Raw genomic sequence first — 72,089 nt, 5'->3', positions numbered from 1 at the left:
GCAGGAAGGCAGTGAAGGCAGAAATAACATAGCTAGGTAAGAGCATTAGATTTATATCTTTCCAAACACTTTAAATTTCTCAGGATGACTGTAGAAGTAACCGTTTTTATTTGTAAAAGATTCCATGTGCTATTTCAGTTCAAAGCTTCAAAATACAAAGACCAATTACTCTATAATCTCTGCATAAAATTAGAGTTAGGGAAAATATATAAAAGTGGTGTTACAGCCTGTATAACATGATTTTTTTATAGAGTTATATTTTTGAGACATACAATTTTATTAGACTATCCAAATTTGTGTCATAATGGACATGTACTAAAGTCTCATTAAATTTTTTTGCTTTACAAGTCAGCATATCTAAAAACATAAACACACGGGCTTCCCTGGTGGCGCAGTGGTTAAGAATCCACCTGCCAATGCAGGGGACACAGGTTCGAGCCCTGGTCCGGGGAGATCCCACATGCTGCAGAGCAACTAAGCCCGTGCGCCACAACTACTGAGCCTGTGCTCTACAGTCCATGAGCCACAACTACTGAGCCCACAAGCCACAACTACTGAAGCCCGCCCGCCTAGAGCCTGTGCTCCTCAACAAGAGAAGCCACCGCAATGAGAAGCCATGCACCACGATGAAGAGTAGCCACCGCTCACCACAACTAGAGAAAACCCTGTGTGCAGCAACGAAGACCCAACACAGCCAAAAATAAATAAATTTATAAACAAGACGACAACAAAAACATAAACACAAAGATGTCATTTCAGAGAGAAAATGATCTCTAAGATCCTTTCCAATTCTAAGAGTCTATGAGAACAAGTCTCAGATCTGCCTCCCTGAAGGCGAGGGACTTGAGATGTTTATGGGATAAATGAGCAGAGTGGTCTTAGGCATGGAGAAAGGTGACTGGAAGTAGAGAAACAGTGAGGTAATCAGTGTTCCGTGGAGGTGTATCTGGGTTACATGCTTCTTCGTGGGATGCATGATCAAAAATGGAGGTGCTTACCATGGTCTGAGGGTGGAGTTTTTGGCCCTCTAACATCAAAAGGTCATTTATGGGACACCCGTGCAGGCCCAGTTTTGAGATCGGTGATCTCAACCAGTCTTATCTGGCTCAAATTGGACAAGAGCTGACTCCAATTTCCTAAAAAACAACTTAAGCCCCCGTTACTAGCAACCCATAGGTCAGAGGTGTTATCTATAGGGGTGGTTAATGACTCTTGTGATAGATTACCTAGGCTGTGTGAAGCTTGGAGGGTAGGCAATTAAGGAAAAAAAACTAAAGCGTAAAGGCAGGTTACAAGCAGAGGGGTTTTTAACAAGCTGTTCCCTTGTTTGCTGTTGTGTAAGACAAGCTCAAGAATTTCTGTTAGTCCCCAGCTTCTGTGAACCCTATGGGGCATGGTTTCACATGTAGCAGCAACTCCCCATCTATAAACAATTGTTAAGTTATTTGCTAACATGAATCGTGGCAGATAATATGGGTTGATTCATTCAACACCTATTCCCAATTACTTTTCCTCTTTTATCCCTCTACTGTAACAGCTGGAAAGCCAAACTTCATCTCTCTTTCCCTTTGCGTCTAGAAGGGGCTGTGTGACATAATTCTGGCCAATGAGTAATAGAGTAAAGACACTAGGAAGGACAGCCCTTCCCGAGTAGAAGTCAAAGTCTTGCTAAAGAAAAAATATCCTTTTCCCCCTCACATTTCTCCAAAAATATGAATACGAGGCATACAAAACAGCAGCCATCCTGGGACTGTGAGGGAGAGGGCATGAGAATGAGATTTTTTTTTTTTTTTTTTTTTTTTGGTACGCGGGCCTCTCACTGTTGTGGCTTTTCTCGCTGCGGAGCACAGGCTCCGGACGCGCAGGCTTAGTGGCCATGGCTCATGGGCCCAGCCGCTTCGCGGCATGTGGGATCTTCCCGGACCGGGGCACGAACCCGCGACCCCTGCATCGGCAGGCGGACTCTCAACCACTGTGCCACCAGGGAAGCCCGAGAATGAGATTTTAAGATAAAGATGTCAAGAGCAGAAAGGAGAGTGTCTGGTTCCTGATGGCACTGCCGACCATTCTACTAGCCCTGGACTTCCTACCCTAGGCTTCTTATTGTGTGAGACAATTGTCCTCTATCTTTTTAAGCCGGTGTGGTCAGTTTTTCTGTTATTTGCTGCCAAATGTATTGCCAGCTGATTCACTAGTGTTTAAAAGAGGATACCAGACCAAACATGAAATTAATTCTTTATATTTTGCACCATTATCTGTTTATCGAACCTGCCTTTATTAAGGACATAAGTTTTTCAAGGAACTCCGAGTATTGAGACATAATTATACTTCTACATGAACAGAAGGGCTTAACATTTTTCACCATGTTATTTACTATGGGAACCAAATTTTAAAACATTGATAAATCTAATAATAACCTGCTTCAGTATTGTTTGAGCATTCATGAAAAATGTACCAAACACTTTAATACATTATTTTTTTTAACCAATGATCTTGTCATATGCACCTACTCTTTTATTTATTTATTCATTCATTTATTTATTTTTGGCTGCATTGGGTCTTTGCTGCTGTGTGCGGGCTTTCTCTAGTTGCAGCACGCGGGCTTCTCATTGTGGTGGCTTCTCTTGTTGAGGAGCATGGGCTCTAGGTGCATGGGCTTCAGTAGTTGGGGCACATGGGCTCAGTAGTTGTGGCTCACAAGCTCTAGCACGCAGGCTCAGTAGTTGTGGCACACGGGCTTAGTTGCTCCATGGCACGTGGGGTCTTCACAGACCAGGGCTTGAATCCGTGTCCCCTTCATCGGCAGGTGGATTCTTAACCACTGCACCACCAGGGAAGTCCGTGATTCACAATTTTTTTGTTTGTTTGTTTTTGTTTTGCGTACGTGGGCCTCTCACTGTTGTGGCCTCTCCCGTTGAGGAGCACAGGCTCCGGACGCGCAGGCTCAGCGGCCATGGCTCACGGGCCCAGCCGCTCCGCGGCATGTGGGATCTTCCCGGACCGGGGCATGAACCCATATCCCCTGCATCGGCAGGCGGACTCTCAACCACTGCGCCACCAGAGAAGCCCCGTGATTCACAATTTTTAAAGGTTATACTCCAATTATAGTTATTATAAAATATTGGCTATATTCCCTGTGTTGTACAATATATCTTTGCAACTTATTTTATACATAATAGTTGTACCTCTTTTGAATGTTTGAATTTAGATCAGATATTACAGCAGTATACTAGAGCACAGTAAAATGATACAGAGCACAATAAAATGGTACAGAACATTATGAAATGGTACAGAACACAATGAAATGGCTTGGCCAGTACTTGAAAACACAGAATATACAGCTCTAAACTACAGCTATGAATAAAGACGTATGCGTGTGTCTTCACAGAACTGAAAACGGAAATATGTGAACAAACTTTACAAAAGCAATTTTGTAGAAAAATATATTCAAATAAAGTATTCTTTTGAGACAATATAAGCTAGTGGTGAAACACAGATTCTAGAACTAGTCTGCCTGGATTCACATCCTGCTTTTCACTTACTAGTGTTGTAAAGTTAGGCAGGTGTTTTAGCTTGGACTGCCTTAACAAAATACCATAGATTGGGTGGCTTAAACAACAGAAATTTATTTTCTCACAGTTCTGGAGGCTGGAAAGTCTAAGATCAAGGTGACATCAGGGTCAGGGTCTGGTGAGGGGTCTCGCTGGTTCGCAGATGGCTACACTGCTGTGTGCGCACGTGGTCTTTTCTTGGTGCATATGGGGTGCCAGGATGGAAGGAGACACAGATAGAGAGAGAGAAAGAGAGATCTCTTTCTTTTCTTATAAGACCATCAATCCCATATGACTAGGACATATAAATTAATTTTGGGGGGGGGACACCATTTAGTCCATAGCAGCAGGTTACTTAGCCTCTTGTGTTTATGTTCCCTTAGCTGTAAAAAGAGTTAATGATAATGGAAAAGGGTTTTTGTGAGGATTAAATGAGTTAATACATGTAAAGCTCTTAGAAGAGAATTTGGTGCATAGTGCTATGCAAGTTTTATCATTGTTATTGACCATGTTTCAGCAAGTTTCTAATAGGGAATTCCAACTTCTCAAAAATATTATAAAAATGTATCTAAATTAGCATTAACCAGGATTTCTCAACTTCAGCGCTATTGACATTTGGGGCCCCATAATCCTTTGCTGTGGGAGACTGTCCTGTGCACCGTAGGATGTTTAGCACCATCCCTTGCTTCCACCCACTAGATTCCAGTAGCACCCCTGTCTCTAGTTGTGACAACCACAAATGTCTCCAGACATTGCCAAATGTCCCTTACAGTGCAAAATCACCCTTGGTTGATTGGTTGCTATAAATCTGTCAAGGACACAAAAGGAGCTACATGAATTTATAGTTTAAAATATTGTAATTTTGAAAGTATAAGAAATTCTTACAAAACTTAAAGAACAGGAAACTGTCAACAATCTTTCTTATACTTAATACTGGGGTGTTTCAAATAATTTTGAATTTCTGTATTTGGGTCTTTCCCCCGTACGTACAATAAATTGACCAGCTAAAGGTTTAAAAATGTTTAATTCTTGGCCATCATCAAAAAAGTCTACAAAAAACAAATGCTGGAGAGAGTGTGGAGAAAAGGGAACCCTCCTGCACTGTTGGTGGGAATGTAAGTTGGTGCGGCCACTATGGAGAACAGTATGGAGGTTCCTCAAAAAAACTAAAAATAGAACTACCATATGATCCTGCAATCTCACTCCTGGGCATATATCTGGAGAAAACTATAATTTGAAAAGATACATGCACCCCAATGTTCATTGCAGCACTATTCACAATAGTCAACACATGGAAACAACCTAAATGTCCATCAACAGATGAATGGTTAGGGGCTTTCCTGGTGGTGCAGTGGTTAAGAATCCACCTGCCAATGCAGGGGACATGGGTTTGAGCCCTGGTTCGGGAAGATACCACATACCATGGAGTAGCTAAGCCCATGTGCCACAACTACTGAGCCTGTATTCTGGAGCCCACAAGCCACAACTACTGAAGCCCATGCACCTAGAGCCCGTGCTCTGCAACGTGATAAGCCACCGCAATAAGAAGCCCACTCACCTCAACGAAGAACAGCCCCCGCTCACCGCAACTAGAGAAAGCCTGCATGCAGCAATGAAGACCCAACGCAGCCAAAAATAAAATAAATGAAATAAATAAATTTATAAAAAACACACAGATGAATGGTTAAAGAAGATGTGGTACATATATACAATGGAATACTACTCACCCACAAAAAATAATGAAATAATGCCATTTACAGCAACACGGATGGACCTAGATATTATCATATAAGTGAACAAAGTCAGAAAGAGAAAGAGAAATACCATATGATATCACTTATGTGTGGAATCTAAAATATGACACAAACGAACTTTTCTATGAAACAGAAACAGACTCACAGACGTACAGAACAGTCTTGTGGTTGCCAAGGGGGAGGTAGGATGGGTGAGGGATGGAGTGGGAGTTTGGGGTTAGCAGATGCAAGTTATTATATACAGAATGGATAAACAACAAGGTCCTACTGTATAGCACAGGGAACGATACTGAATATCCTGTGATAAGCTATAATGGAAAAGAGTATGAAAAAGAATATGTATATATATAAATATTTCATATTTTCTCTATATATGACTGAATCACTTTGCTGTACAGTGGAAATTAACATAACACAGTAAATCAACTATACTTCAATAAAATAAATTAAAAACAATGTTTAATTCTTTCTTTGTCAAGGATAAGATTTAGTTAGTAAAATAAGGTTCATGTTCAGCATTCTAGTTTCCAGAGATAATCTTTTTTTTTTTTTTTTTTTTTGCGGTACGCGGGCCTCTCACTGTTGTGGCCTCTCCCGTTGCGGAGCACAGGCTCCGGACGCGCAGGCTCAGCGGCCATGGCTCACGGGCCCAGCCGCTCGGCGGCATGTGGGATCTTCCCGGACCGGGGCACGAACCCACGTCCCCTGCATCGGCAGGCGGACTCTCAACCACTGCGCCACCAGGGAAGCCCCAGAGTTAATCTTTTAAAGGGAAGGTGGAAGGTCACTTAAAACGGAGTTTGATATGCCTGAAGCTCCCATTATTCCTTAATTCTGATAGAAATACCTCATAAATGGATGGTCTACACCTGCACTGTCCAATAGAACTTTCTCCCATGAGGGAAATGTTCTGTGTGATATCCAATATGGAAGCCGCCATCCACATGTGATGGGCACTTGAAATGTGGCTAGTGTAACTAAAGGACTGAATTTTAAATTTTAGTTTAATTAATTTAAATTTATTGGCTAGTGGCTACACTCTTCAATAACACAGATCTATACCCTTCAAGAAAGAAATGACTTTACATGTTATTTTCTTCCTTAAGGGAGTCTTTTTGTCAATGGGCAGGCCCCTTTCTCCCATTGCCCTACCTAGAAGGGTACCACCAGGCAAGCATGAGGGTGTGTGGGGTGTTGATAGAACTGACGGCAAGGTTGGTAGGCAAGGATGTGGCGGCAATATGAACAACTACTTTAAGGGGCTGCCTATTCTTGCCCCAGAAATGCTAGGGAGCTCATACATATCACATACTGTTAAATAGAAGAGAAATGTGTTTTCATGATCCACACAAGAACTGATCCTCATAGGCATATGCAGTCATCCCTCAGTATCTGTTGGGGATTGGTTCCAGGACCCTCGCCTGACACCAAAATCTGAGGATGCTGGTGTGGTATTGGCACAGAATCTACACACATTCTCCTCATACTTCAAATCAACTCTAGATTACTTATGCTACCTAACACAATGTGAATGCTTTGTAAATAACTACCAGTGCATGACAAATTTGTTTTGCTTTTTTGGAACTTTCTGTAACCTTTTTTTTTTTTTTTTTTGAGAATACTTTTGACCTGGATGGTTGAATCCTCGACGTAGAAGACGCAGATACAGAGGGCTGACTGTACTGTATACGTTGCAGGAGAATGTGTTTTGTCCCTTCTACTTCCCAGAGCACTGCATGTCTCTTAGAAGGCTCACTACATTCCACTCCACAATTCCATTGTAAATCGAACATTCCCTGACAGGCCCTGTCGTATCTGAAGCTAGCAAACTTCTTTGTATTCAAATTCCGTCTATTGTTATGGCAAGCAATAAATAATCCCATTTTATTATCAATATGTAATGTCATATATATATAATGTTTATAAAAGTAGAAAAGCAGAGCAGGGGTTAGCACTGCAGGGGTTAATTTACAAGGAGGGTCTAAGAATCGCTACAATTCTTACATGACTGTATACCAACCATGCAAAACTTGTTCTATGCTATGTAGTATTTGGATTTATAAAGTCACAGCCCTGGTGGTTTGGCAAGAATTCTGATTATTCTATTACACTAAAATTTTGGTAGAGAGAATTTAGTTACATATTCGATATAAGTTCCAATAAATTTAGATAGTTAGTAGGCTTCTCCTTAGAGGCTAGGATAAAATGCAACTGGCATAGAACATTTCGTCTGTGCTAAAATAGTTGCAAGTTTTTTACCTGAGATTTTCATCTGGGCAGTTGTTTCTAATTCTCCTCCCTGCCCGTTTGCTACACACACACTTTTTTTGGGAACCTTTGTGGGAGGGCCCATTGTTACTGATGGAAATGTGCTTTTCGGGTGTGTTGAGGTGGATTATTAAAAAAAAAAAAAGAAAGAAAGGTTGAAAACCTTTCTCCTAAAAACCCATCTTGACAGTTCTTTACAGGTTATAGGTGCACACAAACATCAGGATTCTTACAAGAAGCATCAATGCAAGCAATATACCTTTCTGAAAGGCCATTCTCTAACTAAGCCAGAGATTGGCAGTGGCAGCAGGGATCTATAACGATGGCTACCATTTATTGAGTGCCTACTCTGTTTCAGGCATCATTCTAGGCAGTTAACATGCACTAACTCATTTAATCTTCATGGCAGCTCTATAAGGTAGATACTATTACGATTCCATTTTAGTTGAGGAAATAGGCACAGAGAAGTTAAGGACTTTGTGCAATATCACACAGGTGGAGCTGAGATTCCAAGCCAGGCTGAGTGGCTCCAGAATTGCCATCTTACTACTATGCTATATGGCAGCTATAGTCACTCAGGAAAGCTTGCTTGCGGCCAACCTAGGAAAAGCAGGGTGCGTTCTAGCCATTGACTCAGGTTTATCCAGTGCGTAGACAAGAGAAAACAGGAGATTGATTGTAAAGCTTATTCCTGCTTTGAAAGTCTTTCAAGATAAAAACTGAGGGCTGTCAAAAAGACTGATTTTCTAAACATGTGGATATCTCCAAAATCAAGTGGTCAAAAAATGTACTGCTTGATATAAAGAACAGACTTGTGGTTGCCGTGGGGGAGGGATGAACTGGGAGTTTGGGATTAGCAGACGCAAACTATTATATATAGAATGGATAAACAACAAGGTCCTGCTGTACAGCATAGGGAACTTTATACATATATATGTATATATATATATATAACTGAATCACTGCTGTACAGCAGAAATTAACACAACGTTGTAAATCAACTATTCTTCAATAAAATTTTAAAAAATGTACTGCTATATTCATATCTGCAAGGTCTGATGAAATATTTCTACTAAGATGGGACACCTAAAATTAAAAATAGAGCTCAACATTTACAGACCTTTTCTTAATATAAAATCTGGAAATCATGTTGACTGAATGATTAGAAAAAAATGTAACAGGCAAGTCATGAAGGCCTCATTACCATCCTCCACAAAATCTCATAGCGCTACAAGTAATCTAACATGTTTACAACAATTAACTTTTTCTTACAAAACTTTTGTTGAGAACAGTTAGGAGTGCTTTACCCCATAACTAAAAACACATTATTTTTAAAGTGCCACTTCTATTAAAGGAGCTTCCAAAAATGACTAAAACGAAGTAACAACAGTAGCACTTACTATGTGCCAGAAACTGTTGTCAGTTTTACGTGTGTATTAATCCATTTCATCTTCAATCCTCAAAATGATCTAGTAAGGTAGGTATTATTATTATTATCTACGTTGTACATGAGGAAACTTAGGTAAAGAGAGGTCAAGTAACTTCAAGGTCACACAAATAAATGGTGGCACTGGGATGCAAATCCAGGTATCCTGGCACTAGAGTTTCAGCTCTCAGCCTTTAAACTGAGTAGCAAAATGCAGAAAAAATACTTTTCCTGTAAGACATATTTTGTTGAACAAAATCTAACCATGGTAGAAATGGAATGACATAAAGATGGCAAAAGAGGGATGGTCCAGCGGTTAAGACTCTGCACTTCTATTGCAGGGGGCACAGGTTCCATCCCTGGTCGGGGAACAAAGATCTCACATGCCGCATGGCATGGCCAAAAAAAAAAGATGGCAAAAGAGGAACGATCATGTAAACATTTCTCATGTATTTTGTTACATCATTCAGACATCCAATATAAAATAGCTTAAATTTTATTTGTACTTTAAGTCCAATTTTCCTTACATCCAAATCAGTAACGTTTTAAGTATCTTTTAAAACAAGGGCTTACTAAAGTAAACATGGACATTTTCTCATTTTCTTTTCAGAGCATTACCCAAAGTTAGCCCTTGGCAATATTCTAAAAAAGCACTGTTCTAACAGTTACCTTTCTTATCAGATGTCTACCAAACTTCTAAAGGAACAATTAAAAAAATGTTTTTTTCTGATCGTAAAGCCTCCTACATTAGCTTCAGTTCTATAAAACAATTTTAGGCTTCTTCTTTAAGCCTAAAGTGAGTATTCACCATCATATGTGTGTCCTAGGTATTAAACACTAATTTAATAGCTGTTCACACCTCTAGAGAAGAGGGCACAGATCTGTAAGATTTGGCTCTGTGAACTCTTCGTTTTAGGATAGCAGTTATTCAAAATTCTGAACCCTTTATACTTAAAAAAAACTATTGTGTCCTATTAGGATTAGGACAGTAGTAGCAAAGTATGTAATTGCCTGTACAAGCACTTAAACCGTTGCTCCCCAGACAGCCTATGCTACCTCTAAAAGGGATGTTTCGGAAATGTTCTCTTTGGATGGCACAAAGATTGATGGCACCACTGGTGTTTGGTGGGTAGAGGCCAGGGAATTCTGGTGTCTTGTAACGTGTGAGACAGTCTCACATGAAGAAACATGGTTCAGCACCCTGAGCGACTTTCGAAGGTTCGTTCATGTAGTAGAAAGTCTGTTTATTATTATCTGAGCCTAGAACCTAACTTCTTTTTCCATAAAAAACACAAAGTACATTTCTGCATCGCTTTAAAATCCATTGAGGTTTCCAAATATGCAACTAAATTGCAAATCAAGATTGTAAATTTGTGTTGTTCAGAACTTTACTAGCACAGTTCACCATTCTGGGGGAAAAAAAAGTCTTATCAATGGAAATGTTCCTCATGTTTCTGAGTCACAATAGTCTACATTGTTGCTGTCTTCGTGTAGTGATTACACACACTACACACACACACACACACACACACACATGCATGCACTCATCAGCCTACTTCATTATGTCTTCTGGTGTAACTGTGCTCAAGCATTTACATACTGAAAAAGAAATGAATTATAAATTACTTTCCTTTTATTTCTACTTTATATTACAGTTATTATTGTATATATTTTAATTATGTGTGGAGATATATTTATGAATTTCACTTCAGGATAGTAAATGGGACTTTTTTTTTTATAAAAAGGAAGTAGTGGGTTTGGTAGGGTGAGATTTACTTAGATGTCAGCTGTTAATACAAGAATGCAACTTGCATAGATGGAAAGTTATACAGCCAAAGATGACAAATGTGTTTCCAATACACTAGTGAAGTAAAATTCAACATTGTTTAATCAAATGGAAAGAAAAACCTGTTCAATGCTTTGCATTGGAATTCATAAATGTCACAGCATGTTCCTTCTAATGAAACACCGTGTAATGAACTTTCAGATGGCTATGCAAATGAGCTGATATCATCCCAGGTTGGGTATAGGATCAGTGCTGCTTTGTCCCAGTCCCTCCTCTTCTACCCTCAGATGCTGATGTGTAATAGAAACAGAGCTTTGTTAGACGGTGGACCTGCAGTTTTGCCGTGTGGAAAAATCAACTTATTACCACCATCCTTTACATTTCATTTACATACTGTCATACTGACAGAAAGAACTCAACATTCTATTTCTCTTCATTGCAAAGCCAAATATTTAGTTCACATTTTATAGACACAACCTTTTAAAAAGATTAAAGAGCTGCTAAAAACAGCTTTACTGCACAAGAAACACATTCAAATGGTCCAAACATATTTGTATAGGTGATTAATTCTTCCAGTAGATAATTGTGAAAAAAAAAAAAGCAAAATCTACAAGAAATAAATAGGCAAGGTGAAGGCATACAGAATTCTAATTTTTATTTTATATATATATATATATATATATATATATTTTGGCGGTACGTGGGCCTCTCACTGTTGTGGCCTCTCCCGCTGCGGAGCACAGGCTCCAGATGCGCAGGCTCAGCGGTCATGGCTCACGGGCCCAGCCGCTCCGCGGCATGTGGGATCTTGCCGGACTGGGGCACGAACCTGTGTCCCCTGCATCGGCAGGAGGACTCTCAACCACTGTGCCACCAGGGAAGCCCAAATTATTATATTTTTAATATTCTTTTATGTATTCACATTCCTTAGATTCAGATTGGCAAACTCTGAAACTGCAGAAGTGAATGGTTAAGATTTTGGTTTTTTAAATGCATAGCAGTAGCCTCCATTATGGAAAAATTCATGGGTTCATAAATTGTGGTTCACAAATTGTTCCTTGATAACTTCCACTGAATGTGAGTTGGTTTGATAAAATTTAAATATTTTCTTACACTTATGTTTCTAGGTAATAAAGTTAAAATTTTATTACCACCAATGAAAGAGCAAATGAATATTTTTTCAAATTAAACAAAAGCATTCACTTGACAAATTAGCTTATTAAGTTGAAGGCTGTGCATAAAATTGCAATAATGACAATTCAAATGAGGTAAACAGAATAAACCGTTTATTAAAACATCGTGTGATAAAATAAACTTTTTGATCCAATGCTACAATGGTAAACATTTTCCCCTCATTAACATTCCACCTAAAACACAGTTAAATTACAACGCAATATGACTAGATCTTGAAAATACTTCTGTCCTTTACCACTCAGTAATTGAACAGTGAGGTGAGTGCAGATCTAGGTTTTCTTGATGGGTCAGAGACAGAGGATGATAACGTAGAACACCACTGAAATCTCATACAACCAAAGGTTAAATTTTATTTACCCTGTTCACTGGTCCAAACTTTAAATTCTCATAATATCAAATAAAGATTTCATGAATCATCCCCCTCCCTGCCAAAAATAAATATTAGGAACAGATTAAGGATAAGAGTTGGGTTTTAAGCTGCACTTTATTTGTTACTATAACATTTTTTGTTTTTTTTTTAAACTGATCAACCACAAGCATGCAAAAAATTCTCTTCTGAACGGAACTGCTTCCATAGCTCCTTGGATATCAGTAGGTAAATTATAAACGTCGTTCAATTTATAGTTCTCTCCTTTATAGCACTTATAAGCAGTGTGTGAGACACATACCACAGAGGTAGGAAAGACCATCTTTAATAAATTATCTTCTTAATTGTAGAGGAATTTCTGCAAATAAAACTGAAAAAGGCTAACCCATGCCTCTGATGAGTCCCAAAAGACCGCAGATCCACCGCCTCCGATTCAAAGAATTAGCCCCCTGGAGAGTACTAGCCTTTGTAGGGCACCTGATAACAAGATCCACCAGGGCTCCGAACAACTGCACAAGGAACACCTTCCACTGCTCTCATTTGCCGATTCTTTGGACCACCCAGTCCTGCTGGCAGAGAGGGCAGCGATTGTTCTGCTTCACCCACAGGGACATGCAGCAGTTATGGAAAGAATGATTACATTCTCCCCAGACGACTGAAAGAAAAAAAAGAATATCTGACATTACATATTTCAATTTAAATTACCGAGCTCAAAATTCTAGCTTATTTTAGATTATGTAATAATTAGGGTTCATAATCTTGAATAAAGATGGTTAACCGGTCAAAATAATTTTTTCTAGCTATAAAGAAATGGAACCTTACATATGTAAATTACACTTAGGAAATGAGATACACCACTGTGCTTAGGAACTTTCCATCACTGCTTAGAATCTGTGGGTGCTGTGGTGGCCCCCAGTTCCTACATAGCTCCACATGGTGTCTTTCTCAAGTTAGGAGATTAAAAGACTTTAGTCTTCCTTAGATCCCAGACTACCTCAGTCAGGCACTGACCCTGGAGACCTTTGGGTCTTTATTTTACTGAAAAATGTCCTCCTGATTTTTATTTAGCAAGATATAATGAATTTTAAATGTTTTTAGCTCAGAGCAGGCGATTATAAACAGGTGACATGCTTCTAAACATTATTAGTTGTACCTCTAATGAGTTGTTTTCTGGAAGTGGTGAGGATCTGTGTTAAGTCATCCACAGGCAGTGCAATTCCTCACGTGACAAACAGAATGGAATTTTCAAAGTGGCTGGCTTTGAAAGAGAGGTCTCTTTCAAGAAAAGGGTCTCTCTATGATCAAATAAAGATGGCCTACACCTCACAATTCCCAAATGAAAATGTTTAAAACAAACAGAATCGAAGAAAAAATTTTAACCAAGGGAAATCACCTATAATCTGGGATACAATCTCAAACATGGGCTTCATTTATCCCTTGCTTGACCAACTGAACTATAACAGAACAATAAAAGAAATAGGAAAAAAAAAACCAGGAAACAAACCTTTTTGTGAAAATTGGTTGTAGGAGTAGGAAGCTAGGGGACTCATTCTAAGTCTTTTGAGAGGAAGAAACAGGATTTGATCAAAACTACATAAATCATTAAGAAGCTGTATGTAAACCACACAAACACAAAGGTAACCTTTCATTTCAGGAAAATCTTTAAACACTTTTATATAGCAATCTAGAAGTGATGACCTCAAGAACTGGGACATAAAAACCTTTGAGCTGCTTAAATATTTGGCCTAAGACAACTTCTGTAGCCCCAGATGTAAATAAAATTTAACAAACTTCTATCTATAAACTACATCCAAAAAAATCTTGAGATTTAGAATTGTTTTTACCTTAGTAGAAAAGTTAAATACCGGATCATAAAAGAATATTGAATACTGAAATGCTTTGTTAGAATAAAATCCTGACTGACCAAAACTAACCTGTAACATACTCAAAACTTGAAGGATGTTTTGGCAAATTCCTTATTTTATACTCTTCTTAATAGAAAAGAATTATTTCTTTTTTGATTACCAAAATGTTTACCATGCCCACGTCTAGGATATATAACCAATTCTCCTCAATTAAAGCAACTGAAGGACTTACAGGTTAATTCCATTAAGACCATCTGAGAACCAACATTTTATATTAATAATGGATCACTGCTTTACAGTTTATTTTTGTGTATTGATAAAGTCAATCTTAATTGCAAATTCAAACATCCCCACTGAGAGAAAACCTTCAGTTGAAAAAGCCAGAGAACAAAATTACAACATACCAACACAATCCTCTTGTTTGTTTTCAGCTTGACATCTAAGACAGGCATCTAAAAGTAAACAAATAGCAATTCTCATTCTGATGCTCAGAATGCAACTTTTAAAACCCATACGCTTCAAAGTCAAATAAAGGCCCAAAGGGTTAGAGATGTAGATTAAAAGACTCATACTATTAATTTCTCATCTGAACATAACTGCTTAAAGATGAATAAAGTACAAGGCACTCTACTAATTTACTTATGACCATGAGCAATTTCACAAGGGTTACTGACCCTCTATTTTTACAAGCTCTGATGAAAAGACCTTGGATGTAACCACCAGAGAAAAATATGCTATACTCCACTATATTAGGAGTTATAAGCTCACTGGGCATGTTCACACAGATCAACCTTATGAGTAGTTTATTTTCAAGACATCCTTTTAAATAAGCCATGCATATATATTGTATTTGCTTACACACAGATAGAAACTCTAGAATGATATCCAAGAAACTAATAATAAAGTTTACCTGGGAGGGGATGGAACGGGAAGGAGTTTTCACTGTGTACTTGCTCAAGTTTTTAAGTTATGTGACTGTATAATTTCTATAAAAATTAAATGTAAAAAACTCCTAAATACTAGGTTCTCTTTTTTTCTTTTTTTTCTTTTTTTTTTTTTTTTTTGCGGTACGCGGGCCTCTCACTGCCGCGGCCTCTCCCGTTGAGGAGCACAGGCTCCAGACGCACAGGCTCAGCGGCCATGGCCCACGGGCCCAGCCACTCCGCGGCATGCGGGATCCTCCCGGACCGGGGCACGAACTGGTGTCCCGTGTATCGGCAGGCGGACTCCCAACCACCGCGCCACCAGGGAAGCCCTCTTTTTTTCTTTTTAAGGAAATGCTCCCTCTGAGCCCAAAGCATTTACCCGACAACAGTAAAATATTTTAATAAATTACCTGGGAGAAAACATGAGGAATGGGAACCAAAAGGGTATACTAGAAGTTTTCAAAATTGAATCTGTACTACTATTTGTTTGATGAAAGAGGTAATATAGAATATTTTAGGAACCAATGAAATGGACTCATTCACTAGCTGAAAGGAGTCAAAGTTGGGTAAAAGGAAGTTCAAACAAACAGAAAAAAGTAGTTTTTAACATAAATTGGAGGAAAATAATTCTGTAAAAATAGAAACACGGTGGAGCTGAAGCCTGCTTCTCTTCTTACACTGGATTATGCTCAGGCATTTGTTTGCTCCTCTCTGCGTGCTCTCACCCTTAAGAAAACACACCACCCTGGCCTCTTCAGTGTGGATTAAAAACAACCACCGCCTCCTGAGGCCTTCTTCAATTCCACAATTACTGAGTATCTACTCTGTGCAAAGAGTAATGCACTGCCGACACCAAAATGACCAAGTCTGGGTCCCTGCTCTCACCAGTAAATGGAGAGGTAGATAGGCAAACAACTAAATATCATAAGGATCATGATATAAGGGTGAAGACATGGCTCTGGTCCTGTGTAATCACAGAATTAGAGTTCATGGTCCCAACTGTCTCTTTTACAAATTAGGAAAACAAGGTTCCAAAAAGTTAGCTCAAACGTCCACGTTAACATACAGCTGTGGAAGGTTACTCTGGCTCTTCATAACTTGACAGCACTAGCAAACCTGGTCGCCTCTTCCTCACCAGTGCTTGCTCGCTGTGCCATCTGCTCCTTTCAGAATGAAGGGGGGAGAGTGGAAACCCAGGAAGAGAGTGTTAACTACATCAGAGTGGGCTGGCAGGCAAATCTTAGATCCAGAAGTCATAACCAATCATTTAGGCGTGTGAGATGAATTCCAAATATAAAGGACATGGGATTAAGTGGGCTCTTTGTATAATCTAGAAGTCTCTGAATATGCTTATAGCTTGGATTTAGATTCATTATCAAAAACTGACCTAAATGGCTAAAAATGACTAACGTTGCAGATAAAGGAAAACATTTTCTTTTGATGATGTTCCTAATATCTAAAACAGCACATTTCTAAAGAGTATAGTAACACCTTTCAGAATGATGCTAAAAAACAAACTTCCTTCTGCTGTCACCTGACCACTAAGTGGATTTTAACACCTCATAAACAAAATACAGAGGTCTAGTCCAGAATACTTTCCTGAACCCAAAGCACAGCTGTTGTAAATCTGTAACATTAATCCACAGTAGCAGAATACTTGCTATAATTAGAAAGTTAATGTGAACCCTGAGTCATTTTTAGCCCATACTTTGACTTACTTTAAATATCCCAGGAAAGTTTATTTCTTGCAAAATTGCAATCATTATTTTAAATTTTGCATTTCTGTTTACTATTTTAAAATTTTTCTTTGGGGAGAAAAATAAAATGTTCTTTTAGGAAATTCTTTTTTTTAAACTAAAGGAAATTTAGGGGATAAAATTTTTAACAGTTTGTCGTACAAAAGAACAAAAATCGCCTGGATAAGTTAAAAATGTCACTCAAACTGTAAATTATGATTCTAGTTTTTAAGAAAGGGGAAGGACAAGGGAGCTGTATTGCAGGCCAATAAACTAGGTACTTTTAAAAGTTGATACACAATATAAGCGGATCACATCTGAAATCAAGTTCTTTTAAAAGTAAAAATTGTTTGAATCCCATGGTTGTAAATTTTCTTTAAAACAAATCCTTATGAATAAAAAACATAAGAGCATACTACAAAGACAGTAAATTGAGAAATCGCTTGATTCTGGTAGGTTTCAATTTTCATTCCTCAAGAAGGGAGAGCAATTTTTAAGTTATTTTCTCCAATTCTCTCATTTTTCAGTGCAAGACACAAAGCTTTCAAACTATACAAACCTCAGTGTTCTCCAACTACCTTCAAGAAACAACATTTAAGGGCTTCCCTGATGGCGCAGTGGTTGAGAGTCCGCCTGCTGATGCAGGGGACACGGGTTCGTGCCCCGGTCCGGGAAGATCCCACATGCCGCGGAGCGGCTGGGCCCGTGAGCCATGGCCGCTGAGCCTGCGCGTCCGGAGCCTGTGCTCCGCAACGGGAGATGCTCTTAAATGCAGGAGTTTTAAATGCCCTATTTAAAAACATAACGTGCATTTCAAGAGCACCTCTTTTTCAAGGTGGTCCGAGATCTTAAAACATAAACCATATAAAACATAACGAGATGAAGCTATTCTAAAAGGTTTCACTTGGTTCAATATTTTTATTAAAAATATCATAGAAAGAAGTAACAGTTATTTGTAAAAGAGGGTTTTCCATAAAGGTCTGACTTCAGGGTACTGTCTTCTCCAAGAAATGGCATCCTATGATAGGAAGGGACCAGGAAGGAGATGAAGTTTTATGTTTCTGAATAAAAGGGCTTACATCCTTCCCGTTCAAGCCAAGCGAGTGCTATCTGACCAGTCTCGAATCATCCAGCTTTAAAAGCCAGCAGAACAGTAGCCCATCCAGAAAGGCAACGGCTAGGAACATTTTTCTTCCCTGCGCCTCCTCAGAGCACGACTAGGGGTCGTTTTTGTGGAAGATGACTCCAGAGCATCACTTTGTTGTGTGTGACCAGAACCACTTTAGTGACCCGCTGACTCAGGGCCTTGACCCTGACCTCTCTGCGATCTGCTTTTTGTAAAGGGTGCCGTAGCTGGCCACACAAACCGAAGTGGTTCCTCCCAGCTCCCATCAAATCGCCTACTTTTATTGTCGTGATCACACCCATCATTACCTGAAATTACCTTGTTTAACGGCACTGCTTACCACCCATTTCTCTCCCCAGAATACCAGTCCCCAGCGCTGGGCGCCTGCTGAACGACCCCACGGCCCCTGGCGGCGGCCGCAGCCCTCTGACCGGCGACAGCTCGGGCGTGGCCCGCGGTCCCTGGGCACCGGGGCAGGGCGACCCCGCCCCCACTCCTCCAGGAACAGTCTCTCCGAGGCTCGGTCTGTCCCCTACGCCCGGAGCCGGGCCCGCGGAGGCCGCCGCGCGGCCCGGGCCTCGCGTGCAGCGCTTACCCATCACCTGGACCCTACAGATGGCGCACGTATCGCACTCCACGTCCCAGCTCCACATGGCCACGGCGTTCCACTTCTTGAGAGAGAACATTTTGTCGCCTCCCGACTTGGAGCCTGCGCTCCCGGAGTGAGAGGACAGGGCGCAGGGTTCCTCGCCGTCTTCCACGTCGGCCATGGCGGCGGCGCGAGGCCGGCGGCGGAGACGTTGGGTCGCGGGAGGCGGGAGGCTATGGCGGCTCCGCGGGGCCGCCCGACGGGCCACAGCGCCTCCCGCAGGCCGCGGGCCACCGCCGGCCGAGGACTGGGGCCGCCCGCGATTGGCTGGCGCGGCCGAGTGACGTCACGGTACGTCAGCGCCCGCGGCTTCCCGGTGCCTGGGTGTCTCGGTGTCCCCGGGTACCAGCGACCCCGCGCCTGGCCAGCTCAGGGGCCTGAGGGGCCCGGGGCCGACTCAGCACAATGGAGGGTTCCAGTGCGCATGAAACACGTGTCCTGCTTTATGCCTTCATGACACTTACCGCTCTCAGAAGTTGTCTTGATATATTCGTTTGCCTCCTCCCTCCCAAATGTAAAGGGCGTCGGAGCGGGCTCCACGTCTTGATCACCACCTTCTCCTCGGTACGTAAAAAATGCAGCCTCAGGAGGGGCAGTTATTTGTTGAGTGAATGAATGACGGTCTAGGAATCTGGTTCAACGGTTCTGAAACTTTATGGTCTCGCGACCCCTTTACACTTAAAAATTATTAGGACATTAAAGAACTTTTATTTTTGTAGGATGGATGTATACATATACACAATCATACGTATATATTTCCTTTTTAAGAAAACAGGAAAAAATTTAAATGTATTCATTTAAAAATAACAGTAAGAAACCCATTACAAGTTATTCTTAGAACAAGAATATCGTGCACTCACAAGAGAGAGTGAAGAGAAATAGCTGTGAATATTGTTATCCAAATAGTTTTGACCTTGTTGGTCCCCTGAAAGGATCCCAGGAACCCTGGGGACTATACTCGGAGAACCTCTGATCTAGTTTAAACTCCGTTTATACGTAGGAATAATGAGGTCCAGAAAAGTGAGTAACTTAAAGAGCACACTGCTCTTCCGTGAAGGTGACAGTTTGGAAACCAGGGTTCTTCTGTTGCTAGCCCAGGGTCATATTATTATGTTGTCCCAAGCAAAGCAGATGACATCTCTATTGAAAAGATAAGAGATAGAAATCTGAGGCACAGAGAGCGGAAGAAGATGCTTGATTACCACTACCACCTAGTGGTGGACACCTGCTGTGTCAGGTTTGGGACCCAGCCTCCCACCACTTCTTACTGGGCCTAATCATCCCTTCATCTCCTGATGTCAGGCCTTGTGCCTGGGCCAGGGCTACCCAAACTCCAGAAATCTGGCAGAGGAACAGGGATGCTTATGCATTTACATATTTATATATGTAAAAATATAAATGTGGACACATGGTCACATTAGGCTAGATGCTAATGTGTGCTGTTCATTGAGTGGTGCAGTTAGGTGCTGTGAGGGACAGAAACATTCCTCAGGACGGATGTAGTGAGGGAAAGCCTCATGGAAGAGGTGAAGTTTGAACTGGGCGGAGATGGGAGGCCTTGGAGGCCAGGAAGTGAATGGAGAAAGCAGACCTCTGCGAGGCTGTCAGCTTGAACAGAGCAGTAATAGTGATGGCAGATGTAAATCTGACCACAGTAGCTTTATGAGCCAGACAAAAATGCCTGTAAACAAACCTAGATGAACCATCCAAAACACATTTCATTCAATTAAGCTATCACACATCTGACTAGAGATGGCTATAAATGCTAGATAGTTAAAAGAAGGCTGGAACCCAGTGAGGATAAAATGCCCCCCGTTGGTGGGAACTGGGCAGTCTGAAAGAGAAAAGGAGGGACCTCAGATGAAAGGCTAGAGGATGATTAAGAAGGAGAAATGGCTCATGCCCATGCTGAATCTGAACCTCATCACCCTGCCCCTGGATTACTGTGGCCTGACTTCCTTCCTGTCTCTCCTCCCCACTCTAGCATTCAATCTAAAGTGTCTGTTTAATTTTCCTCTGTCCACTTTTCCACTTGGCGCTCTGCTGCTCAAAATGTTCCGTGGCCCTGCATTATCACTAGAACAAAATCTAAATGTGCCAGTTGGTCCCTTAAATCCTGCCACCATATAGCCCCAGTCTACTTTTCTAGTAGTCATCCCTAAGCACTCCTCACTGAGACGGTCATCAGATTAGTTGTCTCAGTCCTCCAAACACACCCTGGACTGTCGGGGTTTTTTGCCCCTCACATTGTAACATCTCTGAAATTGGTCAGAACGTCTCCCTTCCTGCTCCGGCTACATTGCTTCTGAAATGAGGAAAAACTCCCTTATCTTTGTGTCCGTACTGACCACTCTTTGCCACTATTTATTCATTTCTCCCAGAAAAACCATAGCACTTAATTCACTCTTTTGGCATCAGGTCGCATAACAACCCAAAAGTGCTGTTACTGATGTTCATCAAACAATTTTAAGGTTTTTAAATTGACAGCTCATAAATGATAAAAACCTTAAAATAGGAAAATGAGTATCCAATGGAAAAAAAAGCAAGTACTGTTAATGGACTCTCCAGAAATTGCTACGTATGTACTGCAGACACATAACACATCAACTCATTTAAAAACTTTTTAACTGTGGTAAAATACACATAACATAAAGTTTACCATCATAACCACTTTTAAGTGTACAGTTCAGTAGTATTAAGTACATTCACTTTGTTATCAACCAGTGTCCAGAACTTTTTTATCTTCCAAAACTGAAACTCTGTACCCATTAAACAACTCACCATTTCCCCCTCCTCCCTCTGGCAGCCACCATTCTCCTTTCTGTTTCTAAGTTTGGGTAATCTAGGTACCTCATATAATTGGAATTATATAGTATTTGTCTTTTTGTAACTGGTTTACTTAGCATAATGTCCTCCGGGTTCATACATGTTGTAGCATGTGTCAAAATTTCCTTCCCTTCTAAGACTGAATAATATTCCATTGTATGTATTTACCCCATTTTGCTTATCTATTCATCCATCAGTGGACACATGGGTTGCTTCCATCATTTGATTATTGTGGATAATGCTTTTATGAACATAGGTGTACAATTAATCTCTTCCTGATCCTGCTTTCAGTTCTTTTGGATATAAACCTGAGACAGGAAGTGGGTAGGGCACAACCTTTAAAAGAATGACATAGGCTTCCCTGGTGGTGCAGTGGTTGAGAGTCCGCCGATGCAGGGGACACGGGTTCGTGCCCCGGTCTGGGAAGATCCCACATGCTGTGGAGCGGCTGGGCCCGTGAGCCATGGCCGCTGGGCCTGCGCGTCCGGAGCCTGTGCTCCGCAACGGGAGGGGCCACAACAGTGAGAGGCCCGCTTACCGCAAAAAAAAAAAAAAGAATGACATAGCCCAAGGGCACGACATAAACTGATTAGAACCAAATAGGTCCAAGATGGCTGAGTCGAGTTCTACTTGACCTTGAGCATCAGTATATGCTCATTGTAGCACATCAGCACACTAAATGACACACCCCAGCTTCCATGGCAGTTACAAGGACGACCACAAAAGGTCAAAAAGTGAGCAGTGGCCCAGTTACTGGAAATCCTCACCCCTTCCCCCAAATGGCTAGAATAATCTCCCACTCATTAGCCTATGAAATTACCCATCCCAATAAAAACTGACAGCCCCATACCCTCTTGCCTCTCTTGCCTTCCGAGATGCCACACTCTGTCTGTGGAGTATGTATCTCCCTAAATAAACCTTCTTTCACTTTACTATGGCTCACTCTTTAATTCTTTCCTGTGTGAAGCCAAGAACCCACACTTGGCGGCCATCCCAGGGACTCACCTGAGACCTGGGATGGGACCCTCCTCTCGCGCCCTACTCTCTTTTCTGCAACAAACCCAGAAGTGAAGTTGCTGACTCATATTAATTCATTGCTAATATGAAATTTTCACATTTTATTCTCCAGGCTGCTCTTCTTGTTCAGTAGTATGACTAGGGCATGTCTCCATATAAGCACTTTCATATCCACATTATTCTTCCTGATGGCTGCATAGAATTCCACTATATACATTTCCTGTGATTTATTTCTCTGAGAACCAGTTGAGAGACATTTAGTTGTTTCCAGTGTATAATTAATAGTGCTGCAGTGAACATCTTTATACATATTTCCTTGCACATGTGAGAATATATATATATATATTAGAATATATATATAGAGAGAATATAGATATATATTAGATATATATTAGAATATATATATTCTATATATTCTCTATATATATTAGAATATATATATTCTAATATATATATATTAGAATATATATATATTCTATATATTCTCTCTCTATATATATATATATAGTCCTGAGTTAAGAATGCCTTAACTCAGGCATTCTAGAAGTAGTATACCTGAGTTAAGGCCATGTATTTTTCATTTTGATAGACATTGCCAAAAGACCCCTAAATAAGCACAGATTTTACACTCCCAACCAGTGGATGTCGGTGGCAAATCTTTAAAAAGTTATTATTATTATTTTTTTGAGTGGAAACAATTTCTCAGGAAGCCTCATACATTGGATATATAAGTTCTAGAGATTTGTCAAATTGATGTCACTACCCTATAGGCTTCCTTACCCTGACTAATGATTTATACTATTTCAACTCATGCTCTAATGTTTACTTTTAATGTATGAGGATCTTCTCTTCCTCGCTAGATGCTAAGATCCTCAAGAGTGGACATAATTTACTGTACTCATCCTCACCTCTACAGTTAGTTTGGTGCCTGGAACTTGCCAGCAATTGTTACATTGTACATCGAATGAATGACAGTTTTTGTTTTTAACTTCAAAATGAAGAGATCTTAAGTGTTTTTTTCTCTATTGTTCTTGTGTAGCTATTCTCAATGAAATAACTGGAATCATCAATTCTAACAACAATAATACCAGCCATTAATATTTATTTTTGAAAACATACTATGAAACAGGTATTGTCCTAAAATACTTGAGATGTGTTACCTCATTCAATGCTCACCAAATGAAATAGGTGCTACTCTTATCTGTATCTTACATAAGGAGAAACTGAGGCACAGTGAGGTTAACTGACCTGCCCAAAGTCACCTGTAAAGCAGCAGGTTTCCACAGAGAATTCTGGTTCATCTAGTTGCCCAATCTGTGCTTTTTATCCCTGCATCATGTACAATTTAACAAATCCAATTTATCATCCATACATTGATCAATGACACCTCTTGCATTTCCCATGGAGCTGTCTGAAATCGTAATGAGGGTAGGGGGTAGAGTGAGCAGAAGTTTCCTCATTTGGGAGAAGATCCCCATTTTTAGGGATGTTGTCTTTTAGAAGATGGTTATTATTTCCCCAAATTCCTATTGTTCCCAACCATAGATGTATTTATGAAAGAAGAGTCTTTCTTTCTTAAAGATCATGACTTCCTTCAAATTATAAATTTCACATGCACAAGAGAAGAATCCCACTTATTTTTACTAAGGCATACTTGTGAAACCCACATTTTAGAAAATGACAAGCGTGACAGAACTAACACTACTTTAAACGTTCATAAAAGAGTCTTATCAAATTTTAGAACTTGAAAGGGGTTTGGTTACAGTGAAAAATATTATAGAACAAGCAATATATTTCCAGGCATGTCTAGTTGGCCATGGAAATAGATAGAATCCATATGGTTATATGGTGTCCATATTCAGTTTTTAGCCTGTGAAAAAATAAACAGGAAATCATAAATAGAGAAAAAAGGAAGTTCAACTTTATATAGTAGAGAGTAAGCATATGTAAACATTTACCCCCGCCAAGAGGTAGCACAGCTTCATAAAGAGTTTAGGTAGGGTTTCCCTGGTGGCGCAGTGGTTGAGAGTCTGCCTGCCGATGCAGGGGACACAGGTTCGTGCCCCGGTCCGGGAAGACCCCACATGCCGCAGAGCGGCTGGGCCCGTGAGCCACGGTCGCTGAGCCTGCGCGTCCGGAGCCTATGCTCCGCAACGGGAGAGGCCACAGCAGTGAGAGGCCCGCGTACTGCAAAAAAAAAAAAAAAAAAAAAAAAAGATAATAATTAGATATTGAGATGGAGTTACAGAACAATGAATGGCATGGTGAGAAAGCTATGCACGTTTCGATTCCCTAAAAATATTCGATCAAAACAATGCATACACATAGCTAAACAATTAAATAGGGATTAAAAAGTTTATAATGAAAATCAGCAGACCCTCCCCCCCCACCTCAGCATCCACAGCACTCTTCTCTAAGAGACAGCCACTTACAACTCATTCAGCTGTTTTTCATGTTTACTGCCTTACTTCAAAGTACTTCTATATTATTTATCAATATTTCCATTTAAATTTTTACATACTATTGTCACTTTCAGCAAACCTTTCAATAGAGATACATCACAATTTTTAGTTAAATCAACACATTAGATTCATTAGTGTGATCATACATATTTTGTTCAGTGTTTCTTTTTCTTATATAACTTTCTTTTGCCTGATTTAGTAGTTGCTCTTTTTTTCATTTGCATAGTTTTTTAATGTACCTATTAGAAATATTTCCCCCAATTTCTTTTATTTCTCACATACATGTCATCATTTCTTTCAAAATACTTAAGCATTTCCAATGCTTTATTAATTCCGTTTTTAATGCAATACTCCCCATTTCCAGAGTCCTCCATTTTTCTGACCCATCTGGACTAGGCCTGACCCTCAACCATCTCTTGGGATTCCCTTTTCTACTTTTCTGTATCGCTTCTCCTGATTTCTGCATTCTTTGTCTTTGTGATTTATTCCCTCATTTTGCTCAAGCATCTTCTCTGGAAGCCTCCTGAGAATGGATATAGAGGAGGTATGGAGTTTGCGTCCTTGCGAGCTGAAAACAACTTTAGTTTATGCTCACGCTTGGTGAGGAGTTGGGAATGTGCAGAGTTCTCACAGAGCTGCCATGGCCGTGCTCCTTGCCTCTAGCTTTCAGTTAGGAAGTCTGAGGTCCTTCTGACTCCCAGTCCTTTGTGTGCAATCTTCTTTCTTTTCATATGTTGTTAGGATCTCCCCTTTATTCCTAGCATTCTGGAATGCCATGATTATGCACTGTGCTGAAGACTCAGGGGGTTCTTTCAGTATGCAGATTTATGTCCCTTGGTTCTGGGAAAGTTCTCCATTTATTCCTTTGATAATTCCCTTTTGTCATTTTTCTGTGTTCTCTCTTTCTGAAACTACAAGTTAGTTACTGGCGCTCTTAGACTGATCCTGTTGCTCATATTTTCTCACCAGTTTTTCATCTCCCTTTTTTTTTTTTTTTTTTTGGCGGTACGTGGGCCTCTCACTGCTGTGGCCTCTCCCGTTGTGGAGCACAGGCTCCGGACGCGCAGGCTCAGTGGCCATGGCTCACGGGTCCAGCCGCTCCGCGGCATGTGGGATCTTCCCGGACCGGGGCTGAACCCGTGTCCCCTGCATCGGCAGGCGGACTCTCAACCACTGCACCACCAGGGAAGCCCCATCTCCCTATCTTTTGTTCTACTTTTTTGTTCCTTTCTTGACTTCATTTTTCAACATTTGTTTTGACGTTTTTATTTTAGCTATCATTTTCACTTTCTAAGAACTTAAAATTTTTTTTTCTAATCTTTTTTCATAGCAGCCTGTTCTTATTTTATAGATACATTATCTTCTGTTTTACTGAGGGTGTTATAACTAATTTCTTTTTAAAATTTTCTGCATTGTCTGTATATCTTCAGGGTTCTTTCATTCTCTTTGTTTCAGGTGTGGTTTCCTGTGTTGGAAAATTGCCTCACGTGTCTGGAGATTCTCAGATTTCTGTTCACAGTGAACCACGAGGATTCCAAAGGCTGACAGGAAGCTCCTGTGTATGTGCGGGGCTTGCTTACCTGCTAGGCTTCTTTGAATGGTGAGGGAGTGTCCAGCTGTTAGCATCTGGAATTCCTTTCTCTGGGGCTATTCAGTTTCTCAAAGAATACCCCAGTCCTCTACATGGCTATCAGCCTTCTGGAAGCAAGGCAGACAAAGAAGGCTTGGGTGAAGGGAAAGGCTGAATCCCAAATGTGTAGAATTTTCCTTACTCCTCCTCTCTCCAGCTTCTCGCCTCACCCTCATTGCTGGGTGTCCTGGGTCTGCTGAAAGGCTGTTTAACCTTTCCAGAGAAAAGTCCCTAATTGGTCTCCCTGCCTCTGCCCTTGCCTCCCCTCCAGTCTGTTTTCAACTTAGAGCTGGAATGGTCCTGTTAAAATGTGGGTCAGATCAGGTCATTCCTCTGCTTAAAATTCTCAGATGCTTTTCCATCTCAATAGAGTTAAAAACTAAAGGTCCCCTGCCCTCCATGCTTACTTCTTGTCTTATTACTTTCCCATTTTCTCTCACCCCATTCCAGCCATGCTGGCCGCCTTTTACTGTCACTAGAACACACCAGGTAGGCTCCTGCCTTACGGCCTCTGCACTTGCTGTTCCATTTACATGGAATGTGCGTTCACAGATATTTACATGGATTGCTCCCTCGCTCCTTTGGGTCTTCACTCAAATGTCCCTTCTTAGTACAGCTTTCCCTGGCAGCCCTAACTAAAATTGCAGCCCCCAGCCCCCAACATACACACACTATCTCCTTATTTTGCTTTATTTTTCCCTTAAGTATAATCCCCATCTGATACGCAATAGTATATGTTTTCCTTCTTTTTGAAGTTGTTAGTTTACTGTCTGTTGTTGGTTTGCTGTTACTGTCTGTCTGTCTTCCACTGGAAAGTAACCCCCATGAAGGCAGGAATTCATTGCTCAATTCACCAACATCTAGAACAGGGCCTGGCACCCGAGAGGCATTTAATAAATGTATGTGAAAGAAATAAATAAGAATAGCTAAATGAAGTGATCCTGAAGTATTGTTTTGTTTTGTTTTCTTTAAAAATATTAGTTGAAATACAACCCTGTAAGATGTGGATAGCAGTTTGTCTTTTTATTAACTTTTTTTAAAACACGTGAGGTTCCTGATGTTTCTGAGGAAGGTTTCATTGTGTGTATTCCATCGTTAATAGTAGGTCATTAAGAACTCCTTAGTAGGCTAATATAATAACCTTAGGCTGTTAATTTGGATTTCATGAGAGAAGTAGAATTAGAATTAGAAATTAGCTTGATAACTTGCTAATGATAAGAACACAGAAGCAATCAGAAGAACATTAGTTCCATAATCAGTGATATTACTAATTGCTTTTAATGTTTAAAATGATGTCATTAGGGCTAAATGGCAAGATATTTTCCCTATGAAATCCAACCAAGTAACCCTATTTGAAGAGTCTTTCTTGGTGTTCAAAGCAACAATCTGATTGAACTGCTCCATCAGAAATATCTCAATTATTTTGGGTCAAAATATGGATGCATTAAAACTACTCATATATACTACCACATTTGGGAAAAAACTGACTTCTTGAACTAGAAATTACATTTTAATGTTTTTTAGATGAGCATTTTCAGGTGGGTATTTCATGATCATCATCTTCCTATATATGCAAATTGAACCATTTTCTAAGCAAGCACAGTGTTTTGCAGCTCCAAATACATACTAAGTGATAATTATTTTCCATCAAACCGTCTGAGACCACCCATCATTAGCACCCACTACAGAGATGGTCAGTAGACTGCCTGCAGCTTTATAATGTCTTCTAGTGCAGTGTGTAATGAAAAAGTTGCTGCAGTGCCAAGAGAAACCAAAAGAAATTATTAACCTGCCATCAGTTTATTGAGCGTAAATTAAACTTAAATTTGAATTCATTTTAACAGAATAATTCTGTTGAGTTTGAATTCAACTCGAATGGACTACAAAGTAGATGTTCTGTTTCTCTAAAAATAGAGGGATAATCTTAAAATCTTGGAATCATTTGATTGGCTGTTAAGAAATGGCAATCCAGTAGTTTTAGTTTAAAAGTGGCAATGAAGTAGACGGTAATATAATTCTCTCTAGAACTGCCAGTGTTAAAAAACTGCAATCTAGAATTATGTCATGCCTCTAAAACTGTTTTATTATAGAAATGATAAAAGACTGGATGCTTGTATCACTTAATTCTCTCCACATAACCTACCAGATAGTGCACCAAGATTTTTCCCTGCTTTTGTTAACGTTGAATTTGGATTTTCAACTGTGTTTATGATGTCTTTCATAAGGCTTTATTTATTTATTTATTTATTTTTTGCGGTACGCGGGCCTCTCACCGTTGCGGCCTCTCCCGTTGCGGAGCACAGGCTCCGGACGCTCAGGCTCAGCGGCCATGGCTCACGGGCCCAGCCACTCTGCGGCATGTGGGATCTTCCCGGACCGGGGCACAAACCCGTGTCCCCTGCATCGGCAGGCGGACTCTCAACTACTGCGCCACCAGGGAAGCCCAAGGCTTTATTTAAAATGACGTTTCCTCATCTCTCCGTCAGCAGTGAGATTGGCTATTGTTAATTCTGGTCATGCGTATTGTGAAGGAGAGGACAGGTGTGGCCAACGCTAAACAGCTTGTTCCACATGTGATTCTCTCATTTTCAAAGGATTACCTGATCATAAAATACCGTTAATGCTGTCTCTGTGCCAATCACACTTTAACCATTCTTTGATGATCCAGGAAGCACATCAGAATCTTATGAGGGCTGGTACTTGAGTTTTCCAGTTGATACCTGGAGAAATCTTTGCAGGTCAGGCTGGGGGGAAGAATAGAGAATGGGAGAGAATTCCTCAGAGAATAGGTGAGGGTGAGAGAAGAGGGAGAAAAGAAAGAGCAACAGAGAAATTTTCACTTCAACAGTATTCATTACCTAGATCAAAGACTACATGTGACATCCTAAGACTTCTTGAACTTTGTGCAAATCACAGGGCACATCGACACAATGGTGGCCGGCCTGTGACAGTGATCCTGGTCATCGCTTAGCTCAAGCCACTTATTTAATGGAAAAAATGGAGCAAGTTGTAAGTAGCGCTGCATTTGGGAAGCAGTAGATGTGGACAGGTGGAGGGGAACACAAACTGAAAATGCCCTGCCTGTCTTTCTGGCTCTCAGTGCTTCAAGTATGTCAGCAGCAGCCATTTCTCCCAGGACATTGTTCCCAGGGTCAGTCTCCCTTAAGTGGGCAGAGTATTTGATCAGGCTGACCAGAGAAAATGACAAAACAAAACAGTGCTGTGTCAAGCGTGGTAACTCAAAGAAACACAGTCCAGTTTCGGAGTATGCTCTTTTCCTTAGGTCCTCTCCACCCTCCCCCACCTCCCTCCCAAAGATGCGGCACTGACCCAATTTGGAGACATCCGGAATCCAGTTTTTTCCCAATTTAATCTCTGTATACTCTGGGTGCCTCTCCTAAGTGCGTCGGTAGGATAAGGATTTTTAGTTGCCTTAAATCTACCACTCATTTATTTATTCAAAGGATATGGTGTGTTACTATGCAGAGCTTCTCAGTCTTTTAGATTTTACCTACCGGTAAAATGTCAAATAAGTTGTGGGAACAGGCAAATGTCAGTTTGGCACTTTTTAGTTTTTAGTATGTCTAATGACTCTCACCTGGCAACACTATAAAAGAACAAATCTTTTTATATAAAATTAGGAAGGGCACAGTCTCAAAATAAAGGATAGCTTTTTAAATCAAGATTAGTTTTATGAAAGGGAACACTCTACCTGTCTTTATTTTTCTGATCTCTTTGAGGACTATTGAAATTTCTTTCATGTCCTGGTCTTGGCCTGCCAAGTGGACTTTGAGAATCTCTGGCATTGTGAGTGAGCATGGACTCTGGGTGAAGGCCTGTGTTGCTGGTCAGCTTTTACATCTTGTCAACCCTGTGATCATGGGCAGGCCATGTGCCTGCCCTCTTGTGTCTTACCTTCCTCATCTGTAAATTTGGCCTCAAAAGGGCAGTTCTACCTATTTCATAAGGTTGTGGAAAAACAGAATGAAGCAGTTTCTATGAAAGCATCTTGCAAAACGCAATATCAGTGATGCTATTAATTCTGAGTTCATACTTACTAAATGCATATTAAGTGCCTAACATTGCAGGGATTAAAAGGAATTTAACACATGGCCTCTGCACTGAAAGAAATTATCCTATGACCATCAATAAAAGAATTTTGAGCCCTTACCATGTGCTGGGGATATGAAATTTCAGTTAGGGTCAGTAGTGAATACAAGGCCATTCTCTTGCCTCCCGTACACATTTTCTATTGATTGAGCGCCAGAATTCGAGGCCAGGGCTGAACGGTCCTGCCAGACTCTGCCTCTCGAAGGTCTTGCTCCCAAGGAAACAGTGTGTCTAGTCAGCACTGGACAGGCTTTGGCTTCCTGAGCTGCCTGACTATGTCCAATTCCTTCAGACAAGATGAGGGAGAGCAGGGATGCTTCAAGGAGGAGATGGAGAAAGGGGAAGCACAGAAGGAAAGTGGAGAGTGTTTGAAGACAAACTTGACAACTCAACAATTCTATATCTAGTCTGAGTCCAGAGGCCATGGATTTCTTTTCCCTTTTCTGTCCATGACCCCAAAGAGGTCATGGATTTAACCACTATGCTATACAGGCCTCACAAGAACTTTGGTTTTATGGAGCATTCACTATGCATCAGATGTGATCATGGCCACCCACATGCTTAAGCAGTTGTGCTTGGCACAAAGAGGCCTTCCAAGGGTGTGAGTGGGGCTGGCAGCCAGCCAAGCTCTGTTTGCCAAGTCCAGGGCATGAAGCATAGACCTGGAAGGGGTAACTTCCTCTGACTCATTGGTGAGAGGTAGTGCCTTTTAATTCATCTGCCCAGAGGGGCTCTTTTTCTAATTCGTATAAAGGTGTTGCTGGAGCCTTAGGCACCATATTTAACACTTTACATATATGATCTCATTTACCCTGTAACAATCTCTTGATTTAGACACTATTATTATCCCAGTTTTACAAATGAGGGACTGAAGTACAGAGAAGTTATTTAGCTTGCCTGAGATTAAATCATGGAGCAAGGATGTGAACTCAGGCAGTCTGTTTGAAAATAACCATGAAGCATGATTCAAATAAACCAAGAAAATGTTTTAATTGTCAGTAGTTCTCCTCAATATGTAAACTTTAAAAAAGAGAACAAAAGGATTTAAGTATTTAGCGTCAGAACTAAAAAAAAAAAACACGCGAAAGGAATTCTGGCACTGGTGCACCTTGTTAGTGGTATTTACATCCCTGTCACCCACAGCCAGCGTTACACAGGGCCCCAGTCTCAGAAGGGCTCCTCAGTTGGTTCAGTGCTCTATCATCATCATCTTGAAATTCTTAATAATATTTGAACAAGGGCCCATGAGTTTCCATTTGCACTGGGTCCCAACAAATTCTGTAGCCAGTTCCTGCTATCATGTTTAGTGTGGTCAGAGCAGAAAGCAAAATCTAACAAATGGTCAGCTTTAAGTAATTGTCAGCCCTGTAGACCACTGCTCGGTGAATTGGGGTCAGAGGGAGGCCTCGTTCATGAGGGGAGAACCAGCAGGGTTCTGCACCCAAACCAGCATTTGGTTCCTGCCTTAAAATCAAAGAAGCCATCGATACTGCCTTTAGGGATAGACTTAAGCAGCAGAGCTAGGTAAAGCCTCATCACAAAGAAAAGGCATGATATCCTTGACCCTGGACCAGCTAATCTGAAGGTGATGCTAGACTCGTGGTACCAAGGGTGAATAGTGCCAGTAGGCAGGCAGGTGTTTAGTGACCCATAATCTCCATCACCAGATCTTACCCCAACATAAATGCATAAGCATAAGCCACGCCAAGTAAATATTCAATTAAGCAGATCCCTGGAGCTGACTTTGCTAGCAGGCCCCCTGACAAGTCCCTTCCCTCCCCATTCATTCACTGAGCTCCTCCTTTATAGATACTAGGACCCTCAATGATAAAAGGTGAGAAACCATAAATCCGTTCCTCAAAGTGCTCCTGGAGCCTTTTTTTTTTTTTTTTTTTTTGCAGTACGCGGGCCTCTCACTGTTGTGGCCTCTCCCGTTGTGGAGCACAGGCTCCAGACACGCAGGCTCAGCGGCCATGGCTCACGGGCCTAGCCCCTCCGCGGCATGTGGGATCTTCCCGGACCAGGGCACGAACCCGTGTCCCCTGCATCGGCAGGTGGACTCTCAACCACTGCGCCACCAGGGAAGCCCCCAAGTGGATTTTTTTTAAAAGATCTCAACTATATGCTGTCTGCAAAAAACCCAATTTGTACATAATAATATAGATAGGTTAAAAGTAAAAGGATAGAGACAGATATATCACGCTAATATTAATTAAAAGAAGATTGGAGTGACTATATTAATATTAGTCAAAGTAGATTTCAGAGAAGGGAATAATACCAGAGATAAGAGAGAAATATTACTAAGGATTTCATAATGATAATGAGGGTCAATTCTTCAAGAGACTTAACAATCCTAAATCTTTAGGCACCTCATAACAGAGCTTCAAAATTCATACAGCAAAACTGATTAAACTGCAAGGAGATATAAACAAAGTCACAATTATCTCTCCCTCTCAATAATTGATAGAGCAAGTTAACAGAAAATTTGTAAAGATACAGCAGACTTGAATAACACTTCTGACCAACTTGACCTAGCTTATATTTACGGAACATTTCCTCCAATAACAGCAGAATACACATTCTTTTCAAGTGCACATGGAAGATTTACTAAGATTGATTGTAGTCTGGGCCATAAAACAGTTGTGTTCTCCACCCACAGCAGAATTTATGTAGAAATCAACCAAAGAAAACTATCTAAAAATTTAACAAATATGTGGAAACTCAACAGCACTCTTCTAAGTAACCCATAGGTCAAAGAAGAAATCAAAAGGGAACTTAGAAAATAGCTTGAGTTGAATGACAATAAAGATACAACATATCAAAATTTGTAGGATGCAATGAAAGAGTGCTTAGTGTTAATATAAACATTTATATTTGAAATAAAAAGGTTTAAAATCAATAACTTAAGCTTCGCTTCTACCTTAGTAAACTAGAAAGAGAAGAGCATATTATACCCAAGGTAAGCAGAATAAAAGAAATAATAAAGATAAAAGAACAAATCAATGAAATTGAAAAAAGAAAAACATTAGAGAAAACCAAAAGCTGGTTCTTTGAGAAGATTAATAAAATTGATAAATTTCCAATCAGATTAATTGGAAAAGAGAAAACAAATTATCTGTTTCAAACTTGGAAGAGGAGACATTGCTACAGATCCTACATGAAAAAGATTAGAAGGAAATTTATGAATAACTTTATGCCAATAAATTTGAAAACTTACATGACATGAACAAATTTCTAAAAAGATACAAACTAACAAAGCTTTACCCAAGAAACAAATGACCACAATAGCCCTCTATCTATTAAAAAATTGAATTTATAGTTTTAAAATCTTCCCGTAAAGAAAACTCCAGGTCCAGATGTCTTCGAAGACTAGTGAATTCTATCAAATATTTAGAGTTGAAATAATGACAGTTCTACACAAATCATTTCATAAAATAGAAGAGGAGGGAACACTTCCTAACTCATTCTGTGAGGCCAGAATTACCCTGATCCCCAATACCATCTGAAGACATTACAAGAAACGTATGGACTCATATCTTTCATGAACATAGATGCAAAAATTCTTAACAAAATGTTAGCAATATACTAAAAGGACAATACATTAGCAATATATTAGATCTAGTGCTATATTAAAAGTTTAATAAAATGAAGTTTATTAATATATTTATTATAAAAATCACAGCCAAGCTATCCAAATTGTAAATCTTCCCAACCGTCCTGAATAAGGAAGTATATTAGAGAAGGAATCTTTTTCTTCTAAAATAATAATAGTCTTCAGTCAAGCCCTCAATCCTCAGATCTTGGCTATGTTCTGTTGCCCTTGATTGCCCCAAGGTGCTATAAGTACTGAGGTCCTAAGATGGTGTAGCCTCGAGACGATCCAGAAAGCTTTCTTGCAGTGCTGCAGATTCTCACTTGTGGCTTGGCCTACTGGGTATGTGGATTCAGAAAAGTGGAGACGTTCAAGGTTGTGAAGATAAACGTGGCAAGGAAATACTCTTTTCCAGAAGCTTTTGAGAATAGCTCTTTCTCCCTAAGGAGGTTGGGATGACTTTGTAATCATACACAGAGGAGTGTTCCCTCTTGAGTAGGCTGCCTTTCTTCCTCAGGTCACACTGCTTATATTTTACATTGTAAAATTTACATATCTTAACCTTAGGGAAGAAAAATCTGGAAGTCATACCTCTTGCCTTTCCTTAGTTGCCAACTTCTTGAAATGGGGCTTCTAGTGAGGTCTTTGAGACCCCTTTGCGGGCTTACATGCAACTGTCTGCCATGCCATTTTTATGATTTCAGGCCTTCCCATAAGATCACATACGAAGACCAAAATGGGTCACTGCTTCCCCCTCAGCTGAAAAATCTCACTTGGCACTGTTAACAAGATGCAGTTAAATCACTGTCCCCATGATTAACCCAAGCACCTCGTTTTGGAAGGTGAACAAATAAAGCCTCTTAATTTTCTACTCACCTTGTTACAATTTGAGTGAATTCCAGCAAATCATTTGCTCCTTCTTTTCCTTTTCCATCTATGTCATTATCTGCCAAATACAACTTCACTAAACAAGGAGCAGCTTCAGCCAAATCTTTAATTTTTTTCTTGATTCCTATAAAAAGATAAGAGTATTTGATTATTTTTAGACACTAGTTCCCCCATTCGACCAGCTAAGTTGATTTTATTTTTTAAGATTATACTGATTTTACTTGTGTGAGTGGATGCATTTGGCAATATAGTCAAGGAAATACATATAATTTAAGAAGTCCTTTTTAAAAATACCCAGTACATCTTTTTTTTTTTGCGGTACGCGGGCCTCTCACTGTTGTGGCCTCTCCTGCTGCGGAGCACAGGCTCCGGATGCGCAGGCTCAGTGGCCATGGCTCACGGGCCCAGCCGCTCCGCGGCATGTGGGATCCTCCCAGACCGGGGCACAAACCCGTGTTCCCTGCATCGGCAGGCGGACTCTCAAGCACTGCGCCACCAGGGAAGCCCCCAGTACATCTTTTATTCTTTACAACAGCGAGCCCCAAATTGCTCTGTATGAAAGAAAATCTCATTTAAGATTTAAATTGTTGCCTTTACTTTGGCTAAAGAGAAAATCGATGTCTCCAGAAGTTCTCGGTAGAAGCTGAATGCATTGTCTGCTGATCCCGGGGAAATGATAGCCCTTTTACAGGGATTCACCCCTCTAAAAGAGCCTGCAAAGTTGTCATATTTTTTGAGCTCTAGAAAGACAAATGTGGAGGAAGAACTGTCCTGCCTTCGTAGACTTCATGACTGAGTTCAGTGGTCCTGGAGTCTGGTACATCTGTTTTCTATCCAGCTTTCACAAAGTTCAGGGTCAGTGCTGTGGGGTGGCATCATGTTCACACTTGATTTACAAGTTTAGGAGTTTGGTAAAGAGAAAAACAAGGGGATGGAGAAAAGAGCCGTGGACATAACGCTGGCTTATCCACTTATGAGTGTGAGATGGGAGAGCTGAACCTCCAGTCGGTCTCAAAGCCTATCACTTCCCGGGGGCCTCCAAGCATTTGAGGGTAGACGCTTTGTGTGCAACATGACCCTCGGAACGCCAGCCAACTACTGCATGTGGGGGCCCGACTGAAAACCAGTGATCTGTTCCAAAGTCGGGGAAGAAAATGCAGGGAACTTAGAGATAATATATCTATATGTTGCCTCGTGCAGGCAGTTTAAGGGATTTTAAAGGCTCATGTAGAGAACAAACATATGGACACCAAGGGGGGGAAAGCAGGGGGCGGGGGTGGTGGTGGTGGGATGAATTGGGAGATTGGGATTGACATGTATACAATATGTATAAAATAGATAACTAATAAGAACCTGCTATATAAAAAAATAAAATTAAAAAAAAAAAGGCTCATTTAGGGAATTCTCTGGCGGTCCAGTTGTTAGGACTCGGCACTTTTCACTGCCGTGGCGCGGGTTCAATCCCTGGTCAGGGCACTAAGATCCTGTGAGCCATGTGGCCAAAAAAAAAAAGAAAACGCTCCTTTAGTTACACAATAATTTTGCCTGACATGCTGACTTGAGAGCCTAACCCCAGGGCTAAATGGGACTCTTCTGTACTTGAATTCATTCAGCATTCAACAAGTATTTTTGAGCTCCTATTATGTGCCAGGCACAGTTCTAGCTGTTGGGAATCCAACAGGGAACAAAAGAGACAAAACTTCCTGCCTTCATAAAGCTGAGAGTGAATGTTAACTAGTGTGTGGGAAGAGCAAGGAAGAGAGGAGAGTGGATGATAACTCAGGGGATGTTTTCAAGTCATGAAAGAGAACAGACTTTTTAGGAAAAGGTGATAAATTTGACATTGGGTCATTCTACTCTGCAGTAAAGAAAAAAAAAAAAAGCATGCTTTCAAAAAAGATTCAGGGGCTTCCCTGGTGGTGTAGTGGTTTAGAGTCCGCCTGCCGATGCAGGGGACAGGGGTTCGTGCCCTGGTCCGGGAAGATCCCACATGCCGCGGAGCGGCTGGGCCTGTGAGCCATGGCCGCTGAGCCTGCGTGTCTGGAGCCTGTGCTCCGCAACGGGAGAGGCCACAACAGTGAGAGGGCCCGCATACCGCAAAAAAAAAAAAAAAAAAAAAAATTCAGTTGGTTTATTTGGATATGAATCTAATCTGCTGAGTTATTGAAGGAAATAGGCAGGATTGATTTTCCTTCGAAACATAGTTGGAGGGGTGAAAACGAACCCATCCTTTAGTTTTACTGGGGATAAGCCTAACTTGTCCAAATCTCATTTGTCCTTACTTTCAGGGTAGGGGGATGATAGCAAATGACAGCCATTATGAATAATATAACAGTGCTAGTATACTAGCACTATCTGGCACACCGTAGGTAACTTAAATGAATGAGTGAATTAATGAATAACTGTGTAATCATATTGTGGAAAATTTTCTCTCACCATTTATTGTTTTTCCAAGCATAGCGTGGTTAATAATGCCCTGAGACAACTCATGAACACGAATAAAATATGATTTTTCTATTTTTGAAATCTCTTCACAAATATAAACACCTGTGAAGAGCTGACTGCCCAGGATGATTAACCATGTAGATCCTAATTGCATGTGGCACTCATTTCTTTTTGCCCCCTTCTGGCATGCCAGAAAGCAGCAGTGATGAAGCATGAGGCCAAGGGGGCCAAGGCCAAAGGCCAGAGGCCAAATTCCTTTGCAGCTACTCAGCTTTGCAGGGGAAGAAACAAAATGGTCTCAGCCAGTCTGTACCCCGGCCCGAGCCAGTGTGGCATAAATGTGTGCCATTGGAGAGGAAGGGAGCTTCCAGGCTTGTGATTGGCCTGGTCCAGCTTGCATCCCTATGGGAAAAAACAATCCAAATCTCCCTCCAGTTGGTGGTAAGAGAGGTAACAATGTCATCTGGGCCCATGAAAAATAAGCAATTTGGAAAATGCTAGTCCAAGGCACGCGCCAGAATTTAGACCTCTAGTTAGTCCCAGTGCCCTGTTGGAGGGTAGGAAGGCTGATGCTGCTTTAGCACAGGAATTTCATGCTGCAGGCCTCTAACTAAAGTTCAAGCAGAACCAAATTCTTTTCTCTGGGTGGGAAACAAATTCCTTGGAGTAAGGGTAAGTACATGCTCAGCCCCTGGTAATACTTGATCCACCCCAGCTGTATTCACTCCAAACTATTTTTACCTAATCTTACAGTTCCTTTACTTTAAAACAAAAACAAGCTCACCAACAATGACCACTTTAATTTATGCTCCTCTGTCTCAGAGAATCTAGAATTGTGCCTGAGACAGAGTGGTGTACTGAAATGAGCAGAATCTCCAGGTTTAAAACCTCTCTGAAAAATGCTGTGTGATGCCCCAAAAAGTCACTTAACTTCTCTGAACCTAAATATCCTCATTGCTGACATATAGATCATAATAGTCACCTCCTAGAGGTATTGTGAAGATTGACTGGGAAGCATGGTGAAACAGTGGTTGTAGAGGCATGTAGTACACAGCAAATATTACTGCCTAGCTTTCCAGCTGCACGTCTGGACTTCATGTCATTGAAACCCTAGAATGGGTGCAACCTGATGGAGAACCTCCATGTGTAAAATGTCCCCCTTCTACCACTGCCTGAGGATCAGATACATATTTACGACAACTGCATACGTCCCTTAGGAGCCACACCACAGATCCAGTGTGGACTTGCCCTACCTTGAGCTTTCTCCCATCTTCTTTTTGGTTAATTGCCAGGATTCCCCAATTGTCCCTGATTTCAGAATCTTTCTTACCACCCTCATTGCACTGGCTACTAGGTCCTGTCAATGCTCCTTCCTAAATATATCTAGATTCTACCTTTCCATCACTGCAGGCTCAGTTCTGCACTTTATCTTCTACTGTAAAAACCTCCAAACTCATCTCCCATCATCCAGATGTCCCTATCTCTAAAACAAGTTCTGTAAGGCTGCTGGAGGTTCTTTGTAAAAATCCAGTTCTTATTATGTCAGTGTCTTGCTGCAAAAGCATCATGGCTCCCCCTTTGCTCACAGGAGAAAGCCCTATTCCTTAAGAGCATTCATGGCTTTTGGCCATGTGGGCTCCACTGGCCTTTCCAGCTACATCTCCAGCCCTCTACCAATGACCTGACCACTCTGTGGTGAATGTCACACTTCCCATATGCTGAACACTCTAGGCGCTTTCATCCCCTGAGCCTCTTCTCACATGGTTCCCTTTACCTAGAATGCCCTCTCTTTCCCAGTTGATGAACCTCTTCTCATTCCTTCCAGAGAGAGCTCTGTTTCCCATATGGGCCAACTCCCAAAGGTCAAGTGTAAATTTTCATGGAACCAGAAGTTCCCCAGAGGGGGTCCTCATCTAGCCATTTCTGAGACCAACAGGTGGGCATCACACATTCCTGTGGGCATCAGACTGTGAACCACTACTCAAATGTTCATCTGTGGATGCCAGGTCCCGGTAGGACCTTCTTCTTGACGTTGATTTTTTTTTTAACTTATTAAAACAGCTTCTTTCCATCAACAAGGAGCATACGTGATTTTCTGTGTAATTACCAGAGGTTTATCAGCCAGAATATAAATTCTGTTGATTGCAGGACTTAAGGAAGCAAAGTGTAATTAGTGTTGGATGATTCACACCTTGGACTTTGGAACCTGTCCACAATGGTTTCCATTGTTTAGCTATCACTCACGATAAAATCCTGAGTAAAATAATTTCTGGATTATAACCAGTAACTTCCTGACTTGGAACTAATAAAGCTGTTTTGAAGATTTCACCTTGACTTTTGAACTTGACCTTGCATTCCTTAATGCCACTAAGCATCCCTATGGTCTCTGTTGATGATATAAGCAATAATGCTTTATTTTGGGACGTGAATTTGCCACCTGGGTGACATTAGTGCTGTAGTTAGGGTCTGATCAATCCCAAGCTTGGGGACTGAACGGGGCACAGGGAAGCTGCCTTATCTGCAGACGACTCTTCCTGATGACCTTTCGGTGACTTTCAGTCTTCAGCCATCTTCTGGCACTTTATGAACCTGACAAGCCTGTGACTAGGATAAGTCAAGCCAGACATCCCCCAAGTGAGTGCTGATCACCCACCAGGCCCAGGGTCGACAGTTCTTATAAACCCTTGGTACAGAGCCATGGGGCTCAGAGGTGGCCAGACTGGGTCTAGAAGAGACAAAGAAGCCGGAACAGAAACAGGTCTGGGCCCTGTTTGTTCTGTGCTTTCCATGGCGAAGAAGAGGCATCTAGGAGCCTCACTCTGCTTTCTGATTTTCTTTACTCAGCAAAATAAATCAAGAGTAGGCAATCTGATTTTCTTCAAGTGGTTCTCGAAATGTGGGCCCTGGACGAACAGCATCAGCATCACCTGAGAACTTAATTGAATTACAAATTCTCCAGCTTCATCTCAGACCTACTGATTCAGGTCCTTGGGGGGGCAGGATCCGGCAATCTGTGTTTTAACAAGGTCTCCAGGTGCCTCTAATGCTGCTCAAGTTTGAGAAACACTGATCTAATAGTTTTTCATATTCAGTGATGCTTTGAGGCAAGTCTGGCTTGGACAAGCAGACATCTACCTTCTGCAAGCACAGAAATGGAATACTTTGCCTCTTCTATCAACTTGCAGATGGTTGCTAAATGTAAAGTTGTCACGTTCTCGTAGTCATGCATTTGGAAGGAAAATAAAGGGTGTCAGGCTTCTGAATGGGGGTTTTGACTCATACAATATTGTGAGTTCAACTTTCCAAGCAGCAGGCCAAAAGCCTCTTGTCCACAAAGGGGCGAGCACAAAAATAGTTTGGCTGTTTCCAATTGGAACCAAATGGAAACCATCTGGACTCCTTACCCAGGAGGTTGATGTAAATCAGCTCAATCTGACCCTTTATTTTGAAACAAGTAAAACTCTTCTACCAAAGACCAAACTCATCCCCAGACAAATAAACACCTTATGACTATGAAAGTAATTATCCAATATGGGAAGCTGATTTTTACTTTGTTTTGTGAATTCTGGATAGCATGAAAATGCTCTACTTTGACAAGAAGCTATAAAGCAAATACATCTTAGATACTAAGTTGTTTCTATTGATTTGAGGCACAGGATTCCTTGGGAGACCAAAGACTTTAATGGCTCCCATTGTCCATTGGATTAAGTCCAAACTCGTGGCCTGACATGCAAAGTCCTCCTTAATGTGACCCACACCGTCTCGCCGGGTCCATCCTCCTGCATCCTCTTGTTCCAGCTAAACTTGTATGTTTGTGGCTTGCATTGTTTTTTAGTTAAAAAATTTTTTTATTGAGATAACATTGGCTTATAATATTATGTGTTTCATATATACAACATTATATTTCTACTTCTGTATACACTACAGTGTGCTCACCACCAAAAATTTAGTTTCTACCCATCACCATACAATTGATCCCTTTTACCCATTTCACCCTCCACCCCAATGCCCTTCCCTTCTGGTCACCACTACTCTGTTCTCTGTGTTTGTTTTGATTCAGTTTGTTCATTTATTTTGGTTTTTGTTTGTTTGTTTATATTCCACATATGAGTGAAATCATATGGTATTTGTCTTTCTGTCTGATTTATTTCACTTAGTATAATAACCTCAAGATCCATCCATGTTGTTGCAAATGGCAAGATTTCTTTTTTTTTTTAAATGGTTGTGTAATATTCCATTGTTTATACACCACAACTTCTTTATCCATTCATCCATTGATGGGCACTTAGGTTGTTTCTATATCTTGGCTATTGTAAATAATGTTGCAATGAACGTAGAGGTGCATATATCTTTTTTGAATTAGTGTTTTTGCGTTCTTCTTGATAAATACCCAGAAGTGGGATAACTGGATCATATGATAGTTTTATTTTTAATTTTTGAGGAATCTCCACTGTACCAATGTACATTCCCACTGACAGTGTTTGAGGCTTCTCTTTTCTCCACATCTTCACCAACACTTGTTTTTCTTGCCTTTTTGATAACAGCCATTCTAACAGGTGTGAGGTGATAGCTCATTGTGGTTTTGATGTGCCTTTCCCTAATAATTAGTGATGTTGAGCATCTTTTCATGTGTCTGTTGGCCATCTGTATGTCTTCTTTGGAAAAATGTCTATTCAGCTCCTCTGTGGCTTGCATTCAGGCCTTTCTTCCTCACTTAAGTCTTTCTCCATATAAGTTCTTTCTTTCCACATCAGGTTAGCTCCTAGCTCGTACACAAAGCCTTCTCTCCAATTCCATCTCTGGGGAGAATGCCCTCTGAACCCAGTGTCCATATTTGGTCCTTGGCAGATGCTTCTTTGTGTGGTTTTTCATTTCCTAGGTGTATATCCTGTCTCAAAACTACACTCTGAGTCCTTTTGTTATGAATTGAATTGTGTCTCTTCCCAAAATTCATATGTTGAAGTCCTAACCCCCAGTTCCTCAGAAAGTGATCTTATTTGGAAATAGGGTCATGGCAGATATAATTAGTTGAGATGAGGTCATACTAGAGTACAGTGGGCCCCTAATCCAGTATGACTGATGTCCTTATAAAAAGGAGAAATTTGGACACAGACACACACAGGGAGAACGCCAGGGGAATGTGAGGCAAAGACTGGGGTGATGCATCTACAAGCCAAGGAACACCAAAGATGGCCATTAATCCAGCAGAAGCCATGAGAGAGGCATGGAACAGGTTCTCCCTCAAAGCCTCCAGAAGGAACCAACTCTGCCAACATCTTGATTTTCAGGCTCCAGAACTGTGAGATAATACATTTCTGTTGTTTTAGCCACCCAGTCTGTGGTACTTTGCTATGGCAGCCCTGGGAAACTAATACACCCCTAAAAGGCAAGAGCACACCTTGTGCCCCACACAGAGCTGGCACCTGATAACCGTCTTCTGTTGAGGCAGCTGCAGTGACCGGAAGATAGTTCCCTGGGGCAGAGACCAGGGATCTCTCTCACCACATCCCTCACATACCAGCCAAAAATGTCCCTGAGGACATTTAATTCCATTAGTGTTGACTGAAAGAATGACATGGAGCCTGGAAAACTGTAAGATACTGGACTCCCCAGGGGGCCTGGCAGGAGACTGTATACAGCTAGTTCATGAAGGTCAGAAGAAGCAAGTTTGGTACTTTCGGGTCAGGTTTTAGTAACTGAAAGGTTGCTATTGTGATCTGGGCCTTAACATAGCTATTATTTAAAAGCTAAAGGATAACTAATAGTATTGCTTTTTAAAAAAAAAAACTTTTTCCTCAAACTATTCACCTTCCGTAAGGGTTTAACATCTCAGGGCCTACTTAAGGGTGGCGGTCTGGGGGGCTCGAGTGAGGGCTGGTTCACAGGAGGCGTCACATTCATGAAGGACTCACATTCAGACCCTGGTGTCATCGCCTAATGAGGTCAGGCAGGTATTCTCTGTGTTTTTATGTGTGTTAGAAGAGTTTGCTTGTTAAATATAAAGACTTCAAACATTATGCATTTTTAAACCTTTGCTAATAATTAACTGAAAAAATAATTTTAGCTCAAGTAGCTCAACAAATGGAAGTGGTCAGAGACTCTCTCCAACCTTGGGAAGCCTTGAAGTTCCCAGATAGATTTTGTCCTTTTGGTCTTTCTGCAGTGCCAACTTGACTGCACAGCATGACGCATGTGCCTCGTCTTTGTCCCTGCTACCACTTTCTGTAAAGTCTAGATGCAGAGTTAGAATGAGTAGCCCAGCAGTCCTCTCCCCTCACATGTCATCTGGCCCAGTGTAAGGACTGTCCTCTCTATGGCTACCTGTCTTGGAGACACTGATTCTCCTTGTCCCCAGAGGAACCCCAACCAACTCCTCTGAAAGCATCCTTGGTTGAAAATATTCCCGGATGGTAACTGTCTAACACAAATGATGACCTAGCATGGTGCTCCCCCCCACAACCTTCCTCCTTCTCCCTTTAGTAGATTTTCCAAAATCTACTAGCACTATCCAGCAGAAAGACTATATTTACATCAGACAACAGAGCCAGGGTCTGATAAATGTTCTCACTTTACCTTTTCATCTGGCTTTTTATTTTTATTTTTTTTGCGGTACGCGGGCCTCTCACTGTTGTGGCCTCTCCCGTTGCGGAGCACAGGCTCCGGATGCACAGGCTCAGCGGCTGCGGCTCACGGGCCCAGCTGCTCCGCGGCATGTGGGATCTTCCCAGACTGGGGCACGAACCTGCGTCCCCTGCATCGGCAGGCAGACTCTCAACCACTGCGCCACCAGGGAAGCCCCATCTGGCTTTTTAGATCATAAAATTGTAGTTTTTGAATTCAGTGAGATTTCACGGAAAAGATGCAAGGATAATTCAAGGACAGAAAAAAGACCACACAAGAACAGATTAAAATTGAGGAAGAGAAAGCCAAAGGGTGAAGAGCTTCATTATAAGGGCCTATTGCCTTTCACAAACTATTAAAAACAAAACAAAAATGAAAGAAACCAACAAGGACACCAGAACGAAACAAACAAACCGAAGTGGACTAAAACAGAATAACAGAAATTTAGGTTAGCTTCCACAAGGAGTTTCCCAAAGACTGTGCTGCTGACACACTCAGTGATTGATCATCTTGTGCTGTCTCTTCATAACTTCAACATGTTAAAGCTGGAGTGGAATTTAGGAAGCTGTGAGCACAAGTGCTGGACTTGTAGAACGGGATGCTGAAACCTAGGGTTCAGGGCAAGTGCTGGGAACAGAATCCTGGTTCCCTACAAAACTTTGACACTTGGACAGCTTCTCACTTAGTTTAATCCTGCTCAGAGGTCATGGAGCTGGTGACTTCTTAAAGTTCCCTCTGAATGACTCCATTTCTGCTTCTACGGAATAAGCATAGGAGAAAAGTTTCCAAACTGAATTTATCAGGTCCTGCTGGCTGTTTATTGCAGAGATATTTCCGTAATTGTTTTCTGGCCCTGTTGAATGTGCCAAAGACGTATTCTTCTGGTGGATATGGCTAAGCTGTTCTATATTTGGTTTATATGAAGCCATCAGATGAGTCTTCTTTTTCTCCCCTTGAGTTTTTCTCTCTGTTTGGGGTAATTTCTTTAGTAAGGGGAACACACAGCCTATGAAAGGAGGAAGTGATTTACAAGATGAAGGAAGTGGGAGGAATAGTTGAAACAATCACAAAAATAGCTTTTTTTCTCTTCTTTTTCCCTGAAGTAGTTTTCACTGTTACAGCTCCAGATGACTCTGTAATCTGGTTCACGGTTGTACTTCCTCTCTGTCTGACTGTATGGAAAAATAAAAAAGATTTAAAAAAATGAATTCAAAGTTGCATGAATGGATTTTTTTTTTTTGTTTTCAGCTGCACTGTGCAGCATGCGATCTTAGTTCCCCAACCGGGGATCGAACCCGTGCCCCCTGTAGTGGAAGTGCGGAGTCTCAACCGCTGGACCGCCAGGGAAGTCTGCATGAATGGATTTTTGACACACTTTAATATAGGTTATTGCCTTCATTTTATGTACACTTTGGACAGAGGTATTTCTCATAAAAGAGAATTATCTGACCCACTGACTTCACTTCAGTCCTGTCTTTTTCATGTTTCTCCTCTAAAAGGCTTGAGGAGACTATGCAACCAAGCAGGGCTCCAAGAATCATCCTGCAGGGCCTTGTGTAAATTCTTCTTTCTGCTCCACAGCTGCCCTCTATAAAAGTGGCTCCAATCTCGGGAATTAGTAAGAACGTAGCAGAGGGGAACACATTTTTGGCATGTTTAAAAATACATATTTGTGCGTTATCTCACTGGAGTCTTTCTGGACCCTTCTTTTCCTTTCTCTTGCACCCCACATCCCGTCCATCAGGACACAGTGTAGATGGAGAACCTCCTCTGCTGCTGCCCTAGTCTCACCTGGGTGGAAGCCTCTCACCTCTCACCACCACCTCTCATCTGGATGACAACGGCCTCCCAAAAGATCTCTGTGCCTTCCACCCACACCCAATCCGTTTGCTACGCAGATTGAGGGTCCTTCTCAAACCTAAGTCCCAACTAAGTCCTGATTCCTCTGCGCCTTCCTAACTAACAAGGCCCGTGACCCCCTGGCCCCTGTTATTGGCCAGGCACCTGCTGCTCCTTGTGCAAAGCCCTGGGGCATTCCTGGAATGCTCCCCATTTATCCGCAGGCTCACTCCCTCACCTTCTGTGGCACAAATGCCACCTCTTCAAGGAGGCCTACACTCAACCATCTATTTAAAGTCATTCTAAATTTACATGCCTTTTGGCCCTATAATTCCACTTCTAAGAATTTTCAGTATTGGTTACATTTGCTCATGAAAGTGTGTGTGTGTGTGTGTGTTAATAAGAAAGTCAGCAAACAAGAAAGCTATTTGGATTTTGGGGAAAAAAATAAGTTCACACCACAACTATCTTTTCCTACACCAGATTCCCAAGCGTGTTTATCTTGCTTGATTTTTTTCATTTTTCCATAGCAGTTATCATCTTCTAATAAACTATAGTGGCTCTATATTTCTTATGCCTTTTAAAAATTGTCTGATTCCCCCATCCTTGACACACATCTAGGCACACACATACACGGCATTCCCAGCCCCTCCTCAGGGGCAGGGATCGTAGTTTTATGTTCTAATGTGTGTACGGAAAGACACAGGTGCACACACACACGTATGAAGGAAGGAAGGAAGGAAAGAGCATTGTTACCGATTGCATTTTACACATTATAACAAGCGATTAAGGAAACAGGCTTGTTGTTGGCATTCGTGCCTCTTTGACTGTGGGCAACAGAAGGCTTCTGTGCCCACCTCTGGCAGGGAAAAGTTACTAGGAGGCCTGGGGCAGCTCACAGAACAGAGAGGAAACCAAACATCTGGGCCTTACGGAGCATTGGTCTCAGAACATTTTTGCCCCCATAACACCCTAGAGGAATATGGAAAAGCTATGTACAATCTCATGCATTTTTAGTCTGGTATCTAAACTTGTTCATCGTAAGTTTAAAAATTTCAAACAGTGAAATTTCTAGCATGTAGAAAATGTTGACGTTTAAAAGTAAAATCTGGGAAGGGGGGAGGAGTTTGGGATTAACATATACACACTACTATATATAAATAGATAACCAACAAGGGCCTACTGTATAGCGCAGGGAGCTCTACTCAATACTTTGTAATAACCTATAAGGGAAAAGAATCTGGAAAAAATAGGTATATATGTATATGTAACTGAATCACTTTGTTGTACACCTGAAACTAACACAACATTGTAAATCAACTCTACTTCAATAAAATAAAATAAATAAATTTAAAACAATAAAAATGAAGTCTGTTATACCATTCTTTTAAGTATATCAGGTGGAATCTGAATTCCAAGCACTTTGATACCCATCATCATGCATTAAAAAATCCCAAACAGCTCAAAACATGAGCAGTTCTTTTTGAGTGATTGAAAGTTTTCCATGATTCCTTTTTTTTCCTGTGTTTTTACTGTTATTTCCATTTTACTAACTCTGCAGAATTTTATATTTGAAAGTCATTTATAGGCCATCCTGTAATACTTCTCTGTAATAAAAATGCTTCATTTACAAATATTTAAATTTGAAAAATGTCTTGGGCTCGTAAACCTCTAAAGTATTAAAAATTCTTCTATAGTTATTAATCTTTAGAAGTATGCAACTGATTAATACAACATATGTATTTTATATATTTTGATAAATCCTAATTAAATACAAAACAAATTTTATTGACTGCCTTGCCCAAAGAGGTGGATGGTGCTGTTTTATTTATTTGTTTTTATAATTAATTCATGTATTCATCAAAGAATATTACTGCTAAAATGAGGCAGGCTTCAGCATCAATGTTTTTTATATTTTTCATTGTTATAGTTGGAACTGCTGAGAAATCTTGTTCAGGTGGATGGCAATGGAATAATGCCAGACCTAATCTCCCTCGTCCCCCAAATACAGAACACCCAGTTCAATTTAATGTCAGATAAACAAGAATAATTATTTTAAGTGTATCCTAAACATTGCATGGAACATACTTATAATACATTATTTGTTTCTCATCTAAAATTCAAATAAATCCTAGAAGGAGTTTTATCACAGCAGTATTATTCAATTCTTTGAACTCCTGAGTTACAGACTAAAAATTAATATAGTCATTGATCAAAAAAATCTTTTTTAATGATCTGTCCATTGATAACTTAAGTCCTCCTTCAATTCTGTTAAAAGCAAAAATTGGAAGCCACACGATGTGTATAAATTGATTTGTCACTGAATTATTAGAGCCATTCATTTTCTTAAAGCTTATATTCATATTTTGAATTGTCTCTTTGTTTTTGCTCCCTAGAGGAGATATTCTGATCAGATACTGGATGGGAGAGAAGCGTACCTTTGTTTGCCAAATAGAATGATGATTGTGACCAAGGATATTAACCACAGGTACTGGGTCATTATGGAAGGTGAGAATCTGGACATTTAAAAAAACCATCCACACCCCCCCAAACATAGCCACTGGGAAGTTTGTGTGTACTCTTTTTCTTAGTGTATTTGGGCTGCTATAACAAGACACAATAGACTGGGTGGCTTATAAACAACAAACATTTATTCCTCACAGTTCTGGAGGCTGGGAAGCCCAAAATCCAGGTACCAGCAGATTCAGTGTCTGGTGAGAGCCCGCTTCCTGGTTCATAGATGGCCATCTTCTTGCTATAACCCTACATGGTGGAAGGGGCGAGGGAACTCTCTGGGGTCTCTTTTATAAGGGCACTAATCCCATTCATGAGGGCTCCACCTTCATGATCTAATCACCTTCCAAAGGCCTCCGCCTCCTAATATCATCACTTTGGGGGTGAAGACTTCAACCTATGAATTTGGCGGTGGGGGGGGGTGGGGATGACACAAACGTTCAGTCCATAACGGTAACATACACACCAGCACAGAGTAAAAGTGCCTTCTATTTCAGAACTGGATTGATAGACCTCTGCTCAGGCAAATTAGTTTTCCCATCTTGATTTCACTTCTATGCCAGCCGGATTAGCCATAAATGAAAAGAAGAGGCATATGAGGCAATAAAAATGATTACGGTATCTCGCCAGCCCTCACCTGGCCCCAGGGGGTGTGGGACCAAAGCCCCGCCAGCTGGACTTTGCCATCCTCAAATGTGCTTCTTGAGCCAAGAAATCCAGCACTGACCCCCAGCAACCCATGCTGTAGCGCAACTTGCCAGACCCCTGGAGCTCCCTGGTCCCTGACCTTTACAACTCTGCCTTGAAACAAACTGGGTTGAACCCCCCTTATGGCTGTATTTGGAGATGGGGCCTCTACGGAGGTACTTAAGATTAAATGAGATCATAAGGGTGGGGCCCTGATCAACTAGGATAGTGTTCTTATTAGACACCAGAGAGCTCACTCTCTCTATCCGGGTGCACACAGCTAGGAAAGGCCATGTGAGGACACAGCAAAAGCATTGGAGAATAATTGTATTTCAATAATTCTCACTGAGATCTAATTGACATGTAACATTTGTTTCAGGTGTACAACGTAATGATTCGATATTTGTATCTATTGTGAAATGATCACTACAATGTCTAGTTAACATCCATCACCATACATAGTCACAAATATTTTTTTCCCCTGTGATGAAAACTTTTAAGATCTACTCTCTTAACAACTTTCAAATATGCACTAGAGCATTGTTAACTATAGTCACCATGCTGTATGCTAGACTTCAGCCGTTTATCTCCACTTTTTTCCAGCAAGTAGAGTGGTGTTCACCAATATGCTTCAAGCTGGGAAAGTGTTGTTTTTGCTGTAATGATAATGATGATAGTGATGATGATAATTAACATCCCTCAAGGACTTACTGTGTGTAAGGCATGTGCTAACTGCTTTACATTATATCATTTAATCTGCACTAAACACCAGTGGGGTAGTTATCATTATGTTTATTTTGTAGCTGAAGAAACTGAAGTTAGATCAATTTGACAATTTGCCCAGAGTCACACACAGCTGGAGTAGGATTTGAACCTAGGTCTGACTCTAAGTCTATGCTACTAACTTGCTACAACTTACTGTTACCAATGATTAAAAGTAGTCAGCTTTAGGGCTTCCCTGGTGGTGCAGTGGTTGAGAGTCTGCCAGCCGATGCAGGAGACGCGGGTTTGTGCCCCGGGAAGATCCCACGTGCCATGGAGCGGCTGGGCCCGTGAGCCATGGCCGCTGAGCCTGCACTTCCGGAGCCTGTGCTCTGCAACGGGAGAGGCCACAACAGTGAGAGGCCCGTGTACCGCAAAAAAAAAGTAGTCAGCTTTAAAATGAGTCATGAATATGTGTACTTGGGATCTATTAACACAAATGATAACCCTTTTATGGGGAAGTAAGCAGCTGTTGTTCTCGTCTGTCCTGCATCTGTCCTCCTCATCTATCTACTTCTTTGAGGGAGACTGCCACTTCCCCACTGGAAATCCTGTGATTCTGGTAGCGCTGCCCATCACAGTGTTTCACCCCACCCCCATGGGGTGTGTGATCAGTCCTGGCCAATCATGGTTTACCATGACCTGGACTGTAGGGATTGGTCCAAGAGGTAGATATGTGACCCAAGGAGAGCCAATTAGAGCCTTCCAATGGGATTTGACCCACAGTCACCAGAAGAAAGAGGTTCACACTTTCTGGGTGATTACAAGTAATGATGATATAGCCCTGGGACTGCTGGCGGACATGCCAACTGCTATTCCTGCTTGGAGGAAGCCTGTCTGCCCTGGGAGAGAAGGCCAACCCTCGGAAGGGAAGTAGAGTCACGAGCAACAAACTCGGGGTTTCCTGATGACATGGTTTGAGCTCCTGAATTCAGCCATCTCTGAGACAGCTCCACCTGTGGACGTCTCAGTTATGTGAGCCAATAAATCCCTATTTATCTTTAGTTCTGTTTGAGTTGCTTTCACTTATAACTGAAAGAATGCTGATTAACATGCTGTACTAGTTTCCTATTGCTGTAGTAACAAATGACCACAAACTCAGTGGCTTAAAACAATACAAGTGTATTACCTTACAGTTCTGGGGGTCAGAGTCTGAAATGGGTCTTATAGGCAAAAGTGAAGGCATCAGTGGACCTGCGTTCCTTTTGGAGGCTCTGGGGAAGAATTCGTTTCCTTGACCTTTCCAGCTCCTAGAGGCTGCCTACATTCCTTGGCTTATGGCCCCTTCCCCACTTCACTCCAACGTCTCCTTCCACTGTCCCATCTCCTTCTCTCTGACTCTGACCCTCCGGCCTCCCTCTAATAACAATCCTTTTGCCATGTGAGGTAACATAGTCACAGGGTCTGAAGATTAGGACAAAGACATCTTTGGGGGTCTTTTATTCTGCTCTCACACATTCTCAGGAAGAGGAATCTCCACTGATCACTGGAGAGGTCACTTTTAATTGCAAAGCAAATGTTCCTTCTTTCAGATGGCCCCAACAGAGTTTAGCACCAAGTTCCCACTGCTTACCTTGGAGCACCTGAGGGGGATTCCTGGGGTCTGGTGAGGAAGTTGTTGGCTGGTCTTTCCCCTGCATCTCTGCATACTCTGCTAGGGGTCAGAGGAGACCCAGAGCTCCAGAACACTGCAAGTGATTGCCATTAAGGTGCAGCTCACTGGGGAAGGGGTGAAATACACTGTTCATTTGCTGTTCTTTCCACTTTCTCAAACTGGGATTTGGGTCTTCACCTCATAAAATAATAGACCTAGTTACAAAATAATAAATAATCATAATAATAGACCACATCATAAAAAATGGACCTAGTAGCCACATCAACTGGCCAAAATATGCATTTAGCATGACATCCTTGATTCTCAAATGTAACTAAAGGACCTTTCTATTATACTTAAGAAAAGGAGAACAAAATAACTGGAGGGGAAGAAGATGATTAAAAACATCATAACAAAAAAATCAAAGGAACTCATGGACTAGTAGGCTCTGTAAGTAACTAGTTATACAAGCCAAGACAGAACAGTGCCAAGTTGTAGGAGGGGGAGCAGGGGACCCTCTCACCAAATGGCACTCTGGCGTATGACAGAGCCCAGCCTCGACCAACTCTGTGGCCCTAGACCACAGTAGCACAGACTAAGGCCTTGAAGCCTTTGATTGTTCTCCAGGCCTGAGAAAATACTCTCAATTTCTTCATTTCCAAGTCTAAAAAAAAAAAAATGATAGGAGCAAGTAAGTAACTTTTAAAACTATGTCACCATTAGATTATTAATTTTAAGGCACTCCCCAGGGCAGTTAGAGGCACTTTTGCTGGTCCTCAGTTTGGGATTCCAGGGCTGGGGGGTGGGGGTGGGATGATTGGGGGGGCAGCCTGTGTGTGGAGGAGGGGGAACCAGAGTCTGCCTCCCGGGCAAGGCGAGCGGAGGGCTGTTTGAAGTACCCCTTCAGGGAGCAGACACAGAGCAAGCTGTGAATCCTGAAGACAGGAGAGGTGGCCCAGCTGGCAGGGACCAAGGAGGCGGGGGAGACCCAGTGGTACTAGGACTCTGTAAGGAGAAGTCTTTTAAGCCACGTCCAGGGTAGGTTCAAGAAAGTTCAACCTCTTGGCTCTCCTTGGCCCTGAGGTGCTCCTTGCCTTGTATTGCACAGTCACTAGAGTCTGCAAAGCGAACACCCGTCAACTCATTCAAGCCGGCAACAGCCTCTAGGGGTAGGTAGGTATTAGGTCAATAAATTGAGGACCAATGAGGTAACGGGACATCTTCAGGGAACTTGGAATGTCAACGCTTGAACTTTAAAATGAAGTGAGTAGTATTAACAGAAATAACTTTGAAAATTTATTAATTCATTCAGTGAGTAATTATTGAGGACCAGCTACCATGGCGGCTGTGGGGATGCAGCTGTGTATAAGAAGGAGGGGTATCCTGCCTGCTGGACTTCACAGCCTATCAGGGAAGACAGTGAGGAAGGGACTCCAATCCCCAGAGGCTGGTAACCTGCAATCTGACCAGTGTTGAGGTCCCGGTGCTGACCCCACCTACTCAACCCTGACAAATCTAGGTGTCTTAGCAGCAGCAGGATTTCCACGGACGATTAAAGTAAGCTGTTTCCTGAAGATGGGAATTGCTTCTTTCCTCTCCCCAGTGCAGATCTTTGGGTCCAGCACAGGAACTGGAGTCTAGAGGGGTCTCTTAGCAGTGGGGCTGGGTCTGCCTGGCCCAGGTGGGGAGCTGGGGAGACCCCGTGACCAATCCTGCGTCACTGCATGGTATCCCAAGGAGCCTGACCTTCTGCGGCCCTGTGTTAGGAGACCCTGACTACGGCTTCTCCCAGCAATTCAGAAAGCTGGAGAACCTCCACAGAACACTGGCTCCCCCCAGCTCTTGCCGATGGACTTGTCCACTGTCCCCCCCAGCTCTTGCCGATGGACTTGTCCACTGTCACTGCCAGGGCTCTAATAAGATCCTAGTCCTTTAATGGGGCCTTGGTGTCATTGTGATACCACTTCTCAGGCATGACTCATCTCTTTCACTTCACAGCCCACTGGCCTTTTGAGTACAAGGCATCACCTGACTCCATGGGAAGAATCACAGAATCATAGACTTAGGAAGTGGAAGAGATCATCTCATTATAGATCAGAGAAGTCGCGTGACCTACCCCAGATCACACAAGCAGTTTGAAATTATTTATGGATGGTAGATTATAGACCCCAGCAATCTAGTAGCATGGATCAGAGGTGGGCTCTGATTCAGACACCTGAATTCACATCTAGACTCCATCCCTAAGAGCTGAATGGCCTTGAACAAACCAATTAATCCCCCTGAGTCTTTCCTCACCTATACTCAAGGGTTAGAAATGGTACATATCTATCATTATGTATCATACATCTCTACGTAGTGGTAAACATCTATTTATTGTTGGGAGAAGAAATGAGAAAGTCCATGCACTGTGCTTGGCACACAGTAAGCACTCAATAACCATTAGCTGTTATTGTTATTATTGTTATTATCACTACCCTTCCTCCCACCTCCTCTCCTGGTGAATACTGACCCATCACCTAGGGAATCGTGGTTTCCCTTATCCAAACTACCACTAAAATGTATATGGACATATTTTGTGATATTCAGACTTTCTCCCTTGCACTATACATAATCAAGAGCACGTCTCCTCCCTCTACTATACCGAGGACTCCCTTGGACAGTGGCACTGCCTTAAATATATTTATATGTTCCTTAGCAACAAGCACCGTGCCTTGTACAAACTGGCCTTCAACAAATATTTGTTGAAGGAATAAATGAATGACTAGAGACTCTTTTTTTTTCCGTTGCGGAGCACAGGCTCCGGACACACAGGCTCAGCGGCCATGGCTCACAGGCCCAGCCGCTCCGCGGCATGTGGGATCTTCCTGGACAGGGGCACGAACCCGTGTCCCCTGCACTGGCAGGCAGACTCTCAACCACTGCGCCACCAGGGAAGCCCTAGTGACTCTTTTTGAGAACCCTAACATTTACTCAGGGACATGAACTCTAAGGACGCTTCACAGTGTCCCCTTTCAGCGATGACTTGATGAAGCACAAGGAACCAGGACATTTCCCTCCCCTGCCTTTGCCTCCCCGCTCTGACAGCAGGAAGGGCCTTGAAGCAACTCCGCATTCCACCTTACTTGCAGTAATCGAGGACAAGAAAATGCACCTGCTGAACTGCAGAGCCCTCCCAAGTCTCCCCAAAGACCACGGATCCATCCTGCAATCAATGAGTTTGAGGGTGGTAAACAGGCAGGGGTTGCGCCCCTTCGATTCCAGAAGCAAAGCCTGAGAACGCAAGGTAAAAAGTGCTGACACGAAGAAGATAAATATGCTCTGTGTTTTTATAAGTTACTTCAAAGTCACTCATGTTAATTACCTCAACATTTTGGCTTCTAAGATAACTTCCTAATTACCCAAGGAGAAAGTGGCATGAACACAAAATAATTTCCCTTTAAAATGAAGACTCATTGAAAAATTGTACGGGAAACATCAAGCTTTATGATGAGAGAAGATATATTGTAGCATAATATAAGCACAAGCCTAAGGCCAGGTCATTTCTTGCGATAACAAAGGATTGCAATGACAGTTAAATCCCTACCTGATAGCAGAGAGTATCAAATCAGGAAGGCCACCTTTTAGCAATTAGAATCACCGCAACCTGAGAATTCCCTCAGTTCAGAATTTAAGCCTGAAAGTGACTTTGGTGGGGTTCGGAGGATTTAGGGTTTTGTGAGGTAATGACATGTTGGTCAGAGATAGGATTCCACTCTTGCGCTGCTGGTGGGAATGTGAATGGGTACAGCCACTATGGAGAACAGTATGGAGTTTCCTTAAAAATCTACAAATAGAACTACCATATGACCCAGCAACCCCACTACTGGGCATATACCCTGAGAAAACCATAATTCAAAAAGAGTCACGTACCAAAATGTTCATTGCAGCTCTATTTAAAATAGCCAGGACATGGAGGCAACCTAAGTGTCCATTGACAGATGAATGGGTAAAGAAGATGTGGCACATATATACAATGGAATATTAGCCATAAAAAGAAATGAAATTGAGCTATTTGTAGTGAGGTGGATGGACCTAGAGTCTGTCATACAGAGTGAAGTAAGTCAGAAAGAGAAAGACAAATACCGTATGCTAACACATATATATGGAATTTAAGGAAAAAAATGTCATGAAGAACTTAGAGGTAAGACACAGACCTACTAGAGAATGCACTTGAGGATATGGGGAGGGGGAAGGGTAAGCTGTGACAAAGCGAGAGAGTGGCATGGACATATATACACTACCAAACGTAAACTAGATAGCTAGTGGGAAGCAGCCGCATAGCACAGGGAGATCAGCTCCGTGTTTTGTGACCACCTAGAGGGGTGGGATAGGGAGGGTAGGAGGGAGGGAGACGGAAGAGGGAAGAGATATGGGAACATATGTATATGTATAACTGATTCACTTTGTTATAAAGCAGAAACTAACACACCATTGTAAAGCAATTATACTCCAAAAAAGATGTTAAAAACAAAACAAAACAAAACGCTACCCAGAAAAGCTGAATCAATTTAAATTCTCTGCAAATAGCTTAGAGTGGTATTTAACCTCATCATTGCCAACCACCAGCTCTCTTAGTTTTAGCAAAAAGGAAACTTTATGGGTGAAAATAACTGCTGTTTTAATTTGTATTTCTTTGGTTAGTAGTAAAGTTAATAATTTTCTTAAACTTATTTATGCTTGTATTTCTTTCTTTCTTCCTTTCTTTCTCTTGCTTTTCTTTTCATTAATTGCCCATTTGTATTCTTTGCACATTTTTCTGTTTTTCTTATATTCTAGGTACTGAATAAGGATCTAAATCTTCTAAATGTCATTTATTGTGCAAAAAATATTCCGTCTGCTTTGTTTTGTTGTGCCTTTGCATTTTGTTTTTTTAATTTATGAATTGCTTTATGTGGAAGTATTTTTCATAATGCTGTCAAATTTAACTTTCCTTTTGTAGATTCTGCCTCTTCTTGAATAATCCACTCTTACTCAACTGATTTAGTACCTTTATTAGGTGTTAGTTTTGTTTGTCTGTTTGCTTTATAGTCATTAGGTATGTTTATGAACTTTCTGTTCTGTTTTACTGATGTGTTGGTTTCCATTGTCAATAAAATGCTGCATTAGTTGTCTTAAAAAAAAAGATTCCAAATTATACCTCGGTTGAGCATAAACAAGCCCTTGTAACTTTAACTATGGAGCTGGTGCCTGAGGCCTCTTTAATGAGAGAAAGTCTAGTTTGAGTGCTGGATCAGATTTCTGAAGCTGTGTTTCTGACAGAGGAGGCCATGTGACACATCACTGCTGATGCTAACATTGGTCTGTGCAAAACAAACTCTGGACCAAGTCCTGAAGATCTCAGCCAGTGGTTTGCAGTGTCCCCCCACTGGGGCACCAGCACTGCTCCCCGGGGCACCCGCACTGCTGTGGGCAAGACCACGGCCATCTCGGATAGAATTCCTCAGCAGCCTCCAGATTACCGAGAAGGGTACATTTTAAGGAACTGCTAAGGATCACTGTGAACATTCAAGGACAGCTTTCTGTTTCCAGCTTGGATGGACTGGGTACCCTAACTAACCATCTGAATAAAAACAACCAAAAATTCTGGTTATATAGTTAAAATATCGTTTTAAAATTTTATTTTTAAGTCGTGGTCAAATACATATAAAATTTACCATCTTAATCATTTCTAAGGGTAAAGTTCAGTGGCATTAAGTATATTCACATTATTGTGCAAGCCTCACCACCATCCACCTCCAGAACTTTTTTCATCTTGCAAGACTGAAACTCTGTACCCATTAAACAAACACTCCCATTCTCCCATCCCTGCAGCCCCCTGCCATTCTACTTCCTGTCTCTGAATTTGGCTACTCTAGGTATCTTATATAAGTGAAATGATACAATACCCTTTTGTTTCTGACTTATTTCACTTAGCATGAATTCTTCAAGGTTCATCCACGTTGTAGCATGTGTCAGAATTTCCTGTTTAAGGCTGAATAATATTCTAGTATATACCATACTTTGTTTACCCATTGGTCTGTCAGTAGATATTTGGGTTGCCTCCATCTTTGGATTTTGTGCATAATGCTGCCATGAACATGAATGTACAAATATCTCTTTGAGACCCTTCTTTGAATTCTTTTGGGTATGTACCCAGATGATACATAGTGATGATAGGGTAGTTCTCTTTTTTAATTTTCTGCGGAACCGCCATACTATTTTCCATAGTGGCTGCACCATTTTACATTTCCACCAATAGTGCACAAGGGTTCCAATTCCTCTACGTCTTTATCAACATATTATTTTCTGCTTTTTTTTGATAGTAACCCTCCTAGTTGACATGAGATGGTATCTCATTGTGGTTCTGATTTGCATTTCTCGAATGATTAATGATGTTGAACATCTTTTCATGTGCTTATTGGTCATTTGTATATCTTCTTCGGAGAATGTCTATTCAAGTCCTTTGACCATTTTAAATCAGGTTGCTTATTTTTGTTGTTGTTGAGTTATATGAGTTAAAGAACTCATATATTCTGGATATTAGCCCTTATCAGATATATGATTTGCAATTATTTTCTCCCTTTTCACTCGGTTGATTGTGTCTTTTGAAGCAGAGAAGTTTTTCATTTTGATGTAGTCCAATGCGTCTAGTTTTTCTTTTGTTGCCTGTGCTTTTAGCATCATATCCAAGAAATCATTGCCAAATCCAATATCATGAAGCTTTTCCGCATGCGTTCTTCTGAGTTTTAAAAATATCTTTTTAAAATGTGTTCATTGACTGGCAGGTTAGTGAGGAATACACAAAGGTCAATGAATGAGAGGAAGTAGGACCCTAGAGGGCACTGAGGCTAGGTTTCCTTTTGAGAGCATCACTAAAACAGCAGATTTGAGCTTTGATTGTAATGGATCATACAGTCCAGGGGATAGGAGATTAGGCCCAAGGTGAAGAGTCCAACAGGAAATCCTACATAGAGGTGTGGCCCAAAACATAAAGTGGATTATAGTGCTATGTCCTTAGACTAAGGATGAACTGGGAATAAACCCAACTCTCCCTTCCTCAAAGGATCCCAGGGAAAATGGCCCATCTCAAACTGATACTGAGCATATGGAAAAAAACACAACCCATGAGAACTCACAAACTAGCCTTAGCACAGGTTTGCACCCTGAATTAACATCACTTGGGTGGCTCAAAGAAACCTCAGGTCAAGAATTTAGTTTCATGTAGCTCTGAGTATGTGGCAGAAACAACTACAAATCCTCTCTGGAGAAAGCCGTCTGCAAATCAGAGCTCAAGGAATTGCTACAACTATTTTTTTTTCATGAAATATGAATTTACAGTCAAAAAGAAATGACAAACACATAAAAAGAAATGTCACCATAAGTAAGAGTCAGAAGAAGCAAGAGTCAGCAATATCAGACTCTAAAATAATTCACATTATTGAAACTATTAGACAGATTATAAAATAAAAGTTGGACACAGAGAAATAAAATAAGGGATTTTCAAAAAGGCAAAAGGCTAGAAAAATTAGTGCTTTTTGGGTCCTGTTTGAGAAGTTTTTCTCAACCCCAGAGTCATGATGGTATTGTCCTATAGTACCTTCTAGAAACTTTATTGTTTTGCCTTAAATTTATAATCCATCTGGAATTGATTCTGGGGCATGATGTGAAGTAGGAATCAAGCTGCTTTATATCCCATATTGTGTGTTGTAGCTTCTTGTTGCCCTCAGCAAAAGGATTGATCTGAATTATCTGATTTGCTCTTTCCAGAAGTAAAGTCCTGTCCATGACTTCTCAGTCACAATAATGGAAGTTCAATTTAAAAAATAATAGTATTTAATCTATAAGTGTATAGCCAGCAAAACTGTCATTCAGGAATGAAGATTATGTGTGATATGATAACAGTCAAAAGTAATAAGCATGGAGAAATCTTGACAACATAAGTAAAAGAGTAAGCCACATCATACAATTCCATGTATGTAAGTAAAAACATACATGCATATGTCAAAAAAGTATAAAAACATGCACGGGGTTGATACACATCAACTCTAGGCTAGTGGTACCTCTGGGAAGTAGATGAGGGAAAGGAAGTAAGATGACACTTTAGCTATTATATGCAATTTTCATTCCCTAAAAAGTATATTACATGACGGTGAGTACATAGATGTCAGTTCTATTATTTTTTACACTTTTATATGTTTGAAATACTTCATTAAAAATACGTGTTTTTTTTCCCAAAACAACCAAATAAATTATAGCTGGAACACATGATGTAATATGCTTATATTCAACTTTAAGGTTAACTGCAGAGCTATTTTTAAAACGCATGACTCAAGAGTCTGGTGATCTCTGGGTTGCTCAGTTGAAAGCCGCAGATGCAGATCTCTCTCCCCAGCATGTAACACTCATCCTGGGCTGTCATGAGCAAAGGTTCCAAGGAAATTGGTAGGATGCTTGGCGGGGAGCCATCAGGTCTTACAAGTATAAACTAGAATGTAAGAAAAAAGCTACAGGTGGGCACCATAAAGAGAGGTCGTAAAATACGTGGAGAAAGAATATTGTCATTAGACAACACCATAAGAACATTTAAAATAGTTATTATCTGTGGATCAAGTGTGCATTGGGGTGATAATTCAACACAAACTTAGGGTGTTCCTGCCATATGCAAAGCTCCATGAAAAGTCCCACAGGGCAGAGATTCTTCCAGCATGTTACTGTCCCTCTTTGGGTCGGGATATCAATTTAGTGGATTGTAACCACCTTTTTTTTTTTTCTTTCTTTAATGAAATAGAAAAGAAGGGAGATGATCTGAGTGTATACTATGCTGTAAGGAGTAATTGTCTCATGAGACCTTTATTTTAGTGATATTCAACATCAAAATGGAGACCCAACTAAAGCAACCCACCCAACATAAACAGCTCTTATGGTCATACTGATTCACTCCAGTACTTATATACTGGGTCATGATGTTAATTATATTTCTGATGGTGATTGTAATTTAAAATGTTTGCAAAACATTGCTGACGAGGTTATAAACTTGAACAAGATTTATGACGAACCCTTATGATTAAGTAGTGCAGCCTAATTATAAAAACTACATAGGAAAAAAATGAATTAGTAATTATTTTACCACAAAAAGGATGACTCTGGGAAGCTCCTCCATTGGGATGAGCTGGGAGATGTGTGTGTGTGCAGGGGGAGCCCAGAGAAGCAACTGCAAAAGAAGGAATTAGAAAGACTTAGGAGGGCAGGTGGGGAACAGGAGAGTAGAAGAGGTGGAGAGGGAGAGACCAAAGGGACCAGAGGAGAGAGGGAAGAGGGCAGCTGCCCTGGGAAATGGGAGTTCAGGCGAAAGAGAGAGATGGTAGAGAGGAAGTCCAGGAGGGTCTCTTTGTGTGGGGTGCAATGTAATCACCCTTCCACCCCCAAACACATTCAGGAAAAATATGGGTGTAATGGATTTGTGTGAAAGTCACGTTAAAGCAATGATTTATTTTATTTTATTTATTTATTTTTGGCTGCGTTGGGTCTTCATTGCTGAGGGCGGGCTTTCTCTTGTTGCGGCGAGCGGGGGCTCTCTTCCGCATGGTGCATGGGCTTCTCATTGAGGTGGCTTCTCTTGTTGCAGAGCACGGGCTCTAAGCGGGCAGGCTTCAGTAGTTGTGGCACATGGGCTCAGTAGTTGCGGCTCGCGGGCTCTAGAGCCCAGGCTCAGTAGTTGTGGCTCAGGGGCTTAGCTGCTCCGCAGCATGTGGGATCTTTCTGGACCAGGGCTCGAACCCATGTGCCCTGCATTGGCAGGCGGATTCTTAACCACTGTGCCACCAGAGAAAGTCCAAAGCAATGATTCTTAAAACCACCTGTCTCTATCTAATTATTTTGTTTAATTTGTTTTCTTGTTTAACGCAGCATTTTAGGAAATCAGTAGGTATGTGATTATTAAAACACAGACTGTCTTTCTGGGCTGGTGATAGAAAAGTTGTAAAGCTGGACAGTCTGTCTTTGGGTGCCAGTCTCCTCCTTCTGGTCTGTCAGGTACTCCGTCCCAAGAGTTGACCACTTAGCTTCACTGCTGGCCTCTCTTCTTTTCCCCTTATACCCAATCCCTAGATTTAATCTCAGCAAAGATAAGACATCAGATTTTTTTCTGAAATCCAAATGATGTGTTTGCTGCTCTCACTCCAAGTGAGAATGGAGGCGTGGGTGTGTGCAAGTCTGGCCTGATGGCCTGGACACGCCAGCTGTCAAGGCAAGGAGACATTCTTTTGGAGGGGTCAGGAGTGCTGGGGAGGGAGGTCCTGCAATGATGACAGAAGTGGTGTTTTTGAGCTGGGTTCTCCAGACGTGGAATGGGAGGAGGGGTGGGTTGTCCGTTCCAGAAGTGAAATGGTGTGAGACAAGGCAGACCTGCTGGAAGGACGGGGATGGGCAGATTGGGAGAGGGGAGGGGGATGGTAGGAGAAGTGCTGAGCAGACCTTGGTGCCAGAGTCAGGCTTTGGACAGCACGCAGCAGGAACGCAGAGCGGGTGACACCACCAGTTCTGGGCTTGAGGGGATTAAGGACCCATGTTCCTTGGGAGCAAACCCTCATCAATTCATTTCAGGGAAGCATAAGGGAAGGAGAGGACACACTCACCTTCCTGAGAATCCGTTCATGGTTGATGCTGGTTTTCAAGTCCCTTTTGATGGCTGGACACACGGACGTCTGAGTCTGTGCACAATGCTTCTCATATGTTTTCAGAAACTTTTGAAGAGTTGGAACAATGGGTAGGGGTGCTCCTTTAGCTTTTCGTTGTCCTTCCTTTTCTCTTGGCATTGTTTCATAGTGTTAGATTCCACTTGGATTCTGAAAACAGTAACTTGCCCTGAAACCCAACACACAGATGTCTTTTTAAGGAGCAGATCACACATTCCCCACTAAAAGTTAGCAAATATTGCTGCATACCCTTCTCTGAAAATCATAAAGTGCTTCACTAATCTTTTTTTCTTTTTTAAGGAGTCTTTTGAGCGCAGGATTTTTTTTTTTTGCAGATATACATGTGTACATTAGAAAGTTTCCTACTTTTATTTATTTATTTTATTTGGTTGTGTTGGGTCTTAGTTGCAGCAGGTGGGCTTCTTAGTTGCAGGAGGTGGGCTCCTTAGTAGCGGCTCACCAGCTCCTTAGCTGCGATACTTGGGCTCCTTAGTTGTGGCATGCGAACTCTTAGTTGCGGCATGCATGTGGGATCTAGTTCCCTGACTAGGGATCGAACCCGGGCCCCCTGCATTGGGAGCACAGTCTTAACCACTGTGCCACCAGGGAAGTCCCAGTGCTTCACTAATCTTAAAATGGGAGTGGGGAATCAAAAGAGAGCAGAAAATGTCAATTTGCAAGGTCTGTACTCATGGGACAAGGTTCTTTCTTTTAGGTTGTTTAAAATGTGGGCAGTATGCATGGAACTCAATTATTAAGGAACACGATTAACATTAATAGTGGATACTAAATATTTCCAAGGACACATTGATTTAGAAGTGTCATAATCCTCTTCATGGACATAATTCTTGCCAGGCAGTAATTACAGTGGTTAAGAATGTGGGCTTTGGAGGGGAGCAGACCTGGATTTTAGTTTTGTCTCCACCACTTGATTCACTGGGGGGCCTCCGATAAGTTATAAACACTCTTCTTCAAGCCTCCATTTCCCCATCTTTAAAATGGATTATGGTTGTCATAAGGGTTAAATGAGATAAGTTTATAAAGCACTGCACAATGCCTGGCACATAGTGGAAGCACTTTTTTTTATTATTATTGATGTTATTATTATTCTGCTGGCTGCAAGAATCAGTACTGATTTTGTCAGTGGGATTGCTGGATCATATGGTAACACTACTTTTAGTTTTTTAAGGAACCTCCATACTGTTCTCCATAGTGGCTGTACCAATTTATATTCCCACCAACAGTGTAGGAGGGTTCCCTTTTCTCCACACCCTCTCCAGCATTTATTATTTGTACCATAAATTTTTGTCTTATATATTTTAAAGCTATGTTACTAGGTACCTACAAATTTAGAACTGATAAATTTTCCTGGGGGATATACCCTTTTGACATTATTTAATATCCCTCTTTCTCTCTAGAAATGCTTCATGTCTCAGAGTCACAGATCCCAAACTGTGTACTGAGGTGCACGGAGGCACCGCAAACTTACAGGGCACTTTGGGATATTTTAAATTTTCAAGAGAAAGCTAGCAACATCTGTTAGATGCCATGTGAGCTACTGGGGGTAGTTCACATTTTCAAATTAGGTCACACTTGCATAACAAATCAACCCATCACGAGTGAAAAACATTCTGGAAAGGGAGAGTGAACCCAGAAGAATGTAGAGACACAGGTACTGGGGTAAGGGAAAATCACATTATTAATAGCTCTGGTTGGGAGTTTATAGGTTGTCTAATCCATCTAAGCCATCACTAGGATGACCAACTGTCCCAGGACTTTGAGTGCTAAAACCAGGAAAATGCTGGGCAAACCAAGATAATTATTCACCCTACCAGTCCCCCGACCCATGGCTACCACCCAGCTGTAGCCCCAGAATTCTGCTCACAGCTATGTGCTCCAGAAGCTGCTGAAGAACAACCAGACTTGGCAGCTACCCAAACCTATCTGCCATCTTGGGGCTGGTCTAACTTCTTGTTTTACATGGAACAAAAATGAGACCTGGAAAGGGAAACAAGGGGTTTGCTCTGGCTGGAAACAGAACTGAGCTTACTGACTCTCAAGACCATTTCTGGAAAGCATCTTGGGCGATGCTTATCATCAGGCAATTGGCAAACACTGCATGGCATCATGAGAGACTGTGTGGGTGAGAAGTGGTCGTCCCAGGCTTTGGGTCAAGCAGAACTGGTTTGAATCCTGTGTCTGTCAGTTATTAGTGGGGTGACTGTGGGTAATCAACTTCACTTCCCCGGACCTCATTTTCTTCATCTGTAAAAATGGTGGGAATATTACCTCTTTGACATTTGTGAGGATTAAATGAGATAACAACTGTAAAGTTCTTTTCATCAGTAACATGGAAATGATGGTGACAGAGAGTTGTTATGAGGAATAATAAGTTAGTACATGACAAACGCTAAGAACAGATCCTGGCACATAGTAAATGCTCGGGAGGGAACCTGAGGCATAGTGAGGTTAAGTGATTTGTCTAAGGGCAGACACTGGTAAGTGCTGGGATTGGGATTCAAATTCAGACAGTCTGGCTCCACAGCCCAAATCGGTAACCACTCTAAGGTACCACCTATTAGATACCTTTATGGATTGAATATTTGCACCCCCCAAAATTCATTATGTTGAAGCCCTAATCTCCAGTGTGACGGTATGGGGCCCTTGGGAGGTAATTAGCATTAAATGAGGTCATGAGGATGAGGCCCTAATGATAGGATTAGTGCCCTTATATGAAGAGATACCAGAAGGATTACCTCCCCTCACCCCCAACCCTTAAGCTGTTGAATTGGCCATCACCTGCAAACCAAGAGAAAAGGCTTCAAAATAAAACCTACCTTACTGGTATCTTGAGCTTGGATTTCCAGCCTCCAGAACTGTGAAAAACAGATTTCTGTTGTCTTTGGTATTTTATTATGACAGCCCAAGCTGACTAAGACAGGTGCTATACAATATTACTGTTCAAAATATCAAGTATTTCTCATCAGCTTTTTCTGGGTATTTACAGAAGCACAAAGTATACACACATACATTCTATTAAGACCCTTTTAAAGCTATTAAGACCCTCTTAAAGCTTGAGTTTTTCACTTAATATTTTATCATGAGCATTTATTTCTGTCATTTCCATAAATGTGTAAATGTGTGGCCCAGGTTAGCAGCTACGTAGGTACTCAAGGCCAGCACTGATTGGCTGGTAAGTTAATGAATATTTGTTGGGGGCCTAAGGAGTAGATACCCCACCCCATGATAGGTTTTCTCATCTTGTCTGGCTGTGACACTCCTGGAAGTGGGACGGTGGGGATGGGGGCTGAGGGGGTGAGAGTTTGGGCCGAGGGCCCTGCCCCGTGCCCTGAGGAAGATGGGGAAAAAGATCCCCCGTTCTGAGTCCCCTGCCAGCCCAGCTCCAACAGTGGCTGGCTCTCAGGGGACAAGGAGAGGGAGGGCAAGGAGGGGCTGCTTTGGGTGCCTTCTTCAAGACCCCAGACGTGCGCCTCTGCACGCAACAATTTCAACAGATTCCGGAAAGAATCCTCACTACCCACCGAGGCCGGAAATTCCTACCCTGGGGATGTCCGGGTGGGGCGGGCCGGTGTTGCTGGGGCGGGGGAGGCGCAGAAGTACAACCTCCACGGAGCCCAGGTCCCAGCCGGTCTGGAGCATCTAACCAGGGGCCTCCCAGTTCGGGGTGCCGGAGCAACCTCGCGCTCATCCTGCACGCTCCCGGCCACTGGCCTGCGGCCACTGACCCTCACTCGGGCGCCTGGTCCCTGCTTCCCTTAAGGTCGGGTGGCTTTCAGCGTACGGTGTGCGCCATGGAGACTGTTGCCAGGGGCGGTCGCAGAGAGGGGCGGAGGCTGGAGGGCGTCTGTGACCCGCAAGGGGCCAGAGCTGGAGGGAGAAGAGTCGGAGGCAGGAGGAGGAGGGCGTGGAAGTAGGAAATGTCCTTCCAGGGTTCGTCCAGGCTCGGCCCGGACCTGGAGAACTCCAGGTGCCCTCGCTGCGGGTCAAGGTCGTCGCAGCCAATGGCGCTGCGAGGGACGGGATCTAGGAGGGGAAAGAAGCTGGGGACCCGTGTGTCCCTGGTCATCAGTGGGGCACTGGGGACGAGGAGCAGAGGTCTCCAAGAGATAGACGCCTCTGCCTGTTACCCGCCAGCGCGATGTCAGCTGCGGACCTCACCTGAGCCCCTAACGTGGTTTCCCAAAGAAACCGAGTTATAAGTGGTGGTTACAGCCCACACCAACAAGCAGAAACCAGTGTGAGGGGACTCTCCTGCCCACTAGAGAGGTTTCCTTTTGTGACTTTTTGTCTCCCCAATCCCAGGATGGAGGGGGTGCCAGGATAAAGGAAGCAGCTCAGGGGCTGGGCCTGGGGGTTTGTCTGGGGAATATGGAGGAAAGAGATGCAAAAGCAGTTGGAGCTTTGGGAAGAAGTAGATGGGAGAGGAAAAGTGATTTTAAGAAAATTTGCTCTGGGCAGTGGCTTTGGGGCTTGTAGATTTAAGGATTTGGGGGCCCCCAAAGATACCTTTGCCCCAATCCTGGGAACCTGTGAATATGTAACCTTATATGGCAAAAAGGACTTTGCAGATGTGGTTAAAGTTACAGACCTTGAGATGAGGCTGTTTTTCTTGATTATCTGGGTGGGGCCCAATCTACACCTGAGTCTGAGAACAGGAAGCTGGGAAACTGTCCCTGCTGTGCTCCGAGAGAGATGAGTGATGAAAAGAAAGGTCAGAGAGATGCAATGAGAAGAACTCAACTGGCTGTTGCTGGCTTCAAAGATGGCAGAAAGGGACAGGAGCCAAGGAGTATGGGCAGCCTCTAGGGGCTGGCTAAGGTGTGGAAATGGATTCTCTCAAAGGAACACAGCCCTGCTGACACCTTGATTTTAGTCCAGTGACATCCATGTGGGACTTCTGACCTCCAGATCTGTCAGATAATAAATTATCTATATCTATCTAACTGTCTGTCTCTCTCTCTTAGAGGCTCTTAGTGAATGTTTAATGAAAGAATGAATAAGGAAAGAAATTGGACTAAATTAATTCACAGTAAACTGCAAACGGAAAATAGTCCCATAGCTCCTCCACACTGGCTGTAGTTTTTTAAGTTATATTTTAAACCCAAATGGCTCTAATTTGGCACAAAGTGAATTGAAACTGTGGGGAAGGTCAAGGAGGGCAAGGAAGGATCCTCCATTTGGACAGACATGACTTTGCAGTGAGCGTGCCCCCATGAGTCGGCACCCCTGGGTTATTTCTGCTTTGTGCAGCCACTTTCCTTCCTCTGCGGGGCCCTAGTCCAGCCTTCCTAAGAGGTAACCAGAAGGGCAGTGAGGGAGGAGAAGTCTGGAGTGGGGTGAGAGAGTACACTTACAGGTCACAGACTAGGTCTCAAAGCAGATTCTTAGGGAACAGAGAATGATCAGGGCAAGGGTCAGAAACTAGACAGGCCATCAGAGAGGAGAGGAGGAGTCCCTATGCACAATGGGCAGGTTCATAAAAGAAATGTAACACTAGGATTAGGGGCAGCTGCGAATGTCAGAAACCCATTAACCCTGGTTAGAAAAATATAGAAGTTCATTTCCCTTTCATGTTAATGAAATTGAGGGATAAGCAGTCCAGAGCTGCCACAGAAGGCCCAAGATCATGAGGAATGCAGGCTCCTTCTACTTTTATTATTTTTAAAAATTAATTAATTTATTTTTGGCTGCGTTGGGTCTTCATTGCTGCGCACAGGCTTTTCTCTAGTTGCGGCGAGCGGGGGCTACTCTTCGTTGCGGTGCACGGGCTTCTCATTGCGGTGGCTTCTCTTGTTGCGGAGCACAGTCTCTAGAGTGCAGGCTGTGACACTCAGTAGTTGTGGCTCGCGGCTCAGTAGTTGTGGCTCGTGGACTCTAGAGCGCAGGCTCAGTAGTTGTGGCACGCAGGCTCAGTAGTTGTGGCACTCGGGCTTAGTTTCTCCACAGCATGTAGGATCTTCCCGGACCAGGGATAGAACCCGTGTTCCCTGCATTGGCAGGTGGATTCTTAACCACTGCGCCACCAGGGAAGTCCCTCCTTCTACTTTATTACTCCGCCATCCTCAGTGTGTGACTTTAACCTCACGGCCCAAAATGGGTGCTGAGCTCCAGCCATTTTGTTCCCATTTCAGATAGAAGGACGGAGAACTGGACAAAGAAGGGCATGTTCTCTCCCTTTAAGGACATTTCCCAGAAATCACGTATAACACTTTTGCTTACATTCCATTAGCCAGACCTACAGACATGATCATACCTAGTGGCAAAGGAGGCTGGGAAAGATGGTCTTTATTCCAGACAGACATGAGCCCAGTGAAAAATGGGAACTTCTGTTATTTACAGAAGACGGGAAAGATGGATATCGGGAGATAACTAAATAACCTGGGCCGCAGCAGCTACTAGCTGCAGGCCCGCAGGGATGGCCAGTACAGTGGGTGGGATGGGCACCAGTTTGAAAGTACTACAGGGATTCTTCATACATTCCTCAAGCTTTTGTGAGTCAGAGCAGCCTGGAGCTCATTTCATAGTTGTTATCATTTTAGGTGTGACTCATCCACCAGGGCTGAATTACTGGCGAGGCTAAGCAGGTATTTTGAGCTCCTGCAAAGCTGGGAGACAAAACAACAATGACAAATGCAGAGGAAGAATCTGATATTTCATATTTCAAGAAAAACCCTAGCAAAATAGTTCTGAGAAAAGTCAGAAGTTTTGTTGAACTTCATTATCTGTCTTTTGCAGCCTAGTGTTGTTTTGTTTTTTGAGTTATGCGTAGGAGGAGGGTGGAGGTTCCATGATCTTTTTGGTTCTCAGAACCCTGATCAGACCCTCAGAATCAACACCGGTATCAGCCCACCCCATCCTCGTGCCTTGTTCCTTGCTGACTTTCAGCCATCAGAATCTTAGAAGGGCTTTGAGGGGAGTTTGGCTTTTGGGGGAGGGAGGCTCTTCTGCTACCGGATACATAGGAAATCACATGCCAGAGGGTAGGGAACCCAGGAGAACTCATGACAGAGAAGAAAAAGGAAGAGGGAAAAGAAAGAGGGAGAGTGAGGCAAGGAGGGAAGAGATATAAAGGAGGGCGTGAGGTCAGAGGGGTCAGAATAGCTCAGGGGCAGTCCACCCAGGAGGAAGTGGTTTCTAAATGTCTTCACACATACATCCATTCCTCCCTGCAAAAGGCAGATGCTAATCGCTCTTTCCCTGAGTGTGGGTTGGACTTAGTGACTCACTTCTAACGAATAAAATATGATGGAAGAGATGGTGTGTGACCAGGTCATAAAAGGCATCACGACATCCTCCTTGTCTCCTTGGATCACTGGCTCTGGGAGAGGCCAGCCACCACTTGGTGAGGACACCCAAGCAGCCCTGGGAAAGGCCCAGGGGGTGAAGAACTGAGACGTCCAGCCAAGGGCTATGTGAGTGAGACATCCTGGAAGTGGATCCTTTAAGCCCATTTAAGCCTTCAAGTCCTGCAGCCTCATGAGAAACCCTGAGCCAGGACCACCCAGCTAAGCCACTCCCAGAATCCTGACTCTCAGAAATTGTGTACGATCATAAGCGCTTGTTGTATTTAGCCGTTAAGTTTTGGAGTAATTTGTTCCACCTCCAATATATAACTAACACACCTAGGAAACTTCTTTCTCAGTAAGGGAAGATTTGCAGGGACCTAAGGGGTGCATGACTCAGACGCTGGCGGCCCTCCGGATATCCATTGTCCACTTCTACCTCCCTGAGGGAACTCAATGTTGGCACGTGGTTCTGTAAGCCAGGCTAGGAAAACATCCCCCGGTGTTCCTTGCGTTGGGATAACCACGTGACATCGTGCAGGAAGATGAGACAGAAGCTGAAGTTGATAGATGGAGGCTTCCCAGAAAGCTCATTAAAGAGGCAGAGCCAGGTAGCATGAGTTTTTGTCTTCTGTTCTTACATTTCTTCTGTCTCAGAATGCAGTCATCGTGCTAAAGGTGAAGCTACCAGACATCAACCACGACCCGGATGACGGAGAGGATGGATGCAAAGATTCGCGTCTCTGATAGCATAATGGAACTGCTGAACTCACCCGGGCTGCCCTCCTCTGGGTTCTCAATACATAAGGAAAGAAACACCCCAGTTTATTTAGGGCAAAGCTGTTCAGATTTCTGTTACCCACAACAGAATGGGCATTTCTGGAAACAGGAACTCCTTGACGGATGCATCTTCAGATAATGTGCAGATGTTCAATTACACAGTGAAAAAAGGATGCGGTGAGCAGGTTTCACAGTTTTGATTGGGATAATTTTATTTAGAATTTTTATTGTTGACCCATCTCTGAAGGCACGTAGTCACTGTTGTGAAGAGAACAGGGATTGCTGAGGCAAGAAATGATGACACAATCTCTTTGGGTTCTCAAGAAGAACATGGGGTTTTGAACCGAAAATGTGAAAGCCGGCCCTGCTGGCAGCCAGGCCGTTGGTTTCCCAATCCGCACGGAAGCGGTGTTCAGGCAAGCCCCTCACTCTCAGAAACATTGGGAAGGAGAGACAGAACAAGGCCATTCTCCAAACACAAAAGTGACTCACGGACTCCCTCTTCTGATGAATCTGAGTGACTGCTCTCCCTTCACCAGTTAACCAACTCTAGTGCCCCTGTTTTCTAGATAACATTAGATGTCCAATTACCAAAATACTCTGTTCTTCTTCACAGCATCTAGTCTAGGGTTGCCCCCCACCTTCCCAATCCCTCCCGAGAATCACCCAGCACTGGGCAGGTCCTGTGAGAAGCCCCTGCCGGCTGCCTCTCCCGAGCCTCTGGGGCCATCCTCTCCTGCTGCAGCAAGTTCAGTAAACCTAACATCTTTTTTTCTTAGACTGCAGGTGAGTGTCTGGTAATCTTTGGTCAGCGGGCTTTAACAGAACATCCCAAAGCCAGAGTTTTAAGCCCCTCCCACCTCTAGTGGTCCAAACAGAGGTTCAGGAATGGATGCCAGGAGCTCCTGGCAGACAGCAGCATCTTGGGGACTGGAACTGTCACTAATTCACTCATCCTTGCCCTCAAATAACTTGTTCTCCACACCTGTCTGTCTGTCCTTCCAGCAATGACTGGAGGGGTAAGAAAAAGGACAGTGGACCCTGAGACAGCTGTCACTACCATGCCCACATCCCCTACCAGAGTTCTTGGGGAGCTCCCCTCTCCTGTTTGCTCTCTGTGTAGTCATCATGCAGTCCTGACTGGGTCCATGTGGAAAAAAGAGGTAAACTCTACAGGGAGGAAACAGTGAGATCCTTGCCTCAGGCGGGGAAGGAGGGAGTTTCTTCTAGGGTGTGCTTAGAGGGAAGGTTGGGCAGGCCTGAGATTCATCGGCGCTAGATGTAGGGGGTTCCTTGAGCACTGGCCCTGCAATCATTTGCAGGTGTTTCGGAAACATGTTCTGATCAGAAAAGACATCCCAAATGAAGATTATAACTAAAAGGGTCAAGGGATGTTTTCCAGTGAGAGAGTCTATGGAGTAGGACGTCTGAAAACAAGCTTCAAATAGTTTTTGAAGGTGAACAGGATGGTGATAAAAAACTGAGTCTTCAGTGTGGGCTATATCAGTGCTTCTCAACCCGACTACATATTAGAATCAGCTGGGAGAGTTCAAAGAATGCCTGTGTCTGAGACCCTACTCCAGTCCAATCATATTAGAATTTTTAAACCGAGGAGATAATAAAAAGCCTCAGGAAGCTCCTTTTATGCCACTTTCCCT

General features: G+C 42.2%; 1 protein-coding gene across 2 annotated transcripts; it reads right to left on the bottom strand.

The window, feature by feature from the left end:
- Positions 1-12,049: 12,049 nt before the first annotated feature.
- Positions 12,050-18,910, bottom strand: RNF7 (ring finger protein 7). Of its 2 annotated transcripts, none has more exons than XM_032631323.1 (3): positions 18,595-18,910; positions 14,616-14,663; positions 12,050-13,001 (listed from the first exon to the last, which is right to left on the bottom strand). In XM_032631323.1, exons 1-3 carry the CDS (start codon positions 18,767-18,769, stop codon positions 12,883-12,885), a joined length of 342 nt encoding a protein of 113 aa, XP_032487214.1. In that variant the 5' UTR covers positions 18,770-18,910; the 3' UTR covers positions 12,050-12,882. The 2 variants fall into 2 exon arrangements, with proteins under 2 accessions (XP_032487214.1, XP_032487216.1); XM_032631325.1 differs by having other exon boundaries at positions 12,945-13,001; positions 18,602-18,854.
- Between the last annotated feature and the right edge of the window lie 53,179 nt (positions 18,911-72,089).

This window comes from Phocoena sinus, chromosome 4, assembly GCF_008692025.1.
Source record: "Phocoena sinus isolate mPhoSin1 chromosome 4, mPhoSin1.pri, whole genome shotgun sequence".
NCBI classification, from domain to species: domain Eukaryota; kingdom Metazoa; phylum Chordata; class Mammalia; order Artiodactyla; family Phocoenidae; genus Phocoena; species Phocoena sinus.
This window is presented reverse-complemented; position numbering and strand designations above follow the sequence as displayed.

Coding starts and splice junctions, on each gene's coding strand:
- RNF7 (XM_032631323.1), bottom strand. CDS start 18,769: ATGGCCGACGTGGAAGACGGCGAGGAACCCTGCGCCCTGTCCTCTCAC. Junction 14,664..18,594: donor CTGTAGGGTCCAGGTGATGG/GTAAGCGCTGCA, acceptor GTTTACTTTTAG/ATGCCTGTCTTAGATGTCAA. Junction 13,002..14,615: donor CAAACAAGAGGATTGTGTTG/GTATGTTGTAAT, acceptor TTTTTCTTTCAG/TCGTCTGGGGAGAATGTAAT.